The 72089-nt window shown below is 33.1% G+C and overlaps 3 protein-coding genes and 1 long non-coding RNA gene across 9 annotated transcripts; 2 read left to right on the forward strand and 2 right to left on the reverse strand.

The window, feature by feature from the left end:
- The first annotated feature begins 10728 nt into the window (after positions 1 to 10728).
- LOC105196265 (ribosomal protein S6 kinase delta-1) lies at positions 10729 to 26856 on the forward strand. 3 transcript variants are annotated; one of them, XM_039452326.1, is made up of 7 exons: positions 10729 to 10949; positions 11133 to 11241; positions 15879 to 16991; positions 21659 to 21792; positions 23879 to 25010; positions 25083 to 25178; positions 26060 to 26856. In XM_039452326.1, exons 2-7 carry the CDS (start codon positions 11146 to 11148, stop codon positions 26162 to 26164), a joined length of 2676 nt encoding a protein of 891 aa, XP_039308260.1. In that variant the 5' UTR covers positions 10729 to 10949; positions 11133 to 11145; the 3' UTR covers positions 26165 to 26856. The 3 variants fall into 3 exon arrangements, with proteins under 3 accessions (XP_039308260.1, XP_039308261.1, XP_025997256.2); XM_039452327.1 differs by lacking the exon at positions 11133 to 11241; XM_026141471.2 differs by having other exon boundaries at positions 10730 to 11241.
- On the reverse strand, positions 26701 to 42150 carry LOC105198283 (structural maintenance of chromosomes protein 2). 2 transcript variants are annotated; one of them, XM_039452325.1, is made up of 9 exons: positions 42012 to 42150; positions 41322 to 41776; positions 40551 to 40973; positions 39719 to 39997; positions 38102 to 38875; positions 35386 to 35973; positions 30647 to 31268; positions 30330 to 30583; positions 26701 to 27279 (listed from the first exon to the last, which is right to left on the reverse strand). In XM_039452325.1, exons 2-9 carry the CDS (start codon positions 41487 to 41489, stop codon positions 26854 to 26856), a joined length of 3534 nt encoding a protein of 1177 aa, XP_039308259.1. In that variant the 5' UTR covers positions 41490 to 41776; positions 42012 to 42150; the 3' UTR covers positions 26701 to 26853. The 2 variants fall into 2 exon arrangements, with proteins under 2 accessions (XP_039308259.1, XP_025997255.1); XM_026141470.2 differs by lacking the exon at positions 42012 to 42150 and having other exon boundaries at positions 41322 to 41842.
- LOC120358349 (protein ANTAGONIST OF LIKE HETEROCHROMATIN PROTEIN 1-like) lies at positions 41960 to 43908 on the forward strand. 3 transcript variants are annotated; one of them, XM_039452329.1, is made up of 5 exons: positions 41960 to 42079; positions 42182 to 42723; positions 42796 to 42939; positions 43018 to 43285; positions 43358 to 43908. In XM_039452329.1, the coding sequence occupies exons 2-4, from the start codon at positions 42536 to 42538 to the stop codon at positions 43241 to 43243; spliced, it is 558 nt and encodes a 185-aa protein (XP_039308263.1). In that variant the 5' UTR covers positions 41960 to 42079; positions 42182 to 42535; the 3' UTR covers positions 43244 to 43285; positions 43358 to 43908. The 3 variants fall into 3 exon arrangements, with proteins under 3 accessions (XP_039308263.1, XP_039308264.1, XP_039308265.1); XM_039452330.1 differs by having other exon boundaries at positions 43503 to 43908; XM_039452331.1 differs by having other exon boundaries at positions 43102 to 43285; positions 43503 to 43908.
- Positions 43909 to 44310: 402 nt separating this feature from the next.
- Positions 44311 to 44920, reverse strand: LOC120358350. Its single transcript, XR_005575300.1, has 3 exons — positions 44782 to 44920; positions 44600 to 44679; positions 44311 to 44430 (listed from the first exon to the last, which is right to left on the reverse strand). It is a non-coding gene; the product is annotated as an uncharacterized LOC120358350 (long non-coding RNA).
- Between the last annotated feature and the right edge of the window lie 27169 nt (positions 44921 to 72089).

Raw genomic sequence — 72089 nt, forward strand, 5'->3', positions numbered from 1 at the left:
TCCCCAGTGTAACAACGTGGCGGGGACAATTTGACCATAGTAACCAAGGTATTTTTTATCTTGCTTTCAATAGTTATATGGGAAACAAAAAGGCTTAAATGGGAATACAGGATATGCTTGCAAGAAATAAGGAGGATTGCATCAGCAATCCTGACAGCGCTTTTTCACTCTATTACAAACACGCTTACTGGTACACGGCCAACCAGCGACTCTTTCTCAACTCATAGCGTTTTTCATTGGGAAAACTAGTGCGTACTGAGTGTGCACTCGCCGCTGGCAATTGGACGTTTCGGTTTGCGCAATGACGGTGCCAACGGAAATGCCCAATTACCTGTAGCAAGTGCACTTTCAGTGCGCACTAGTTTTTCCAATGAAAAACGCTATCAGAGTTCATAGTGGGTGCTTTTCAGCTACGACACAAGTCGACATTAAGCTTGTTTTCTATTCCTGCACTAGACTGCACTGGAACGTTCCTTCTTGCTTTCGCTAACTCTGAAACATCTATCTATTTCTTTTTAAGTGTACACTTATTTAGAGAGTTCAGGAACAGAAAACAAACGGATTGTGTAACACAGTGTCCATTAGTGTAAAGCCTGCCGCAGACGATACGTTTTTTCTTACTGGATTTCTAACTGGATTTTCTTACTTGCTACCGTACGGGCAATGGTACTGACAGTGTTACTGGCCGTGGCTTCACACGGTGTGAGTTTTCGTACGGGCTGAGCAACTGAAATTTGTTTCATAGAAGCGGCACGCTTAAATATGGATGAGATAGATGAGATGGATGAAATTATTGCAACAGTTGTACATTGTCGTAAAATTGCATTATTTTTAATTATTGAAAAATTGCGACAACGAAATAAATATCGCCGACGTTTATGGAGTCGACAGTCAATACATTCTTTAATGCCTCACTTTTACTGTGTTTATTATGGTAATTTGGTGTGTTTATCGCATATAAACATGGTTCTTGTTAGTAGGCCTCTATTAAACATAAAATACTTTCTTTGGACTATTTTGAAGTCTTTTCATTTCTGCACGATGTTATGTTTGCGAAGTGAATTCACGTTTGAACTTTGACAACACTTCGACAGTATAACCTGGTATAACCCAGTATAATCTATAAGACTGCGTCCTGATTGGCTTTCACAATAAACCAGTACAGAATCACGTAAGAAAAATAGGACATGATCTATTACGAAAATCCAGTACGCGAGCCAGTAGCGTAGCCCGTAAGCTACCCATTTCCAGTACAGGAGCACGTAAGACTGCCAGTATAGGAGCACGTAAGCAATCTCGTAAGAAAAAACGTATCGTCTGCGGCAGGCTTAAGAGAGAAAATATTAGTTGTCTCACTCACACTAATAAACACTGTGTTACACAGTGCCGACTTGTATCGTAGCTGGGAAGCTCCCAGTATTGTTCGTTTTGTCTCTCGGGAGCTGCTCGGAGTCGCTCCGAACAAACCCAGCGAACTAGCTAGTGTTCTTTTAAGCGGAAGTTATATAGAAGGCAATCGGGGTGAAAACTTGGTTCTGTTTTATTACCTACCGTTAGAGCAGTTGAGAACTATTCAGGTCCATTCAGAGTTGCCCTGTAACGCTCCTTCATAAGTATTGTTCGTTTTGTCTGTCCTGGGTCTAGTTCAGAGCAGATCTGTATAGACCTGGGTATGTTTGGGTTAAGATAGAAGAATTCCGGAAATGGATCGTAGAACAGGAAGTGGATTACTGATATTGCTCTGAACGACTCTGAAGTGAACTCGGGTCTACTCGGACGGCTGTAAAAAGAACACGATAGCGTAACCTAATCTGACTGAATATAATCCCCGTGAAAATTTTTTTCAGAATTTTTTATATAATTTTTCAGAATATTTGTATAATTGTATAACTTTTTCAAACTTTTTATACAAATTAGAATACTTTTTAGAAATACTAGAAAGTTTATCTTTTTTCTGAATTTTTCATATATACTAATTATAAAATATCCTAAAATTTTTCTAAAGATTTTTTGTTTTATAATTTTTGATGAAATATTATAAAGTCTCAGAGTTAAAAGTATTTTTTTAAAATTATAGGATTACTAATTAATGATTTAATGATTTAATTTTTAACTTTAACTAATTATTTTTAAATTTATTATACAAATTATAATTTTGTAATTTAATATAAAAGTTTTTTAAAATTAATTTTTAATTTAACTCAAGTTAATTTACTCTTAACGTAACTTTTAACTAGTTAGTTTTTTGTTTATATAACTTTTAACGCTAACTAAATTAATTTTATATACATATAAACCATTAACTTTAACTTAATTTAGTTTAAAAAATGTATTAACTTACCCAACTCTGCACTTTTCACACGCTTTATTTACGTTCTGATGCCCCAATTTACACTCCCGCTTGCTTTACGCTTACGCTATCATTTTTGCCACGGCAATAAACGTTTATATATTTCAAAACACGCGGTTGTTTATTGTATAACCTGAATGGAACCGACTTATAGCGTTTTTCATTGAGAAAACTAGTGCGCACTGAATGTGCACTTGCTGCAGGTAATTGGGCGTTTCCGTTGGCACCGTCATTGCGCGAACCGAAACGTCCAATTGCCAGCGGCGAGTGCACACTCAGTGCGCACTAGTTTTCCCAATGAAAAACGCTATTGAACTGTCGTTTCGCGGTGGAGCATTACAGGGAAACTCTGATAGTGTTTTTCATTGGGAAAACTAGTGCGCACTGAATGTGCACTTGCTACAGGTAATTGGGCGTTTCCGTTGGCACCGTCATCGCGCGAACCGAAACGTCCAATTGCCAGCGGTGAGTGCACACTCAGTGCGCACTAGATTTCCCAATGAAAAACGCTATGAGTGGACCTGAATAGTTCTTAATAGCTCTAACGGCAGGTAATAAAACAGAACCAAGTTTTCACCCCAATTGCCCTCTATATCACTTCCGTCTAAAAGAACACTATCAAGTCGCTGGGTTCGTTCAGAGCGACTCCGAGCAGCTCCCGAGAGACAAAACGAACAATACTATAAAACGACAGTTCCAGTCAGGGAGTCGATTCTGTATCACATAAGTTGAGTAAACATTACAAAAGTGAGCAAATTCACTAGCTTTTGACAAATGAAATTACAAATATTTTAGTAAATTTACTTACTTTTGTAATTTTCACCAAGGTGAATAATATAGAATTGACCCCCAGGTCCATTTGAGCTACATAAAACAACTAGCATGTTTTAAAAAACGTATCACGCGAAAATGCAAAACGAAATAAGTGGACATGGCTAGGGAGTAGACGTGTAATATATTGATTGAGAAAATTGTAAAATAAGTTGATTAACAGAATCTCTTCTTAATCTAAAATAATTTACAAATTCTATTTCACTATATTCAGAAATAACAGCTTCATAATTTTCTATGCAATATGTCTATTATTGGGTGTTTACGATAACTAATCGGATCTCGGATTGGATTGAACAATGGTACTCAACGTAGGTATAGAAAATTTCCCTAGGCTAATCGGATTGACGATTGCTGTCTCAAATGTAATCCGATTAATGACGAAAGCGTGGAGACCAAGAAGCATGCTTGAAAAGTAAGTCTCTTTATTTTTTTAAATAATAACACAAAAAATCAAAGATAAAGTTGAAAAGGATGATTTGAATTTAGATTTATTCTAATTTTTTTTGTCTAAACACTGGATTTTGTTTAAATTTCTGTTTGTAAAAATTAATTAATCTATTCTAAAGTTTGTGGTTATATCGGAAACAAATCAAAATTAATAAAACAATTATTAATTATTAGGTACATATTAAAGCATATAATATTTCAAGCATATCATATAAAATTCCTGTTTATTCCCACATAGCACGTAATATTGCAGTGATATCATAGCAATATCATTTTTACATTGCAATATTACAAATGAAATATTGCAGAAATATCACGAAATATTACTGTGATATCACAGTAAAATTAAAATGTCCGCGAAAACGCATCACAGTAATATTACTGTGATATTTTATAGTAATATTACTGTGATATTTCACAATATTTCTGTGATGTTTATATGATATTTAAATAATATTGCAAGAAATTAAATAAATTATTTCAATTTATTTTATTTTTATTGTTATTCTTAATATTATTTTCATATTGTTACATGTAATACATATTAAACATAAAAAAAGAATTATATTTATTAAAACAGAATACAATAATGTAAACGTAATAAATGTTTAATTTACAAAAAATAATCTCTTGTATCCTTTTTCATTTTTGTTAAAAAAGATTCAATTTGAATTATAATTTTAATTTATGTTCAAGATTAAATAACAATACAAAATATTATTTACATGTAAAAATATAAAATTTTATATGGAACAGCATTCCACGCGTACCCCTTAAAAAAAAATTGATAAACTTGTTTCAATAAACTGATTACTGATCAGTAACTGACGTCTGACAAAATATAATCAGTTACTGATCAGTAATCAGTTTATTGAAACAAGTTTATCAACTTTTTTTTCAAGGGACGTTACATTGGAAAAAAATTAGAACAAGTATTCGTTTCCAAATTACAACAAGCAACGATTTTCTTTAAAATCTCACTGAAGTGTGAGCTAGTGAGTCATGGTGAGTCGGCCCGGTCGGCCGTAGTGGCGTCTAGATATAACACCTGTGGCTGCACTTGACTCACGAGAAGGTCTCCAGCGGCGCGGCCACCTAGCGGTGGTGCCAGCACTCACTTGTTTGCGTGGAGTCTTATACACACGGCGGGACCGCATAGCGGCTGTGCATGCGCTCGCTTGTTTCGTCGTATGTTGTGACGGTCGGTGACCGAGCCGCAACATTATATACATACATATAATTAATGAACATTGTAAAATACCTAATTAATGATAAAATATATATAATCATATTTTTTAATAGAGTTGAAAAAAAAGTGAAATCTAAAGAAAAATTTGTTGGAAATTTAATATTTTAATTAACTTGAAAAACCTTTTACTGTGGTGTATAATAGTCTAATCAATATTAAGAGGATGCTATAGTGACCGAAGAACTTCCTCGACGTCGGCATTGCAGATTATTTTTCGAGGGAGATCAGGCTATCGCTCTTTGTCCAACGCATAGATCTGTCTTTGTTTTTCGATTATTTCGCCATCTGCGAAAAGACCTATCAACTACAGCCACTGCTCTTCTTGCCATCGTTTACGTGCGCTAAACGAAATTTGGACACGTACAGCTGTTCACCTATTAAACTTTTTTGTTAGGTTGTCGACTGAAACGATACACAGTCAGTGTTGTTTGTTAGAGTTTTCTGAAGTTCGCCCTGGTCTCATTTTATACATACGAGCTACAGAATGTCAGTAAATAACAAAAATTAATCTTGGTTGACAGATCCACGAGTCGAAAATAAATGAATTTTTAACTTTTTGATCGATTTTCTCATAAAATTTACCAGAGCAGACTTTGTTTTGGTGCGTACTTTTATTTTGCAAAAGGATTTTGTGATCTGTAAAGCCAATTCAAAAATTAATGAACACTGTAATGGTCGGTAATTTCCGTCAGTATAGCATCCTCTTAATGAATAAACTATTTCACAAAATAATGTACCAAACAGTAAATATTAAATGACGTAAAAATGTATATTTTTTTAAAAACTTCTAAATATACTTTGAAATATTTATTGCCAAGTGAATAATAAATGTGTATTAACAAAACTTTTTGTAAACATTTTTTTTTAAATTCCTCATAATAAAAATTTTTAAAAATTAAAATCAATTTTGTGCTTCTGTAAAAATTATAAATGGCAACAAGATAAATACAAAGGTTTTTCTGTAATTTTTTAATAAAATCATTATTGATCGAGTTGTAAAGCAATAATTAAATTGATAGATTACATAGAAGAGAGTACATTATAGTTTATACATATATACAGTTTAAGGAATAAACTAAGTAAATATCTAAACTAATAATAAAGTTAATTAATTTTTTTTCTTAACATTTACTTTTATTCCACGAAAGGGCAAAAACATAATTATTTTATTTGTAAGTTGATTTCTTCTATAGGATACCGAAATTACCAAGAATATTAAGGATACTAAAAATATCGAAATTAATCAAAGAGATAGTGACGTTGCATTAATAAGACATAATAAAAACGTCATTTGACATTACCTTGTTCTTTGAAATTAAATATTGCAACAATATATTGCAATGATATCATTGGAATATTTCAATGTCATTATCACTGTGTAATATCATAGTAATATTTCTGTGATATTTCACAGTAATATGTAATATTTCTGTGATATTGCAATGATTCTGTGATATCACAGAAATATTACGTGCTATGTGGGTTATAAACTTAGTAAAAATAACTTTGAAATTATTTAACTACATTATACATTAATCAATATTAATTTATATGTTAAAAATCAATAATGTTTCTGAAAATGTTTTTTTTATTCTTTTCCAGATCGTAAATAAACTTCAACTCCAAGAATAAATAAAAATTACTGGAAAATGGATTGACATGAAAAGGGCATTATTGAACAATATCAATTTGTGCTAACTTAAAATTTGTAAAATCTGCTATTCTTTGTTAGTTGTTCATTAGAGAGTAATAATATAAGAACGGAATATACATAAATAAAATTAAAATAATTGTATGCATATATGATGCGTATATTCCATTTTTATATTATTACTCTCTAATAAACAACTAATAAAGAAAAGTAGATTTTAAGTTAGCACAAATTGATATTGTTCAATAATGTCCTCTTCATATAAATCCATTTTCCAGTAATTTTTATTTATTCTTGGAGTTGAAATTTATTTACGATCTGGAAAAGAATAAAAAGAACATTTTTAGAAACATTATTGATTTTTAACATATAAATTAATATTGATTAATGTGTAATGTAGTTGAATGATTTCAAAGTTATTTTTACTAAGTTTACAATAAACAGGAATTTTATATGATATGCTTAAAATATTATATGCTTTAATTTGTACCTGACAATTAATAATTGTTTTATTAATTTTGATTTGTTTCCGATATAACCACAAACTTTAGAATAGATTAATTAATTTTTACAAATAGAAATTTAAACGAAATTTGTTTAGACAAAAAATATTACAATAAATCTAAATTCAAATCATTCTTTTTAACTTTATCTTTGATTTTTTGTGTTATTATTTAAAAAAATAAAGAGACTTACTTTTCAAGCATGCTTTTTGGTCTCCACGCTTTCGTCATCAATCGGATTACATTTGAGACAGCAATCCGATTAGCCTAGGAAAATTTTTTATACCTACGTTGAGTTACCATAGTTCAATCCAATCTGAGATCCGATTAGTTATCGTAAACACCCATTGTCTTCATTTTTAAAAGATGAAGAATTAAAAAATATTTCTCGGCCAATAGATGATATTCCCGATGAATTAGATGATGATAACGATGACAAAGAAATGATTAACTTATAAACAAAACATACGTCAAAAAGTAAAATAAAATCAAGAAATGTCACATAATAGAATGCACAGCTCTGCAAATAAAAATTTTTTTCATAATTTTTATACCAATTGGAATATTTGTCAGAAATACTCAGAAAATTTACATTTCTTAGAATTCTTTATACATGTAAATTTTTAAATTTTTTATCTTATAAATTTAAAAAAAATATTTTTAACTTTGAGATTTTATAACATTTTGTCGAAAATTATAGAACAAAAAATTTTTAGAAAAATCTTAGGATATTTTATAATTAGTATATACATATACAAAATTCTGAGAAAAGATATAAACTTTTTCGTATTTCTAAAAAGTGTTTTAATTTGTATAAAAAATTGAGTAAGTTATAAAATTATACAAATATTCTTAAAATATTATATGAAAAATTCTGGGAAAAATTTTCACCATGGAGATTATATTCTTTCAGATCTGAGGGTCGATCATGAAACTTTTTCCCTAAAGCGGAAACGTGAAAAGTAAAAAATTTCTTCATTAACTTCAAAGGTAAAGATTTTCACTTTTCACGTTTCCGCCCTAGGGAAACAGTTTCATGATCGACCCTCAGGTTATACTATTGTGTTTTCTTTACAGCCGTCAGAGTGGACCCAAGTTCACTTCAGAGTCGTTTAGAGCAATATCAGAAGTTTATTTCCTGTTCTACAAGCCATTTCCGGAATAGGTTTGTTCTAGTTGCTTGAAATCTCCAAAAATTTTTGCACTCGAGATGAGATAAATATATATTCGATCGTAAGAAAGAGAGAGACGACAAAGAAATTAATTCAAAAAGGGCAGCAACACGAACAGGCCTAATTTCTCTATCTTAACCCAAAAATACCTAGGGGGCCTTGATGGCCTTAAGGTCCTCGCACATGAAATGCATAACGTAACATGAGCACAACATAAGACCGATGGGCCAATGAGCATCCAGCATAACGTCGCCATATTGATTTACATAAGATTCCCATTGGTCCAAAGATCTTATGCTACGCTTATACTCTGTTATGCATTTCATGTGCGAGGCCCTTTAAAGGCTATAACACACACTTTCCATAACCGTAACCATAAGACGTACCGTAAGAATAAGCCAATCACAGTCGAGAATTCAGATTCTTATTTCTTAATTCTCGACTGTGATTGGATAATTCTCACGGTACGTCTTATGGTTACGGTTGTGGAAAGTGTGTATTATGCCTGTTCTACAATAGCAGTAAACACAAGACCGTAAGGTTGTAACGTAAGAAATGAAAATTTTTCATTCGCTTACGAGCTCTTAAAACCACGCCTTACAACCTTACGGTCTTGTGTTTATGCTATTGTAGAACAGGCTTTAGAGTGTATTATAGCCTTAAGAGTTACAGAATACGGCCTCTGTAGGCCTATTCTCTAACTTCATAACGACAATTCGGTATCGTCGTTGTGCACATATTATACATGGTAGAAATGCTGCGCAAAGACACGTAACGATATCTCTAGCTATTGTTAAGAATTACAGAATACAGCCCCAAGTCTCGTTCACTAATTTATTTTTATTAAAATTTAAGTGGAAACTATAATTATTGTGTCCTACACGAAATGCGTATGATATGGAAACCATACTATCTCTGATAGTCATACTACTATCTGAAGATAAATATCACAAACAAATTTGAAGACGAGTGCGAGCAGAAATTGGCTGACAAATAACAAATAGTTTCTGTATATGTGGTAAAACAATATACAATAATTTTTTGAATGTTTCTGGTGTTAGTCAAAATTTAAAAAATTTTTCTTTATTTTTGTACATCATTTCTTGTACTAGATTGTGGCTAACCCCTTGTGCTAATCGTCTTTCAATATTAAAAATTGGTCTAATCCAAAATCTTCGAGCATTGTGTTTAATTTTAAACACTTTTTTCTTTTCTTCGACTCTCATTAATTCGTATATTATGTATACTTGAATTAATTTTCGACAAATGTCTTCTTTGCTTAAATTATTATCTGAACATTTGTAAACTTTTAAAAGTTTTATTAAATTGATTAATACAAATTCAGACATTTTATTAACAAAATTATGGACATTTGTTTCGATTTTATATATGTGAATGTATGTGTCAAAACATTACGCTGAAAATTTAATCGACTGTCCCATGGAGCGTATTTACGTCGGCGTAATGATCAATAAACGAATTACAAGATCCCTTTAATATCCATTTCAAAAATGAGTATTGTAAATTAACATTTGATTGGCTTACTAATCTTTACGCCGCATAAATACGCTCCATGGGACAGTCGATGTTTGTGCTGGCGTAACGAAAACGAGCGTAAAGTGTGTAATTAGCCTAGTTTCTTTACGCTGATACGCTGTATGTATAGTCATGAGCTAAAAGGTTGCAACACATTAGGCACTTGTTTTCTATTCCTGCACTAGACTGCACTGGAACGTTCCTTCTTGCTTTCGCTAACTTTGAAACATCTAACTATTTCATTTTAAGTGTACACTTATTTAGAGAGTTCAGGAACAGAAAACAAACGGATTTTCTTCGATGGTTTTTGGAATATAAACTTGCTCATCGATAGGCGAACGTAATTGGTTGGATCCACAGGTAAGAACCAATGACGTTCGCCGTTTGATGAGCAAGTCTACATTTCAAAACAATCAAAGAAAATGTGTTGCAACCTTTTAGCTCACGACTGTATGTACACCCAAAGACTTTGATTCTGTCCATGGGGAAATTTTCCAAACTGAAAAGTCGCTATCTCTCTACATACTTAAAGTTCATGATTAACGTAACGACCAATAAGCTCTAGTCATTTCATGAATCATGAACTGCAAATATGTAGAAAGTGGTGACTTCTTAGTTTGGAAAATTTCCCCATGGACAGAATCAAAGTCCTTGGGTGTACACGCCGACTCTATGGAACTGCATCCATCACTTTTCAAGTGATGGAACCATCACTTTTCACTAGAGTCCTATATAAAGAGAGAAGCGACATCAAACCCCCACTACAACCTTCAGTATCCAATTAAGTCCTCCACCGCCATTTTGGGACCGCTTTAACGTCATCAAACACCATTCGTATCATTCTGCAAACAGCTGTGGTCACAATATGGCTGCTCGCTTAGCCAATCAAGTATCAATCAGATTACCAATCAGAGCTTCGGACATCAATGTCGCTTCTCTCTTTATATAGGACTCTACTCTTGCCTACTGTGCATCCACTGGAATGGTTGACTTTTCTACTTACACTATGGATATCTGGAAGTCCGAAATCCAGGGCCATACATAAGAAGAAAAAGAAGTAGATATGTATCAAAAAATTTAAGGACTGAAGACAATTATTTACTATCATAAGAAAAAGTACATATCCATGTCATTTTTTTTATTTTAATTAAATATAACAGTGCTATTCAATTAAAATTCGTACGAAAAATGTGAACAACATAAAATGGTACGCACACGATCTTACAGTACTAATAAAAATATCAATAGTTGTTCTGCAAGTGTAATATGTGTAATGAACAGAGAAGAGAACAAATGAATTATTTTACGTTTGTTCGTATTTTACATATAAACATAATAGTAACACACGAAAAATCTCAGTATCGTTAAAGCAAGGATTTTTATTGATCAGTATGAATTAAGTGATGGCACCTGCAAAAGACATATGGATCAGACGTTTTATAATTACCGAAACAAAACGGCACAAGAAAGGTTTTACAGTCTACAAAGTTACTTCTATGGTATGATATATATTTGATGATATTATATTTTTCTTACAGATAAACAAAATCATAAGATCATGATGACATCTGTCAAATGAGATGATTAAATAAAGTTTCAATATCTTTGACATTATTAAGATTTCAAACAATGACATCTTATTTAGGTGATATCATCTTGATTTTATGATTTTTTGAAAAAATTATAATGTTTGCAGCAACTTTTTTACATTATACAAGATGTGATACTGAAATTTATACATATATGATTAAGGTAAATCTACCAATTTCTGAACAAGATTGATTTCTGAAAGAAGACATACATTTTTATTAATATTAAACTTTTCTGAATTTAGATTTTAAAAAGTACATATATATTAAATGAATTAAAGTATCAAGATGTTGATAGAAAAAATATTTTATATGTGAATTATTTGCGTTTTTTTTAAATAGTTTCTTGAAACATGGAATGATATGTTATGGATAGATTCTTAATCAATTTGGTTAGAAACATCATATAAATCTCAAGTGAATTGTTCTGTTTATTCTATAATTAAGATTTAAACTGCATTTTAAATATCATAAATATTTTATAAATAAAATCTATTTAAAAAAATTGCAGAAAATTCAATTTTTTTATTAAATACTAAGATATTCATAAATAGATACATACAATTGGTATGAATTTGATGACTGAACACATGTTCCATTATTGATACATGTTACTTCCATTTGATATATATGTTGCTAAACTCAACACAAGTTTGAGTCTTAGAGGCTGTCTACAATATATGAAATAAGTGTAAAGGCTGAAGTTGGAGTAAGAAATAAAACGAACTTATTTGCTGACCACCTTATTCCAGCTCCTTACACCAGAAATACATAGCGTTACATCTACTCTTACTTGTTATGCTAAGCTTACTTCGCGTATTGTAGACGACCCTTTACTGGGGATTTGAAATGAAAATTGTAAGTCTTATTATATTTATATTTATTAAATTGTCTATTAACACGGTTTTGATAAATTTATTAAGAAGAATGTTTTTATGGAACATACAATTTATTGTTTCTTTATGTTTATATGAAACTATGTATCTAAACTGTACATATTTTTTTTTATAAGTAGTCATTTCAGTAAGATATAATTTTGTAAAAATTATGCTGCTTTCTGTAGAATAAAGTAATATTTAATTTTAGAATGCTAAAAAGAAGAAATTAAAAAGCAAGTTTCAAGTTTAATAAAGTTCATTAATTCATTTAATATGTATAAAGTTATTAATTCTTTTAATATACATAAAGTTATTTGTTCATAAAAATTAATATATTTTTATGTAATATATAAGTATTATAATATTTTATTTTATTGAAACAAAAGAATTGGAGGCTTATTATGATTCAAAATCAATGAGTAGAAGATTAAAGATTAACATTAATTAATATATTTAAGCCGCGCTAGATGTACGTGCGAGATTTTTTAGAGGCTTATCTTTCAGTTATCCACAGTTTATCTCACTCCTAATGCTTCCTTACCTCCTTCTTACTTCCTTACTTTGTACCATATCCTTCCAAACTTTCTTCATTTTTCAACAGTAAACACAGCCGCCACGCAAGTCATCATGAGCGCGCGTTACAATCCTAAGACTGTTCTAGATGAGATAGCATCAGGACCGACTAGAACAAGGTTTCAATTGTCCCTTCTAATTTATTACCTATTCACTTATTTATGTTCATTCTTTTTTAATTTTTATTTATTTTTAATTTTTCTTTTATTGCTTTATTCCTTATTTATATTTTTATTTATCTTTTATTTTAATGTACGCTTTTAATTTTTATTATTTATTATTTTATTATTTTTTAATTTTTATTTATTTGTCTTTTTTAACTTTTTTGACCTTTTTTGCTTGGTTATTGTTCATTTACATTTTGATATATTGATTTCTCCTGCCATTACCCTTATTATTTCCGTTTATGTGGATAGCAAGGCATAAGATCGACCGATGACAGCGTACTGTTTTTACATTGAAGATGACTCGATTTAAAGTCGAAACGTTTATGTTTGTTGCGTTTATGTAATTAGCACTATTATTATGTACAAAAAATCTTGCAGGTACACCTAACGCGGCTTAAATATATTAATTAACTCTAGTCTTGTACTCATTGATTTTGAATCGTAATAAGCCTCCAATTCTTTTGTTACAATAAAATAAAATATTATAATACTTATATATTACTTATTGATTTTATCTTCTATATTTTTGTTTCTTATATTTTATTTGGGCTTATTATTAATAAAATTACAATATTTTAAGTGACTATTAATATTAATATTTGCTTGTATTTCTTTAATAATTTTGTATACTTTTAAAAGTTTTATATCATTTACATTGATTTTAAAATAATATAGATTATGTTTGAGAAATAGGTACAATCATATTCAACTTTAGAAACATGGTTTTTAGATTGTTTAGTAATTGGACCAGATGTATATCCAGATATTTTTCTCAATTATTTCATTATAAATAAATAAAATTATTTTTTGAAGTATTTTGAAAATAGGTTTGCATTTTCAAATAGTTACAAAAGCTTTTAATGATACGTTTATTTTACTATTATTCAGAAATTGGTACATTTGCCTTATATGATAATATAATGATTTTAAAGGCTTTTTAAATAAAAAATCATTACAACAGTTATGTGTTCATTGTATAATAGCTATAAATTTCAATATCATTTATATAATGATAATACTTATATGATAATACTTATATAAAAGTCATTACAAATATTATAATCACATTTAAATAATAAGAAGGCTATACACGATCTAAAGCAGAGATTTGTGTTCAATAATTTTTTAGGTAAATTTGCAAACATTTATAAGATTCTATAAATTACGCGCCGTATGATTTGCCAGACTTGAACATAGCTATTTTAAGAAGAAATGTAATATCATGGAAATTAAAATTGCTAATTAATTAAAAAAATTTTTTGATGTTTACAAACATCTGTGCTATCCTTCTTTATCCCAAAAAATTGTAAAGAAATTATTGCGAAAAATATTACCTCAACTTAAATTTAAACCTGGATTCCCCAGCTATCCGGGAAAGGTGTCTTAGCTAGTTCAACCACCAAGGCACTTGGTAGTAGTTATCGTAATAACTGATGATGTGAAAATCAGCGTTATCGTCCTTTTTGGCCGACGCATATATATAACAACGATATTCTGATGAATAATCGAGAAACATTTAAACACATTTAAATAATGAGAAGGCTATTACAGTCTAAAGCAGATCTTTGTGCTCAAATCAAAAACTATAATCGCCCTTTTCAAAAGTAATAATGATATTATTTATATTAAAAGACTGTTAATATAATATTAAATAAATAAATCTGTGTTATGTAGTAAAATTATAAGAACTATATTTTCATACATATTGTTATAATAGAATATAATGTCTTATATAGTTTCAATGATTCAATTCTATATAATAATATAGTATCATGTAATTATTAAAATTAATGATACTGATTTTATATTGCTACAATATCATATTGCAATATTATAGTTATATAAAGGAGAAGGTGATGTCATGAGCTGTGTAGATATTATTATGATATGATGACATTATGCACCCGTATTATCAAATTCTAATAATTATTTATGGAATCAATTGTTTAGTAGCCTGTCATTATGTAGTGACATTAATACGCTACAGTCAACATTTGTTATAGGGCATTTTTATTTTTGAGCATTTCAAAACTTTCAAGATAAATTTTAACTCTTAATTACGCATATTTCCTTATTCTTTTTAAACTTGAACATATTATCACACAAATGTATGTCTATACAAGTGTTTTTTTTTTGTTATTTAACTTATAATTTGACTGTACACATTTCAAGTTATGCAAAGTTAAACATTAACATAGGATTTTGTTATTATGGGTCTTTATTCATACTGATGTCTCAACAGGCTTGATACAATTTCTTTCAAAGTTTTCACATACAAGTAGTCATTTAATAAGTTGATTTGATGTTAATCTATAGTTCACATGCATTAAATTGTATGTATTTTCAGTCTATATGCGAAACCCTTATGTGTACATACACATTTGCACATATTCATTAATTTCTTTTTCTTTTGAATAAATATATAATAAAACACTGTGATTTTTTAAATTAAAATCAATTTTTTAAATTTATTCTTGTGACAAGCTATATTATTACCCTTATTCCTCTTCGATCTATTATGCAAAATGTTGCTACATTTTTATAGTTAATATAATAAATGTAAATATAATTAATATAATAATTAACTTCGAGTCTAGAATCTATTGAAGAAGAGTTTTATAATAATCATTAAGTTTAAATATTGATTATTTACAAAGTTATTCGAAAAAATGGGTGGCCGTAATATCATCTTCTTTTTTACTGAAGTATCATATATTTGTTACATAAATGATACATAGCATTTGCACATTTATAGCACATAAAAGCAAACAATGTTGATAGAAGTAACTGATAAATATTTATATGAAATATTTGTTACATGAAGTATTACTATCAAATTATTATATGGCAGTTACAAATCATTGATTGGAGACTTTATGTTCTACCTGAATTTTTGGTTCTTGATATTAAGTTTGTGGTTTCTTTATAGATATTTCTGAAATCCTCTCACGAAGAGGTATCGAAAGTGTCTGTATGGAAACGTTACAATGATTTCAAGAAGCTTCACTCAGAGCTCAGTCACTTGCACAAACGTTTAGGAACAAAGGAGAGCTTTCCAATTTTTCCCAAGTCGAAATATTTTGGCAGATTTGAAGCTGAAGTTATAGAGGAGAGGAAAAAATATGCTCTGAAATTTTTGGAATTTGTCGGACGATATTCATACTTATACTCTAGTGATATCTTCATAACATTCTTCGATAGTCACGCAGATAATTATACCAATGATTGTGCACATTCCTTGAGTTCTGATACGTCTGAAGACGACCGCATTGTCGCTTTGAGTGATTCCGTGCCTGTAAATGATATTACAGTGCAAAATACCTTTCAAGTTCCACTAAAAGCATCTCAGAATGTATTGACAAGTTCATGCTCCACTTTGTCAAGTGTTATTTGCGCAAATAAAAATGAGTTTACAGTGTATCGAAGAAAAAATGAATCTCATGGCAGTATTACACAAAATGTTAATGTTAATAGAGAAGAGCAAGGCTGTAAGACATCGAAATTGCGTACGCAAGATACCATTACTAAACATTACAATGCTCATCAGAACAAAAGTTTGGATAAAAATGATGTAACGACATTCAACGATGTGTCAGGATTTGATAGTCTGAACAATAATATCAATAAACCTTTTTCAAATTATAATACACATTCTGTAATATTACATAAGGAAGTAAATGTTTCTCAGGCACAGCCAGATTCTTCACAATATCTTTTGATAGCCGCTGCTCATATGAGTGCAGCCTTCAAACATGAATCTATAACGGAATACGAGGAAGCTTTCACGCAATATAAATTAGGAATATCATGCCTAATAAAAGGTGTACAGTTTGATCCAGACAGTACAAGAGTACCAGCTATAAAAGATAAAATATCAAAGTATTTAGAGCGGGCTGAACAACTGTATAACCAGCACTTAAATTGTAACATCTCAATAGTGAATAAACCGATATCAGAACTGCAATATTATAAAGTACTTAAAATAATGAAATCCGTAATGCTCGTAATGGATATACGTACAAATTGTAATAAGATAATCAAGGTAAAAGATCTTCGTATATATATTTATACAATACATATATTTTTACAATTTATACATGGCTTTTATGTGCAATAGATACTGTTTTTTTATTTTGTTTATGACTTAGTTTATATTTTGTAATTCTTAGTTTTACTCATCCAAGGTGTCTGATAATTAATGAACATAGAAGTAGAATGGACTAAACTGACAATGAGTAAAAAAGTCCTCTACTATTTTGCAATAGTTTTTGCAATAATTAACAAGTTATTAATTTATGAAAATAGCCGAATTAACCCAGCCTACCGCAAAATGCAAGCGCATGGCAAGATAGGACTGCCCGGTACTGCGAGGTGCGCAGAGAATTGTTTTATTACAAGTGCCAATTATTACAAATACACAAGTAGTGCGGTGCCGCCTAAAAAAAGCCTTGTCGCGCATCTAGCAACGATAATCTCTAGTTGGTTTTATCTCGACGTTTGAATTTGTTGGCAGGCTAGGTTAATTCGGCTATTTTTATAAATTAATTAATTATTAATTATTGTAAAAATCGCAAAATGGTAAAGGACTTTTCTATTTATTTTAGTCTATTCTACCTCTATGGAGAGTTTAATCAATAATTATCAGACAACCTGTATATAATTTTATTATCAACTACTGTATTTTATTAATATCGATTTTTATATTGTTAATTTAATTTGTTCATTTAATGATTTAGCATTTTTCATGCTGAAAAAGACTGACAAAAATAGATTTCCAAGTCAAAAATTTAAAAAAATTATGAAACTGGTGATACATAAATGTTATCCTGATATGTAATGAACTTTTTTGCTAGCTGATTTTACTGAAATCAAAGTCGATTTATTTTTCGTTTTTGTTTTATTTTATACAGTACTGATTTTTGCGGAAAGTTTTTAAAGATTTCAATCTTTCACATTTTTTGTGTGCAACAATTCTGAAAGGATTCTGCAAAATGTCATGAGATATTGCAACAAAAATGTTTCTAAAATCTATCACATGTAAATTTGAAAATATATCCAACCAGAACTAAAAGTCATCACGATATAAAAATGACGTCAAAATGATTCCAAAATGATAATCCATTTTAATTCATTTGAACACATTTTAGATTAAAAGACAGCAATTAAGTCATTTTAATCCTATGTTATAGATTAAAATGGATAATATGGTCCGCATAACTTATTTGGACAAAAAATTTTTACAAAAAAAATCCCGCAATTTCAATTTTACTTCATGGATTAAAATGGATTCAAAAAATTTTTAAACTTTAATTAGATAAAAATGGATTCATGTAGTCCTTGTCATATCCAAATTCTTGATTTTTTAAAATCTCTATCCATTTTTGGTTTTTTGAATTCATTTCTGTTTGCTGAGATAGCAACTTGCTGACAACTTTGAAATTATCATAAAAATTTGTACTGTTATATCACCACAATAATTTATAGTATTATAGTATAATACTGTTATTGTCACAACGCGAGATACTGTTTATTACATGTGTACATCTATTACATGTAATATAATATACATTGCCTGCATGTTACTTCAATGTATATTTGAAATTGTTGAAGATAAATATATAAATTGTCAGTATCATAAACAAATTTGCGCGATTTTGCTTGGACATTTAGATATTTTGCTATTTTAGAAATATTGCGGACGTATCTCGCAGCTTTTATAAAATGTTTCACTTTTTAATGTTTGTCAGAATTTTTTATAATTTTTTTTTACTTTTCAATATTTCTATCAAATACCTCTGAAAAATTTCGGTGCTATGGAATCATTAAACAATTAAGTTTTGATAAGTTTTCTAATTGATGAATCTTATTAAAAGAAATAAATTTCCTCTGAAATTTTGTTCCTTCTTTTGTTGAATACTAAAACAAAAACAAAGAATAAACCAATTTTTAGAGATTGATTTTATTCCTTCTAGAAAATTTTATTTCTTGAATTCGAACAAAAAAAGTTTATTACATATTACGATATCTTCTAATATATGTTAAAGTTTCATAATTTTTTTCAATTTTTAAATTGGGGACCTTTCCTTATAAGTCAAGTCTCGAAAAGGTATTAATTATTTTTCAACTAATCGAAAATAAATATTATTCTTTTTCATCTTTTGAATTCGTGTATATTTTTGACTTTATTTTTATTTGTTTCATAACTTTATTTTTTATTATAAATCAAAATACAGCACCGATCGTTGTGGAATTTTCAGAAAGGTTTCAACTTTTCACATTTTATATGTAACAATTCTGAAAAGATTCTGCAAAATATCACATAAAATGTTGCAATAGAAATGTTTTTAGAATCTTGTGATACAAAATGTTGTAATAAAAGCGTTACTAAATCACATGTGATAAACTTAAAAACGCCTAACTTGAACAATAAATTATCATGACATTAATAAAAATAATTATTAAAAGTAAGATTTCACTCAATCACAATTTATTTTTATGTCATTTTGACATTATTTCTTGTTCCATTTGGATAACGTTTATGATAATACCAGAGCAACAGATTAATACAGTTACACGTGTTAATGTATAATTATACTATGGAATAGTGAGGATTAGGAACGTTACCTTAAAAAACTGACACTTTTTGTTCTCGTTACTTATTATTGATTTTAAAGTACGTTATCGTTACTATTACTTAAAAAGTAACAATTCATTACTTTTTATAATGCTATAGTAAGACATTAAATTTTAAAATGACATTATTTGATAATTTGTGTTAAATGTAATATGTAATAAATATTAAAATTTGAAATTCTCTAAACTATTCTGTGTATAGAGTAAGCTTTTCTGTATATTAAACTTGTCTAATAATTTTGCTATTTTTTATTTTTTAGTACTTATGTTTACAAGAATTTAGATTGAACATTTTTTTAAAATACTGTCATTATGAAGAATGCATCCCAATAATCTGCCATTGCTGAAAATGTATATATGTAATGTAAATTATTCAAAACAATATGACTAATTCTAGCTTAAAATGTTTGATAATAAAAAGAAAATGAACAAACATCTCAATACAACGTAACTAAATGTACATATATTTGAAAAATAAAAACATTTAATTCAAATTGACATTGCAAATAGTTGATATAAAGAAAAATTGTGAACTATTGTAAAAAAAAGATCATACATTCCATGCTACACAGTGTCCTCTTTAGCAGTATCTTATAACTTTTATAAGACATAATTAGTTGTTATTTATTATATTGTTTATATGCTTATTATCCTCAGCTTACAATTTGCTCTTTATTAGTCTTTCAGTTATTCGTGAAAATATCAGACATGTCATTTTCTCTGTTTAGTTAAATATAAAACTGCTTTTTTATTAAAATTCTTGTTCTACTCATTTGAAGAAAGCTTCGTGTAACGTACAATTTTTTTTCTTTATTTTACGATTTTTCTTTATATCAAACGTTTGCAATCCTATAAAAATAATAAATTTAATTATCATTTCTAAGATACTTTAAGAAATAAAATTAACGTACTTCAGAAATGATATTTAAATTTAATTAGAGAATTATGGTCAACAATATTTCAAAGATCTCGACCATTTCAATAACTTTTTATTAATATATCAAAAAGGTTGCCGATTTTTTTAAGTAATCTTTTTTACAAAGTTTTATGTGCAAGAAGCACCGACATTTTGCTATTTGAAAGCTTTCTCAGAAATATTATAGACATATTTTCGAACTTTCATAAAATGTTTCAAAGAATAATAGTTACAGGGCTGATGAGAGTATTGACGCAGTAATCAGTGCGCAAGTTATTGTTGTTTAAAATCCAGACTTTATTTCAGATGTTTTGGCACCATTTTGGGCCATCTTCAGTAAATATTATAATGTACAAAAAGCGTAGATCTTAATTAAATCTCCATTATTCAATGTATCTCTATGATATCAATTCGTTATAGTGACAACCTGGTTAAACATTCCAGTGTCAACTAATAAAACTAAACATTTAAATAGAATATATATATACTTCTACAAAGATTGATGGAATGTATCAGTGACACAGAGACAACTCACCAAGATCACCACAAAATATTCAATTTTAGACAACTTATGGAACTATAAGACAATTTCATAATGATGACAAGTTTTTCAAATTCGTTCGTAACAACTGAATTAAGTATATCCGCAACACTAATTTGAGAAACATTTAGTACTGCAGTTCATTAACGACTAACAATAAGTCAAAAGATAGAAAGTAAAGTTTTAGTTTTGTTAGTCGACACTGAAATGTTTAACCAGGTTGTCACTACAACGAGTTAATACTATAGAGATACATTTAACGACACTTTTGCTTTGAAGATTTAATTAAGATCTATACTTTTTGTATATTATTTACTAATGATAGTCCAAAAGGGTGTCGCAACATCTGAGATAAACTCTGGATTTTAAATATTAACTTGCGCATTGATTACCGTGCCAACACTTTCATCAGCCCTATGACTATTATTCTTTGGAAATTTCAAGAGTTAAACTTCACCAATGAAATATTTCACTTTTCAATTAAAATATTTTTGAAATCGCTCTAAACAATTGTAGTGCTGTATAAGAAGGCAATAATATAATATTTTGTAATGATGATTAAATGTAGTGGATAAAGTTTAAAAAATTTTTAATTTATAAATATAATTTATGATTTTAGACTGTAGAAAAATCTTGTATTTACAAGGATAATATAAGCAATTATGTGTTACACAAACAAGTACCTTATATGGTACATCTGTACGCGTGTGTTGAAACGGAAACTACTGTATTTTTAGTCCTTCAGTATGCAAGGTACACAGTATAAATTTTACTTGTAATATTTTAAGGTATCTTTGGTAAACCTTTACAAAAGGGGAGCAGTCTCTCACGACCTTGACCTTGTTATCCCATTGACATGTTATCAATGGGAAGGTACTGAGTAACATACAAAAGGTTTTAAGTAATGTTCACGTCTTATTAAAAAAATATTGCAGAAAAAAAAACAGTTTTTCTTACTTATTTCAGAAAATATTCATTTTACAAAGAAATGTGTCAAACAAAAAATGAAGCTCGTGATAAGCTCTAAAAAAAAGGTCATATACATATTTTATTTAACTTCAATACTTTAGTCGTTATAGAAGTCGAATAGAAAAACTGTTTTAAAATAAGTTTTTTCTCAATAGTGTTGCGTGAAAAGTAGGTGCTTGGGCGGGGGAGGGGCTCCGCCGGGGGGGGGACTTTGTTTTGTGTAGCTATTTAGTACAAGCATGGAAAGTCTATAAATAGAAAAATATGCGTTTGATTTCGTTTACGGTTTAGTATATGTCAGTCAAATAACTTCGTGTTCGACTTCTGTAAATCATGCATTTCCATGAGTTTATTCATTTAACTCACGATATTGACCGCTTGTGGAATTTTTTGTGTGATAAAAATGTTGTACGGAGTGAAATAATATGTCTAAGATGTAAACATTCACTGTACACACATACATCTAACGGTCCACCACCCCCCCCCTTTTTTTTTTTTTAGGTCAGGAAATGCATTACTGCATTTCCGCGCCATGTGGGGACATGGCGCGGGGTATGTGGGGCTCCCTCCCCGAAGGAAGGTATACCCACTAAAACCTGACCGTTTCCGGCGTCTGGGCTTGGGACGGAACACGGGATCGGCCTAAGCATGCACCGTGATCCGTCCTAACCCAAACGGGTCTCCGCTCAAAGAGCAGAGACCCCCCTCCGGAGTTAGCAGCCGAGACCCGACCGAAGTCGAGCCCCAGTCGCCCGAACCGGGATGCCGGGTGTGCGCCGGACCCCCTTGGGAGAGGGCCCTAGGTACGCACTCCCGCACCCCCAGCCCCAGACGGGTCAGCCGGGCAAGTACCCCGCCGCTAATTCCGTCCGAGGCTTACCTCCTCAACAGTGGAGAGGGTAGGGCCCTCTGTCCGGTCTGGCCGGCGCTGTGAGGGTCCCCCCTCCCCACTGTTCCTTCCCGGCTCCAGCTCAAACCCTCGGTGAGGGGATCGTTGAGCCAACGGTCCACCCCCTCCCATATCCATCCCGACATTAGTGGATCGACTGAGACGAGGTGGGTTGGGTTAGAAAAAATAAGGGGAGGGGATGCGGGGGAGGGGCGGAGTCCCTCCCCCGCCCAAGCATCTACTTTTCACACAAAATTACTAAAAATAAAAAAAAAATTGTTTTAAAACAGTTTTTCTAGTATAACGACTAAAGTATTGAAGTTAGATAAAAAATGTATATGACCTTTTTTATAGAGCTTATTACTAGTTTCATTTTTTGTTTAACACATTTTTTCGTAAAATAAATATTTAGTAAAATAATTAAGAAAAACTATTTTTTCTTTCTCTGATAATATTTTTTTAATAAGACATGAGCATTACTTAAAACCTTTTGTATGTTACTCAGTACCTTCCCATTAATAACATGTCAAGGTCAAGGTCGTCAGAGGCTGCTCCCCTTTTGTAAAAGTTTACCTTTTCATATGCAGTATGCTGCGACAGTAAATATATCACGTGATTCACGGTTTATTTTTCCTCCTTTTTTATGCAGAAAGAAAGAGAAAAGAAATGAACTATGAATCACGTGAATTATTATAATCTTTGCTGTCCCAGTGTGCTGCAAAGGTAGCTTTATACAGTACATTGAAAGAATAAATTATTTGATTCAAATAAATATATTATTAATACTGTTCAAATATTTACATCAAATAAGTAAAGAAATGTAAATTACAAACTTCAAGCTTAATATTTTATATGTAAATTTTTAAATAAATTTTTAGTTATAAACTAAATATATAACTGCGTTTTTATAAATTAATATCATATTTATTTGAATCAAGTCTTTTTTCTCACAGCATATAATAGTTTTATATCTTGTTATAGTTGTGGAAGACTATGGGATTTCATAAGACTACACTACAAGATGTCTGATAGTTCGTGTGATATAATTTCAAATTGTACGTATACAAATAGAGATAACAATGAAGAAGTCAATAGCATTGAAAATACTCGTGGACCAAATAAAGCAAATCAAATTATAAAAAACAATGATGAACAGGGAGATTATCAATGCACAACAGATGTTCAAAATGAAATTTATATGGAAATGCCTACTATACAATTATTAGAAAAATCACAAGAATTATTACAATCTGTTAACGCGACATTGAGGAAAAGTAATTCCATCGCAAATCGATTAAACGAGTACAAGGAATTAAGGCATTTAGAAAGTATACCGCTGAATGAGAGACCAGTCACACAGATCTCTGAAGAATCATTTCTTGCGTTATCTAATGTTTATTGTAATAAGTCATCAAATAATATAAAGATAAACGACATTATTGTTGTAGAGAAACCTTCGACAAAAAGTCTCGTAAAGAACAAAGATCTGAAAGGCAATAATTCCTTATTAACAAACAATAAGGAAAATCCAAATATGTCGAGAAATATTTATTCGTCTGTATTAAATGGAAGTTGTTTGACTCGCAATTTCTACAAAAATAATAAAATGGATAATATATTATGTAACAATTCAAATTCGAATTCAAAGACACAATTTCCAATGCAAACTGTCTCGACCAATAATATAGTACACATCTGTGAGAATAATAATACAGAAAGTATGACCGAACAAATAAATTTATCAAATGTTAACTGCGGAATTAATGAAATACATTATCAGTATGAAGAGAATAATGTAGATGAAGAACAAGAGTTTTGGCAAATACCTGAAGCTAAGATCCGATTATGGGCGGCTGAAATTCTTTTAGCTTTAGAAGCACTTCATCAGCAGAACATTTTGATTCTTGATTTTAAACCTGATAATATTCTTCTTGATGATACGGAACATATTCGGCTTACTTACACTATACCGCAGCGCAATATTGATTTAGCTAAACTAACGTATCCATATTCGTCACCCGAATCAGTAATTTTCTCTCCGACTATACTCGTTACATCTGCTACAGACGTTTGGAGTTATGGAGTTATTTTGTATGAACTACTTACTGGCACTGTACGTAAAATTAAACATTAATTATAAAAGAAATTACACATTTTAACAATTAAAATTTGACTTATTTCACAGATGTTTATCAGGACGCATCCAGGATCTTTTCATTCACATTCCACAATTACCATTCCTAGTAGATTATCGGAAAATGCAAATTCCTTGCTATACGGTGTAAGTTTATAGATATATATTTTGCGGCATTTTTTTATATTAACGATTTAATTTTTAATGTTCAATTCGAGATTTCTATTTTGTTTACATATGGGGAAATAATAGTTTTAAAAGACTAAAAATAATTGTTTTTCAGAAATTTTTTAAGGAAAAATTAATCAAAGAAAAGGTTTTTTTATTAAATATAATATACTTTTACCTATATTTAAAACTATTTTGTATATAGATTTATTAAGAATGATAGTTGCAGCTGTTGTCGGTGTGGCTCATGCTTATTAAAACATACTTTGCGATCATTATAATATTTCACAAAATATTCTAAAAATGAAGCTACTTTGAGAATCTTAAGGAGGAAACTTAAATCTTATCTTTATAATCAAATTTTTTAAATTTATGCATTTTTAAGACTAAAGCCAAAAACACGATTTTTGTATAAAATTGAAAACTATATTGAAAACTATTTTTGTTAATAAAGAAAAACTAGGCATTTTTATTAAAATATTCTGTATAGAGAACAAGATACAATAATGAAGAAAATATAAAAATTTTAGCTAAATTGAATAGTTTTTGAGATATAATCACTGATCCTGAAAACTCTGTTTTCAAGAAAAACTTATTTATAAAAAATATTCTAAAAATACTCTATGGCGATTGGAATGAAACTTGTTTTTCTCGTCCTTAATGATTAATCATTAAAAACACAATAGCCTTAATATTTCAAGAAAATGCAAAAAAAAGGAATTTTTTCAGCTTTTAAAACCCATTATCTCCCTTTAATAAAATCTTTTATTACTACATATATAATATATAATTATAATAACTATATACTACATATATACTTATAAAAATGATCAATTATAATGGCCACAAAATTATTGCAGATGCTGAAATATAAACCGGAAGAACGATTAACAATAGAGGAAATAAAGCGTCATCCATTTTTTGCAGAAATTGATTGGTTAAATATAACCAATCCCCAAACTTAATGCTTTATATATATATATATATATATATATATATATATATATATATATATATATATATGCAGGGTGTCAGAAAACTAAAACTTATGCTCTCGTGGGTTGATAGAGTAAGTCATACTGAGAAGAAAAGTCCTTTATCATTTTTCATTATTCGCAATAGTTATCGAAATAAAAATTAATAAAGTTCGTCAAATAAGCGCGTATTTTCCCTACCCACCGCACGCAGAGACTGTCCGTCCGTTGCCAAACCACAGCCAGCCGCGACAGGCGGCGCTGTGAGGCGAGTAAGCCATTGTTGCTTCTCCCTTCTCATCGCGGTCGGGCGGTCTCTACGTGCGGTGGGTAGGAAAAATACGCGCTCATTTAACAAACTTTACTAATTTTTATTTCGATAACTATTGCGAATAATGAAAAATGGTAAAGGACTTTTCTTTTCAGTATGATTTGTTCTATCAGCCCACGAGAGCATAAGTTTTAGTTTTCTGACACCCTATATAATCAAGGAATTAATGAATTTTGATTTGTTATAATTCCATAAATATTTTCATAAGTATTATTATTACATAATGGAGATACAAATCGATCTTATAGACAAATAAAAATGTATCTCAATATAAACAGTAGTCACTTAAATTATGTATATAATATAAAAATATTAATTTCATCATAATAATAAAACTTATGTTACATAATTATTTAGATCTTGCTTTTTCACTTCTACTTATTGTCGACATACCGTCAATAAATCTAGTCGTAAATAAAACATTGGCGTTGTTGAACATACCATTCTTTAAGGATACAACAATAAATTGTGAATGTTTAAAGTGTCTCTTTAACATTGTACCTATATTTTCCGTATGCGAAAGATCTAAGGCAGCATCTACTTCGTCCAAAATATAAAGCGGTGCAGGTTTATAAAGAAGCATGGCTAATACTAATGACAAAGCAACTAGGGATCTTTGACCGCCAGACAGTTCTCCCAATGACTCTTTCCAGACACCCGAAAATCCAACTTTCACTTCTAAACCATCTGTTATTGTTTCATTTTCTGGTGGTTGTAACTTGGCTTCGGCTCCCGGTAATAAAGTGCTAAATATAGAGCCAAAGTCTTTGTTCACCTGATAAAATATAAAATTAATATATTTCAGATTCTGTGGATTTATACAATGCAATTACAATACTTTTATCTAATTTTCTAAATCATAAATAAGATTATTTATATATTACATTTTAATATTGTATTACTGCATAATATACAGGTGTTGCAACAGATAAGAGAAATGTTAAGGAATGATTCTAAATAATTAAAAGACGAAAATCAAGAAAAAAATTTTGGTAAATGCTTTATTTTAACTCAAATCTTTTTTTTAGAAGTAATTAACATCTAATTTATACTTTATCACAAAATTTTAAGATTGATGATTATAAACCTATTCTTTTTAGCTGAAATAGCTGCGCAAGTTTACAGTTAATTTTTTTCCTTTTACGTTAGAAGAAGAAAGATAAATTCTGAACTAGCGCAGTCCAATTAAAAAAAGGTTTTACGGCCAGAATTTATAATTTTAATTATATATAGGATCATCTAATTGTAAGTACCATCTTAAGATGTTATTAGAGAGTTGTATTAGCATTTTAAGGGTATGCTGAAATCACGCAAATTATCGACATTTACATCATTTAAATATCTTCATATTTTTGCTTCAGTGTTGAATAGCTCAGAAAAAAATCGTACAACGCTCAATGAGTATGCAAATTAAAGATAAAGATTCGCGTTTTCGAATGCTGAAAATCGCATTTGTGTGCGATTTTTATTTTACGCCGTGGAGCTTTGCAAAGTTTGTAAAAAATTTTGAGATTTAACGCATTCCCATTTGAATCTGCGCAACTTCGTAAACAATTTGTAAATCGTTTAATAAATTACCAATCTTGAAACTAGAGATTTAAAACTTTAAAATGCTTAATTAAACATTTTTTACGGTCATTTTTGACAAAATTACACTCTCTTGAATTTCGCCTATTTTGGGGAGTCAAAATATGAGATGCTTTAATTTGGGTGTCAATTGCGCGCGCGCGCGCGCGTGTGTGTGTGTGTGTGTGTGTGTGTGTGTGTACATATATATATATATATATATATATACAAGGTGTCTAAAAAAAAGGTTCACATATTTTGATAGCATATTGATCAAAGTATTGATCAAAACAAGAAGAAAAGGTCTAATTAACATGGGTCCTAAAACTAATATCTTCAAAGATACAAGCTATTTTGTTATTTGAGCTCTTTGTCATTTTCTTATTAGTCGTGTCATCTTTAGTGTGTCTTTAATGTGTCTCCTGATATTTACATTTGGTTCGCAATAGATACTACAAGTCAAACGACATTGCGTAGGCCTTGACGAATGTGAGCAGCCCTAGTAAACAAAGGAATGTTTACTACTGTTGCTATACGAGAGTTCGCCATTACGAGATTGATATGGCTATGGGGACGCTTAAAGACTTTGATGTATTCAACACCCGTCGATGACATCCAAACACTGCAGGATCGCATTTTCAATGCGTGTCGGCAAATTTCTGACCAACCAGGTGTAAGAGTGCGTGATTCTCTAAGACGTAGGGCTAAAACATGCGTGAGAGTGAATGGCAATCACATAGAGCAACTCCTCTAATACTGAGTCAGCATTAAAATTTTTTGTTTTTTTTTTACAAAAAGGAGTTTTTATTTTGTTATCATATGTATATACATTCAGTTTCTTTATTTCAGTTTTTTTTATAGAAGATTAATGATTACATTTCATATTAAAATAAAAATTGTTTTTTATCACTGTTTATTTTTTATTTTTTAAGGCACCTAGAAAAAAGATATCCCCATTGTACCCCACTCTCCCCTACTCCTTTGTTCATTACATTCTAAAGATGACACAACTAATAAGAAAATGACAAAGAGCTCAAATAACAAAATAGCTTGTATTTTTGAAGATATTAGTTTTAGGACCCATGTTAATTAGACCTTTTCTTGTTTTGATCAATACTACCTGCTATCAAAATATGTGACCCTTTTTTTAGACACCCTGTATATATATATATATATATATATATATATATATATATATATATACATATTAATTGACAACGACAATACAGATACGTTGCTATCTAAGTATTAAAAGGATCATATAATCATGAACTAGGCCTACTACACAATAAAAAAATAAAATGCTAATTTAACACTTTTGTATGTCCCAGAAAGGCCACTCTAAATTTTAAGTTAAAATAACACAAAAGTTAAGTTAAAATAACTCTTATTTTAACTTAATAACTTTAAATAAGAGCTATTTTAATTTAACTTTTGAGTTGTTTTAACTTAAAATTTAGAGTGGACTTTCTGGGACATTTTATTTTTTACTGTATAGGAATACCATTTAAAGAAAATGCATCAATAATACGTCATAGGTAACATGGAAGTCCATTATAAACGTATGTATGCGTCATACGATCCTGAATGTCGATCTGTTTTAGATAAAAGATGTAAAATACAAAGTAATGTATCTAGTGACGTCAGAAGTTTGACTTTATATCACAAAAATCAAGTAGTTACACTAATTTTTTAGAATAAAAAAAATGTTTTATTTCATATTCTTACAGCTAATCTTAAAAAGTTGTCAAAATATTATAATTTTTTTCTTTTGTGTATTTTTAGAGCTATGAGGGTTGAAAGTTAGAGTATCATCGGCATTAGTATTAGCGTTTGGTTGCACGTTTTACAGTAGATCTTAATGTATTTCTTTTGAGTTTCATTAAATCCGTTATGTAAAATCTTTAAAAGTCACAACCAATCTCGTTTTGTGACAATACTCTAACTTTCAATTCTCATAACTCGGAAATATACATGAAAAAAATTCTCTTGCAGTATTTTGAAAAGGTCTCGAAATCAAATACAAGAATATGCAATAAAAAATGACGGATTTTTGTGATGCAATCCAAGGTCAAATTGTTAACTAAATACAACTGTCACTAAATACAACACTTTATACCTTACCACTTTGTCTAAATATTTTTCTTAAAAATGCATATTTTTGCATGTCATTCAGCGTACATTTCAGCTGGAACATTTCGAACACTATATGTATATGAGCGTGTGTAATGTGTATATGTATATATTAAAGAATTATACCTGTTTCCAAGCTTTAAGCAAAGTTTGTTTCTTCTTTTCATCCAAGTTCTTAATTGTTTCAAGAATTTTATTCTTATCATTTTCAACTATTCTTTTCTTTTTTAATGTGTCATTATATTGTTCTTCTTCTTTATCAAGGAGATTAATTGCCCGTGTATTTATATTACGGCTTAATTTTTCACGCGTTTTTTCTAGAAAAATTACTTTTTGTTCCATTTCCTCTGGTTTATTAACTTCGAAGTCATATATACCACCTAAAAATATATATAATACATATATATTATTTATAATCAAGCAATTTATTTCTGTAAAATTACCTTTCTTTCCAAAGTAAGGTTTCTCTTGCTCAATCCACTCATACTTTCTTGTGAGCTCCAAAACTTTTTGTTTACATTCCGCCGCAGATTTTTTGATATCATTCATTTCATGATTTAATTTTTTAATATCTAATTCCAAATCTTTATTTTGTTTAGTAATATCTTCTTTTCTCGTTATTAACCTTTGCATATCTTTGTTCTGCTGATTAATAATATCCTTTTGTTTCTTAATATTATTCTGCAATTCTACAACTTTACTTTTGGTTTCTTCGAATTCTTGTTGAAGAGTTTTTCCTTTTTCTTCAAATCTATTGCTCTTTTCATTTGCTTGAAGCAATTGTTCATTACCATTTTCAATACTTTTTTTTAATTCTTTTATTTCTAATTCAAGCGTTTCTGATTCTTGTTCTCTCTTCTGCCATTCTTTGCGACTTTGTTCTGCTTTTTTCTTCAAGATATTTAGTTGGTTTTCAGCTTCTTTCAATTGTTTTTCACGAACATTTACTGCATCCTTTAATTGAATTTCTATGTCCTTTGCACGTTTTGTACTTTCCTTTTCTAAATTCTTTGCCGTGGCCATTCGTTGTGTAAGCTCTTCAATAGCTGCATTTATAGAATCCACCTAACAATATACATACATACATACATACATACATACATACATACATACATGTGTGTGTGTGTGTGTGTGTGTGTGTGTGTGTGTGTGCGTGTGTGTATGTATATGTATTAGGGTGGTTCTTATTTACTTTTGAACAAAAATTTTTTTTCAAATTCTTTTTGCGGCACCCTCCAAAATGGCACCTCTTCCAATCTACAAAAAAATAATCCTTGCCAAATTTCAACTCGATCGAATAATAGGAACCCGTGCCGCTAGCACGGGCTGAATATTTGAGTTTCCTTGTAAGCTTTCAACGTATTCAACTGTTTCTACAACGTATTTTCCACAAAAATCGACATAGAGAACTTTTCTTTTTTTATATATATCTTATTCTTTTGAAACGTTTGAAACCTTATACATCTTATTTAAACAATTAGGTGATTGTTAATACTGACTAAAACAAAAATAAATAATTATTGTTCTTGGATTTTTTGAGTTGATAAAATGATCCATGGACTGAAAAAGTATTATTAATATTAATAAAGCTGTTTTTTACATTTAACATTACAAAATAACTAATAATTATATTATAAATGTAATTGTTAGTTGTTGACACCATCTTTAATAAGTCCAAGTCATTGCTTATACAAAAAAAGCTTGCAGCAATATTCTAAAAATATTGTATACTGTACTTTACCCAAGATCAGTATGCGCCACCGTTATTAGATGGACACGGAGAGTTTTACTTCTCATAATTAAACAAATTGTAAGATAAAAATGGTGCAGTGTTAGAGAATTTTCTGGTGTTAATTTTTTTACTCTTGATGTTTTAACAGTGGAATTTTCCCTATTCGTTATTACGCACTATTCATTATAATGACTTTAAGAAATAGTTTGCGTGACAAGATATAAGAAATTAATCCTAGCAAGTTATTGGAAGTAAATTGCTATCTATTAAACAAGTTTTGAGTGTGCTGTTTTACAATCTTTAATTAGCAAAATTCAATATACGAGACAGTGTAGGATTGATAATGCAAGAAGCGAGAATTTAGAGAAATTAGAAACAGCTTGAGCTTAGCTTCTTAATATCTCCATTCTTCGTACAAAGCTTCTAATTTAGCAAAGCAATGCTTCACTTCTCTAGTTAGGATTGACGTTTTCTCTCGGAAAACTAGCACACTTCTTGTATCACCAATCTTGCATTATCCCGTACACTCAAGTTTACTAATCGAAGATTATAAAACAGTATACTCAAAACTTGTTTAATAGATGGCGGCAATTTACTTCCAAAAATTTATCTGGAATAATTTTTTATAAGATATATCTTGTCACGCAAATTATTTTTTGAATTCCTTTATTATGCATAATATCAAATAAGAAAAATTTCATTATCAACTTCAAGAGCAAAGAATTAAAGCAGGAAAATTCCCTAATTGTGCGCCTTTTATTTTATCTTATGATTTTTTAAATTAAGAAAAGTAGAATTCTTTTCGTGTTCGTCTAATGACGTGTTTTGTTCGTGGGTAAAGTACAGTATACAATATTTTTGGAATGTTATTGCAAACTTCGTTCTGTATAAGTAATGATTTGGATTTATTCAAGATGATGTTAACGACTAACAATTACATTTATAATTATTAGTTATTTTGTAATATTAAATGTAAAAAACAGCTTTTTTAATAAAAACATGTAAAATTAGTCTCGTTCGACATTTATTTTATCCCCTAAACATACTAATAATATTTTTTCAGTTTATGTATCAATTTTACCAGCTCAAGAAATCAAAAAACGTAATAACTATTTATTTTTATTTTAATCATTAACAATTCACCTAATTGTTTAAATGAGACGTATAAGATCTCAAACGATGCAAAACAGCAAGACATACATATAAAACAAAAGAAGAGTCCTCTAGGTCGATTTTTGTGGAAAATCCTTAAAAACCAATGAAAGTTTAATACAAGAGAATTCAAATGTTCAACGTACCGGCGGCACAGGTTGTTGGATCAAGCTGAAATTTGGCAAGGATTATTTTCTTGTAAATTGGCATCATTTGGAGGGGTACCACGGAGAAAATTCAAAAGTTGAAAAATAAGGATCACCCTAGTATACCTATACACACGCACGCACGCACACACAAATTAATAAAATAAAAATATATAATATTACAAATTTTTTTATGAAATATAATTTCTAATATTTCTAATAGCTAAAATGTTCCACAGATTGCACGATTTCATTTGATTTCTTATGATTTCATCTGATTATACAATGATTTCACAATAATTACATAATGATTGCATATATAATTTATAGATTTTTAATAATTAAAAATTATTTTATTTAACTAGAAATATTATTATTGATTGCTAATTTCTTTCAAATAAAATTAAATTGAGGGGTAACCACCTAGATATATGATTTCATCTAACTTTACCATTACATCTGATTGCAAAATGATTACATGGGGATTTCATAATAATTTCAGGGACACTGTCCCACGATTACATTAAGTGATGAATCCTTTGCGCCCAACCTAACCTTGATATGTTGCACAATTACAAATAAAGAAAAGTTTAAAATTAAACATTTTAATTTATGTATCTAACTATACAAGCAAAAGTTTTTCATATTTATATTTCTCATGTTTATATTTATATTTAATTATAGAGGAGACCAGGGCAATTCAGGAGACGGGACAATTCGAAAAATGGAAATAGCTTTTTATGGGTACATACTAAAAATTTACTTTAAATACTGTAAACGCGTCCTAATATAACGATGCTGCTAACAAAATTTTGTTGGTAACGGTGTCATATTGAAGTCGTAGTAGTGAAAAATTGTTTTGCGACAGTCGAAGTAATTTCTGATAGTCAGCATTTCTTCAAAATTTAAGTAAGATAAATACGATTCTTTTTGAAAACTTTGAATGTATCGTATCCATGTATTTGAAACATTTCATGTTTATTTTTTACTTTGTGATGTCTATTTTTTGTCGATCATACGCAATAATGCGCAAAGTTGATGTCTGGGCTATTCGAAACGCCAAACGTCGAATCGTCGTTCAGACGATTTTTTTCTTTCATATTTACGTTTTATGTATCAAATACACAATTTAATACTCAATAGATGTAATTACATAAAATACGAATAGTCCCTGACTTGTTCCAAAAACGCTAAAGCAATAAAATTCTTTATTGTGCGTTTGTATTCTTTTATTGTAACATTTCTTCATAATACTATATATCCTTTTCTGTATGAAACAAAGTCTTGACAATAGCTTTTTTTTCATCTTAAAACATAAATTTCAGAATTTTCGGACTAGCTTCGAATTATCTCGGGCTCGGGACTATTCAAAATATTTGGCATTGGTCGACATTTTTACATGTACTTTAAAGCAAGTATATTTCTGTGTTCTATCTATAATGACATTGTGAAGGGGAAGGTTCAACCTTTCAAACCGTCTAACTTTTTTTATGAATATAGGATTCAGGAGACGCAAAAGAAAAAAAGTCTTCCGAATTGCCCCGGTCTCCCCTACTTATTAATTTATGTACGAGATGTTTCATTTTAACTAGTCTATCTCATATCTAAAAAAATATTTTCAAGAAATATTTTAAACAAAAGTTGTATAAATTGAAAAAAAAAAAAAATAATAGTAAGATTAATTTTTAAAAACAATCAAATTTTCCAAATCACACAAAACTCATATTTTTTATAAATAAAATTATATTTTCTTTAACTTTTTTCATAATATGATTCTGTTAATTATTCTGCATAAAAAATATTAGTTATTAAAAAAAGTTTGTAAAAAACGTTTTGTAATTTAGAAATGAATAAATAACTTGTATAATATTAATACTTGTGATAGCGCACTTTTACCCGCGTTGACTCTCATTAGCCTAATTGTAATTACTAATTTTATTTAAAAAACAACAGTTTATAATATATTTTATAATTGTAGCATATTTTATATAAAATATAAAATATTTTAAAATCTATTTTATATAATCCATACTATTCATCATAATAATTGAAGAAGCATATTATGTAAAGCAAATAATTGCATATCTTGTATATATAAACATATAAAATATTTACAGATTACATATATATTACAGATTATATGTATACATACCTCTTCCTTGATTTTATGATAACTTGTTTGTTGTAATTTCTGTCGTATCATGCTAATTTCATAAGTTAACACATCATATTTCTGTTTCAACAATGCATATTTTTCTGCAGTTTTTACAACATTTGACAAATCTGTTTCTATATCTTTTAAAAGCTGTTCTTTGTTATTTAATTCATTCCGAATTTGTTTTAATTCTTCCAGTTTTAATAAAACTGATCCAGATTTCGCCTGAGCACCGCCAGATAATGTACCAGCTGGATCATAAAGGTCACCTTCCAAAGTAACACACTTTTTCATAATCCTTTCATGAAAAGCTATTTTTTTAGCAGTTTCCATGTCTTTGCATATAAATATCTGACCAAATATCCACGTCATTGCTGGCCTAATTTCATCTGGAAAATCTATAAGAGATAAAGCAGGTTGAACATTCTCTTTTCCAACTAATTTTTCAGCCATAGTGATCGTTTGTTGATCCATGAATCTACCAGCCACTCGATTCAGTGGAATAATTGTAACTCGTTGTTGTAATTGTCCATGTTGGAGGATTTTCTTGCTTGTGGTCTCAGTGTCGACTATTACATTATAAAGCTAAAACACAATTGCATTCGTGAAATAAAAAAATTTTTTTTAAATATACACTCATGTAATTTTAAAAAATCAATGAAATTGAAAATTTTTTAAAAGAAATAAAATACTTTAAAAAATTTATTTGAAGTATATTTTAATACAATTTATTGTCATTATTTTTTGAATGAGTAAAGTTTAATTCCCAAAATATTCAAGAAACATAATCAAAAGGCTAATAAGTGTTAGTACGATACTCTATGCGCAAGTTTATTGTTTAATTAATATTTACGATTTTTTATCTGTTTTGATGAAAATGACCCAAAATGATGCCAAAACATTTATTTGGATTATAGTCTGTATTCTTATAAATACGGAATACAGATTTTAATAAAGGCTGTATTCTGAGCAGTAATAACTTATGCACGGAGTACCGCGCTAACACTTTCATTAGTCTTTTGACTACGTTTTCTAATTATTTTTTGAGTTATTAGACTTGAAATTTATCATTAGCGTAATTACGAATCAAAGTGCACTATGTGGAAATAGTTTATAAAAATATTTCATTTCTAATTTTGAAGCATTAAGTATAAATAAATTACACACTCAAATAAGTGGAATTTCATAATTTTTCATAATAATTTTTTATTTGTACAATTTAAGATTTACGTACAACAACAAAAATTAAAAGATAAACATCTATTAATTGTAATTTGTAATTTAACACTACAAAATATTTTATTGCGTGCTGTTTGAAACCTTCAGTAGGATTTACAAGCAAGCCTCCATTTTGACGAAATTAGGTTCTAAAATTTTGTACTTGATCGTAAATCAAATTGATTCTAACAAGGGGAGGACGCGGTGACTTAGCCTGGGATTTTGACCCCAATTTTTTAAATTATTCTAGAGATGAAAAAAAAGTTTACGTCTCCCGGCGTTTGATTGAATAAGCCTTTATTTCGGAGTAATAAATTTGTGAAAATTGGCCATACTGCGGCGCGCCATATGAGCCTTCCCGGTAACTCTACTTCCAACCAGTGCAGTTGGTTCCGTGAGTTAGGTGTTTGTTTCACGATTATAGGATCCGGGTTCACTCCTGGAGGTGGGCAATAATTTTTTTTTAATGAGTATTTTTATTTGTTTATTTATCTTGATGATATTGATATAGTATGCAAATTTTTGAAACAAAAAATTTAATTTAATATCACATTCTAAACATTAATTTGAATTTAATTTTAAGGGAATTTTAATTCAATATTTGAAATAATAAATAAGTAATAATAATATAGATATGTTATATGTTATCCATTACAAATAACTTATTATTATTATTACTTATTTATTATTTTAAATATTAATTGAAATAAAATTCCCTTAGAATTAAATTTAAATTAATGTTTAGAATGTGATATTAAATTAAATTTTCCATTTCAAAAATTTGCATACTATACCAATATCATCAAAATAAATAAATAAAAACACTCATTAAAAATGAAAATTATTGCTCACCTCCGGGAGCAAACCCGAATCTTATGATTGTGAAGCAAACACCTAACTCACGAAACTCAACTGCACTGATTGGAAGTCAAACCGGGAAGGCTCATATGGCGCGCTGTGGTATGGCCAATTTTCACAAATTTATTACTTCGAAACAAAGGCCTATTCAATCAAACGCCGGGAAACGTAAACTTTTTTTTTCATCTTTAAAATAATTATAAAAATTGGAATCGAAATCCCAGGGTGAGTCACCGCGTCCTCCCCTTGTAAGTTGAATAATATTTGTATTTCATAAAATATTATTTATGCAAAATAATAATTTTATTTACTAAAAACAATTATAAATTTCTATTTAGGAAACGACAAAATAATATTTTTATAAAAACAATTTTTAATATTTGTTATTATAAAATTAATGTTTAACTTAAACACAAATTATTTTCAATGATTTAAAAATAATGCTATCCTTTTCTTATAACTTTTAATACTTAGTATTATAAAATTAATTGTTAATCAACAGCATTATTTGTAAATCAAAATAATAGCTGATAAGTAGGAGAGTGCTCGTTCTTTGATGTTCAATTCATAGCACTTGATAAAGCACTGTGAAAAATTAAAATCTTACATGTAATCTATTAATTGAAAAAAATATTACCTTTCCACCTGCAGCAACTTCCAAGGCGTACGCGGCTTTTCTGTCCTTCACATTAATTAATTTGCACACAATACCTTTTACAGATTTTGCATTGAAATTAGGTTCAGGATTTTGATACTGAAATCTTGTTCGAGGATATCTTGATTCAAATTGATCCAATTGTTCACGCAACGGTTTCATTTCTGCAATCAAGTTATTTCTTTGGTTTTTCAAATCTTCCAAATAACCATCCTTGTAATTCAACTTCTGCATTTCATTTTCCAAATTCTTCAACTCTTTTTCTTTCTTCTCTAAATCCATATTGTATTTTTTATATTCGGTCCCAGTATTATGCATATCCTTTTGTTTTTTGTTCAATTGCTGTTTGTTATGATTTAGTGTCATCTCACATTGTTTAAGCTCAGTCTGTGCTTGTGTTACGTTTTGCTTGGCATTTATTAATTGTTGTTCCAACGTTGCATTTTCACCGTCTTCGCTCTCTAGTAGACCTGCACTGATCTTCTGATATTTTTCTTGTGCTTCTAATACTGCATCGGTATCTTTTTGACACATTTCCTTCAAGTTCTGAAAAAGTCCTCCAACTTTCTCTAATTCTTTCTCCTTTAAAACAAGTGCATTTTTATCGTCTGTTATATTAATTTTTATTTGTTCCGTCGTTTTTTTCATAGCTTTAACATTTTCCTTGTTACTGTTTACTTCGGCTGATAATTTGTATTGCTTCTTTTCATATTCCTGTAGCTCCTGCTCCAAGGCTTCTAACATACTACCTTTTTCCTGTTAAAAGATTTCTTGATAATAATGTTTTTTTACTATGTACTTAACATTATCATTTAGACTTCAGAACTACTATAGAAAATTATATATATACATTATATAAAATGTTTGGCAATATGTGGGAGAAAATTTAAAAGAGTGATTCTAGATGATAAAATAAGTAAAAATAATAAAAGTGCGATTAAGGCTGAAGTTCACTTGACTACAAATGCTTTGAGATGTTTATAGCGTCAAATGGACCATAGCTTTAAGCTCCTGAATAGTCACTGTGGCCATATTGAAATTGTGACATAAGCGAAAAATGTGTAAGTTTATTTGCATGCCAAGTGTAAATAGAGAATTTAAACAAAATAAAATAATAAGATTGTTTTAAAACAATTGTAAATAGGGCCTTAACTCTCTCTTCAAACCATGACAATCAGTAAGTACTCGTAAAAGATATATGAAATGAAATCTATTCAGGCAGAAAAATACACAGATAGTTGTTGAAAGGAGTGAAAAATATACTTTTACATATAAAATACAAAGATAATTTTATTTATAACCTAAGAATTTCGTAAACGCAAAACGTCACATTTTCACAATGAAGTACATAATAACGAAATGACATGCAAGGCAGTATAAAAAGATCTAATACATTTCAACATTAAGATCTTGACACAGGGAAATTTAGAGGGAAATAAAGGACTCTGATTAATTCTCCTATACATTATGCAAAATTCTATACTATTGCTATGGATATAAGCTACCAAAATAAATTTCACCTTTATCAATCTAACAACCAATAACCTTGATATATATATTAATCATAAAAAATTACCTTACAAAGAAAAAAAAACATACCACTTCTTTTTTCTTTAATAGTTCAGCACACTTTACTTCAATATTCTTGATTTCTTCTTGACCAGCAGCTATATCTTCAAATTTTGAATCTATTTTATTTTGTACAATCTTAACATCTTCTTCTGTCTTTTGACTATTACTGAGAGCAGCAACATACTTCCAAGCAAGATGAATTCGTTTGCTATGTTCAAGTTCTCTTTCTATACCTTGAAATTCTACATATCTTGTTCTCTCTTCTTTTAATTTGTTCAACTTTGGGCCTATCTCTTCTTTCAAAATCTAAAACAGTAAATAAATATTGAGAAATCAAGCTGTTAGTGCACAATGTTCAGCAATAGGTAGGAAAAAATTTAAGGATATTAATAAAATAAGACAAAGATCAAAAAAACAAATGTACAATTAAAACCATTTTGAAATTATAAATGTTTAAATATTCACATGTTTTGGCACTTTTTATGACTAGATAAATATTCAGAATTACGAAATCAAAAATAAATTTTAATTGAGTTTTTGTTTTCCAATTATATCTAAATATTCATGTGTTTTAGGCACTTTCTACATAAGTATTTAAATATTTAAAATAGAAAATCAAGAATAACAAAATTTTGATAAAAGCTTTATTTTTTAATTATAATAGTTAAATATTTATGTCCTTCAGGCATTTTTACATAAATATTTAAACATTTGTTTAAAAAATTATGCTTTAATTATAAATTTTTTATTCTTATCTTATTGTATCATCTAGAATTATTCCTCAAATTTTCTTATACCCATCGCTGAATACCATTGAACACCACTGGACACTATATAAATGTTAAATGTATTAACATACGTTATTTATCTCTTTTAATTTACTATCCTTTTTTTCTATAGTGATCAGTGATAATTGCTTCTTCTTCTCATACATTTTTGTTCCCGCCGCTTCTTCAAGCATGGATAAAATTTCTACTGGCTTCATATTCAACACTTTTGTTATTCTACCTTGCATAATCAAAAAGTGTGGATTATTCACGTTTAATTGAACAGAACAGAACAAATCTTGCACCCGTTTATTTGGTACATTTGTCCCATTGATCATGTACTTATTTTTACCACCAATCACCACTTGTCTAGTAATCACAATTTCCTCATGCTGTTCATAGCCCATAGGAGAAGACTCTCTGTCATGATTGTCAAATGTTATTGTTACACTGGCCTTTTTTATTCCTGCTTGACCTGTTTTATACACCAAGTCTTGCAATGAAGTAGCTCGTACCTGTATTAAATTAAATCAATTTTTTTAGTAATGTAATTTAGTACATTAATATAAATCATTTATAATTTAAGAGATGCCAAATATACCAGTGTGTGCAAAACAAATACGAATAATTTCATAGAATAATTTTAATGCATATAAATAAGATTAGCATTTAATGCATAAATTTCTTTGTTATTGTATAAATTTGTTATAATTTTAAACTAAATATTTTTAATAAAATATCATAGTGTCATAATAATGCTTCCCGCCAAATTATATTACAGGAATGAGGCTATGTTCATCGTGTGATGTTTCGAATAAAATTCTTACCAAATAAATACATATATAATGGATGAAATAATTTACCTGGCCAAGATTCGTAATGCCCAAAACAAAACATATTGCATCCAAAATGTTTGATTTTCCGCTACCATTAAATCCCGTAATTGCGTTGAATTCCTTGTCAAATCCGTTAATTTCAATTCGTTTACCATAGGACTTAAATCCTTCCAATACCATCGATTTGATATACATGTTGAATTAATAACAGAATATCACGTTACAGTATACTTAGATCCTTTCAGATCCTTTTCAACACAACACAAAGATGATTATTCCAAAATTTAAATGTTTCAAACCGACAATTCACAAAAATCACAAACAGCGGCAGGTTCAAAAATTCGGGAGTATCTCGTCTCGTTTAACTACGTTTGCACTTCGTGATTAACAACAGCCATTCATAGCGGCAGAAGCCTAGAGTTTTTCTACTGTTCAAACACTACGACTGGTAGGGTGCCATCACATGGGGCGTAAGGCCGATACTATACGTGTCGTATGTATGTATGTACACTTAAGGGGGTCAATCATGAAACTTTTTCCCTAAGGCGAAAACGTGAAAAGTGAAAAATTTCTCCATTAACTTCAATGGTAAAGATTTTCACTTTTCACGTTTCCGCTATAAGGAAAAAATTTCATGATCGACCCCAAGGGGTGTATTCCGAAAGTTCTATAGAAAATAGTCTTTTTAATCATAAGGTTGGCAGCACTGTAACTAACTACGTTGTGTTCCGTAATGTAAGTTGATTATCGTTTGCTCACGTTGGTTTGCAAAGATCAACAAAGAGGTTAGTTTAATTTCTTATACTTTAATTATTTATAAAATAATTATAATCATGTATTATTGATTAAAATATTATTTACTAAAAATAATTTTGATTTTAAAATAGGAATTCAAAAACACAAGACTTTCCAAAAACTGCATGAAAACTAACTGCAAAGTTTTCTATCTATTTATAATGTTTATAAACAATTATTGGAGACATTGCACTGTAGTGGTGCTCATTGAACAGAGGATATCAGCATCGGTGAAATATTTCTCAAGTTTGAACCAGATTTTGTTAAAGCATATTCTCCATATGCCAACTTCTTCGAAAATATAAAACAAATGTTAGAGGAATGTAATCCAAATAAACAACGGTTTTACGTCTATTTAAAAAATTGCCACACAAAACCAAGGATGTAGACAAGATCAATGCCATATTATCGGTTTTCTTTAGCTTTCACTTATATTTTTCTAAAAAATGGATTTACTTATATTTGATGAATTATTTTCAAGTTCAAGTGAAAGTTCTGACAGTGAAGAAGAAATATTAGATATTATTTTTGAGAACAACGAAAATCATCCTAGAAGAAGAAAAGCAAGAGTTCAAAATTTTATTGAAAATGTAATTTATGAATACGATAATAAAAGTTTTCAAGAAAACTTTCGGTATGTATATAAAATTAATTTATTAATCTTATATGTATGTACAAAAATAAAAGACAAAAATATTTATTTTAGAATGCAAAAAACAACCTTTAATTATCTTTTATTTTTATTACGAAATGATTTAGAAGAAGAAAATTATTCTGGAAGAATACCCATGTCTGCAGAGAAACTGTTGTACATAACTTTATATGTGTTAGCAACACCAGATTCATACAGGTTAACTAGTTAAATTAAAATAATTTTTTGTAAAGGCATGATTAATAATTATTTAATAACCATATAATTTAATTAAAGGTCGGTGGTTACAAAATTTAATGTTGGCAATGCAACAGCTTGGCGAGCGGTACGAAAAGTTGTCAAAATTCTTTGTACATTTAGGAATTATTTTATTCGATGGCCAAACAGAAGAGAAATAAATGATTATAGTCGAAGATTACAAATTGAATACGGTTTTCCTGGAGTTATTGGAGCTTTGGACGGGACGCACATTTGTATATTAGCTCCATTGGAAGACAGTTAATCTTATATCAACAGGAAAGGAAGACACTCTAATCAGTTGCAGGTACATATATTTATTATGATTACTTGATTAACAACATGTGTTTTAAAATATTTAAAATAATCTTCTATACAGGTAGTATGTAATGATAAATTGCAATTTTTACATTGTTATGCTGGTCTTCCTGGATCTGTGCATGATATGAGAGTATTTAAGTATTCAGGATTACAACAAAAATGTAACGACCAGTTTTTTCCTGATAACACCCATATTATTGCAGACTTAGCTTATGTATTGCAAAAGCATATCACGGTGCCATATAAAGATAATGGTCACCTAACTGAGCAAGAAATGAATTACAATAGTGTTCTTTCTAGAACTAGAATGATAGTAGAAAGATCAATCGGCTTATTAAAAGGACGATGGAGATTTCTGTTGGATAAAGTACCAATGAGAAGAACGGATTTAATACCATACTATATAATAAGTTGCTGTGTTTTACATAACATTCGTCTACTGCAAGGTGATAATTTTGATTATTCAGTTATTTTCAATGAAAACTTAGCTGCGGGACCAGAGCCAATGGCAGTAAATCAATTTCTACAAAATGAAGGACTAGTAAAAAGAGAAGAAATAAAAAATATGTTGAATACTTAATTTGTACGCACAATACTATGTAAAAGTTTAAAAAAAATAAATTACTGATATATTGAAAATATTTGATTTTTTATTCAATTGCAATATATTATTACATTATTATTACATATTATTACAGTTTTTATAACTAAACTTTTTATGCACAGTAACAACTTAGCAACAACGCTTTTCCATGCTTTTCAATAAGGCTTTTATACTACAATTATAAATAAAAAAAAAACTTTTGTAACATTATTTTATAGAAGTTATAGATTATTTGCAGTCTTTTTCAAAATATATTCTATATTATTTATATGGTAATACAGAAAAACTAATACAGAAAGAATTATTCTTGAATAGATATTAATACAAACATTTAACAGATTGAGAAGATTTCTACTGTTAAAATATTTTACATTCTTTGTTAAGAGATATATAAAAATTTGATTTTATACCTTTAATCGCACGTTCATGTATTTGATTTGAAACATATAATGTATAATTGGATACTCCATCAAATAATATTAATTGTTTGATTGTATTTACATTAACATTTTGTGATTGAAGCTGTTCTGTAAACAATTAAATCGAATAAATTATCTCTCCGTTCTTATCTAAAAACATGAAATATTAAAACAAGCATGCAAGCTAAGCTACTACAACTTCTCCAACTACTTAAACAGAATAAACTTTATTATGCATTATTAGTGCACAAAAACGGACATAATTTAATTTACTTACAATTAATAAATTAATATTAATCAAAACTTAGGATTTTTATCTCCGGAATTCTTGGAAATCCATTTTTTGCTTTTTGATTCCTATTTTAAAATCAAAATTATTGTCAGTAAATAATATTTCAATCAATAATACATGATTACAATTATTTTATAAATAATTAAAATATAAGAAATTAAACTAACCTCTTTGTTGATCTCTGCAAACCACCGTGAGCCAACGATAATCATAAACTTAACTTACATTACGGAACACAACATAGTTAGTTACAGCGCTACCAACCTTATGACTAAAAGGGATATTTTCAATAGAACTTTCGGAATACACCCAAGGACTTTGATTCTGTCCATGGGGAAATTTTTCAAACTGAGAAGTCACCACTTTCTATATACTCGCAGTTCATGATTAATGAAACGACTAGAGCTTATTGGTCGTTACGTTAATTATGAATTGTAAGTATGTAGAAAGATAGCGACTTCTCAGTTTGGAAAATTTCCCCATGGACAGATTCAAAGTCGCTGGGTGTACAACAAATTTTTTAAGCATGTTGATTGGCTGCATAAAAAATTTCTAGAGACTCAAGAAATTTTCTATTTTGCAGCCAATCAACACGTTTAAAACATTTGTCGTACGACACGTGTAATAGCACCCTAATGGCTCTGGCAGACCAGCGCGATTTGCGACACGCGACGCGCGATTATCCAATAGGCGTAAGTCTTTTCAAAAAATTGTAAACGCCTATTGGATAATCGCGCGTCGCGTGTCGCAAATCGCGCTGGTCTGCCAGAGCCATAAGGCCTGTCGCACATAAAATGCATAACGGAGTATAAGCGTAGCATAAGGCCTCTGGACCAATGGGAATCTTGTGTAAATCAATATGGCGACTTTATGCTGGATGCTCATTGGTCCATCAGTCTTATGTTATGCTTATGTTACGTTATGCATTTCATGTGCGAGACCCTTAATTTGCGTAGCGTAATTTGCGTATTCTAGTAATTTCTAAAATACGTTACGCCATTTTAAAAGCCTTCTTTCACATGAAGCGTATTTTGCAGATTTTCAAGAAATGCGTATCTAATGCAACCAATTGCTGATTAGGGTTTCTCTTGTACTCTCTAACAGAAATGTTAAACAAATTGACGATTGGTTTTTGTAATTTACGCGTCTCGAAAAGTACGCTTCATGTGGAAAAAAGATGAAAGAGCAGTGGCTGCGCTAACCACTGCATAAACCAATTTTTTATCTTGCAGCCAATCAACATGCTTAAAAAATTTGTTGTACATACGACACGTATAATATCGGCCTTACTCCCCATGTGATGGCACTCTCTATGTGAAATCGCACCTTGGCACACTGGCACACACCGGTGAGGTTCTCTACGGGTGCCGTCACATAAGGTGTAACTTGCGTAAGCGTAAAACCCGTATCAGGGTGCCGTCACATGAGGCGTAACTTGCGTAAGCGTAACTTGCGCCGACCAATGATATTGTTTTACTGGAACATTAGCTTCCGCCTAGTTACTTTACGCTTTTTACGTTATTATCGTTACGAATCCAATTTTCTGCGTAAGAAACGCTGTGTATACATGTATTGGTAACACATGTATTACTTAAATAAGCAGAACAAAATTGAAAGATAGATAATGATATCAGGGTAAATTAAGAAACAGTTTTATATAAAATTTATTATTTATAATAGCTATTCTGTAATAACATTCTGTCATATCCAATCTTCTTGCGATATGTTGATACAAAATTTTAAGGTTATAGTTGTACATTAATAGATATGTCCGTGTTGCTTGAATTTCTTGCATGTAAAATACTTTTTTTTTAAATGCCTAACATATATTTATTTCGTTTTAAATATATAAATTTTTGAAAATTACAAGTAACAGGAATGTAATCTAATTTGTATGCCCGCACAGGTTAGATTCGCACATAGATGATTCACACATACTAGTGTGCAGAGTATCAGTTCCACATGAGGCGTACTTTTCGAGACGCGTAAATTACAAAAACCAATCGTAAATTTGTTTAGCATTTCTGTTAGAAAGTACAAGAGAAACCCTAATCAGCAATTGATTGTATTAGATACGCATTTCTTGAAAATACGCGAAATACGTTTCATGTGAAAAAAGGCTTTTAAAATGGCGTAACGTATTTTAGAAGTTACTAGAATATGCAAATTACGCTACGCAAGTTACGCCCCATGTGACGGCACCCTGACTTGACTACTGACCATGGTGGAAGGGATAGCATGGTGTGCTCAATTTGCAGCTTTCTTTCTCTAAAATCTGCGCTCTCCGTCGTTTTTCTGCCTCTTATTCCAGAGGGCTGCCAATTGTAAAAAGTATTTCACTTTCTAAAGTCTGTATACCTGATATAACTGTCTTTGTCGGACGTTTTCTATTTTCACTCTGTCTCTTTTCTTGCAGATAGTTACCGCTGTAAATAAATGTTATTAAATACAACACGACACGAAAGACTAACTGCGCTCATTGTAAAAAATTATTAAAAATTAAACAGTTTTTGTAAAATATAAAGATTAATAGTATTTAATAATAAAATAATATTTGAAATAACACTACAAATATAAATATCGTAATAAATTTTACGGTAATTTTAATAATAAAAAATAAAGTTCTTAAAAATTTTAAAAACAACTATATACAAGAATTTTTTCCAAAACAAGAAATAAATAGAATTATTAAGTCCACAAATCATTACAGAATATCAATTTTTTGTAAATAAAAAATTATTGAAATTTGAAGATATTTTTTCATTAAGAATGAAAAGAAAAAAATAGTTAAGATAGTTAAATTAAATTAAATAATATTCATTGATTTTTTGCTTGAGCCACGTGTTGCTGTTTTTGAATGAACTGACTAAGACAATCTCTACCGACAAAATGTGTAGAAATAAGTCATTATTTTTTATGCAGGTTTCATGATAAATATAATAATTTATTATACACAATTCTTATATTATACAGTTTTTAGATACACATAATTATTTATTATTTTATACATTTCAAAGTTAAAAAGCTAAGAGCTAAAAGTTCTATTTGATTTTTTTCATTTTTTTCTTGTTTTTGGTGGCGTTCAACACATTGCATATGTTTCCTCCAACCTTCGATTACTGTAATAATAAAACAAAACATCATTGTTTATTGTATATACCAAGAATTTCGTGGCACATTAAGATAGCAAATTATTATCATCAGTAATCGTTCAATGTTGTTCTTACCTTCTAAATCGACCCTTCGGTGATTCTACATCTATCATACATTCCTGTATATTCGATGGATCATCAGGGCTGACGAGTAACTCGGAAGACTGCATGTACATTTTCGTGGATAACGGGAAGCGGAAAATCTTCGGCTATGACTTTGAAGTCCATGTTACTTTCATTGTCACTAAAATAGAAAACATAAATGTTACTTTGATAATGTTATGCAAAAAAAGGAATGTATTTTTCAGTAATTAATACATTAATTATTATTTATTCATGTTTACCTATTTTCCGTTTTTGGTAACAATAATGTTGGAACGGCAAAAGCGACTGTTTTCGAATGTCCAGGAGGTCGAATCTTTTTACTTCTCACAAACAAATCTTCTGTGAAGTGTGCTAAGCATATATTTGCTGAAAATTTAAATGACAGAATAATAGTTAAGTTAACTAACAATTAATAAGTTAACATTGTCTTAGTTTACATCAAGCACTTGATGTGTGCTATGTAACTTCCTATTAAATTATTTTAATTTCGAGAATATGTATAAATGTATACATGATACGTACATTTAATTATCTTGAAACATATTGTATCAGTTTAATATACTATTCTTTAAATTTATTGCAAAAGTTAAGATAATTAAATAGAAAATTGTTGGTTAGTATATATATCAAGTAATTGGTGTTAGGTTAGGTTGCTCTATTAAGATACGAATATTTACAATATTTTCTTTTGGAACAGTATTGGAATGTTGTGTGTGTGCCTGTGTGTGTAATACAAATTGCAATGAAAATAATGTCATTACAAAAAATTGGCTAATAATATTTAATAAGACTTACCATTCTTAATATTTTTCGACATAAAACTCTCTCCGATTCTCTGAATTCAGCTTTCACGCATTACTGCATTTTCCGGAAATCGGAAAAGCTTACTTGCGCCGGCAAGCACGTTTCGTTGCAATTTTTACACGATTTCACTACACAACGTACCATTTTTACTTTATTTTACAATAAAGTTTAAAAAATAACCTCAAAACACGTGTTGTTACTATGGACGCTATGAAGCAAAGACGCTGAAATTGGAGCAATGACGCTGGCGGCGCTGGTATGACAGAAAAAGACGCAATGCACGCACTTGTACGTGTGACAAAGATGCGACCATCTAGGTTCAGCAACTTTCCGACATTAAATATTTCATTTTTTCACAGTTGGCAGCCTTCAGGAATAAGAGACACTTTGCCATGAAAAGGGGCGTGGTTTAGCCAAATTGAGCACATCATGTTATACTTCCACCATGCTACTGACCATGGTAGAAGGATAACATGGTGTGGCTACGGTCCGATTCACGCTCACAGCGCTCACCAGCGCTCACTGTACTCACGACGCTCATGATCGGTCCGATTCGTTAGCATGCTTAAGGCGCTTGACGACAATAAACGTTTCGGACCACTTGTAAACGCTACTCATAGGAATATAACCTAAGATACCTTTTTTTTTTTTTTTTTTTTTGGTACGATGAGGGAAATGCTCATGGCACGACAGGCTGGCTAGACCTGACAGTGTTGGACTCGAGTCAGGACAGTGCTAACCCGGCCACGTAATTTCAGCGACCAGGCTCGCCCTAACCCGCCTACCAACTAAAGACCTCACTGAGCCACCGAGCCCCAGATCGAAGGAAGGCCCCGGCCAGCAGTGCGCTATTTCATCAGTAGCCTTCCCCCGGGGGTCGGAGCGTGAGCCCCCCGACGCGCCAGTTCGTCAGGTTGGGAGAGGACGTGCCAGGGCGGCGGCCGAGATACGTCAGCCGCCGCCTTGTCCACCCCGGGGTAGCGCCGTGAACAACACCGCACGCCCCCCCGCGCTCCTTTAGGGCAGGAGGCGAGCGCCGAACTTACCTGTTCCGCGCCAACCCCCTACCTAAGGTCCAGTGGTCCCGAGGGGACCGACCGGGCCTACCTCCTATCCTCGCGCGGCCGGCACGCCGGATGAGCGGAGACCCCTACTCATCGGGCGGCCCAACAGCCAGGGTCCTCGTCTCCTGGGCATCCCCGAGCGCAGGGGCAGCCGGAAACGAGGCCCAGGATCGCGTAATGACCCCCCCCCCGGGGAGTCACTTCGCGGCCCTATCTCCGAGGATAGGCGACCCCGGGGGAGAAGGCATCAACGCCTTCTCCTCCCGGGGTCTCAACGCCTTTCTGAGAGGCGTGCTCGAGTCTCGTCCCACTCGCTTCTCCCGTTGCGGGAGAGGGAGGGGCTCGAGCACCACCTTCGCCTGGGGGAGGTGCGCGGCGCTCGGACTGTCGAGCACCTTGCACCTCTTTTTTGTCGGCGGACTCGTCCGGAGCCCTGATGCTCCGGACAACTCCGACGATATCACTATCACCCCCGTGATGGAGGCCTCACCGCCAGAGGCCTCCGCCACGGGAGGGGTCTCCACCATGTCGATATCGGCCACCGGCCCCCCGCCACACCACCATCCTCGGCCTGAGCGCCGGGCGGGGTGGGAGGCGGAGGGGTCAGCCGCCGATCTTCTTCAGAGACTCCACTCTCCTCCCGCTGCGGAGGAGGGGGAGCCCTCTTCACCGGTCGAGGAGCCGGGGGAACTCTGGCGCACTTTTCACCGCCAGGGCGGTGGTTGGGCGCCTTGCCTTTGGAGGCACACTCCGGGCAGAACGGCCTACTCGCGCATTCTGCCTGGGTGTGCCCCTCACCCCCACAATTGAAGCAGCACCGGGCCCTGTCGACACCGCCAGGACACCGGTGCTGCGTGTGCCCCTGAGCTAGGCAGAGGAAGCATCGCTGCGGAGGTGCCTTGAGCACCTCCACGCGAGCCGCTACCCAGCCCAGGGTCACACTCCCCGCTCGGGCGAGCCTCGCAGCGGCCGCGACCGGGCACTGCACTATGACAGAGCCCAGCCCCCGCCGACTGCGCACCACTCGACCCACCCTAAGGTCCGCCACGAAGCATTCCCCGGAGTCCGCGACCGCCGTGGCCACCTCCTCCGGGGGTCACTGATTCGTCGAACCCGGAGATGCGGATCCCCACCCTCCGTAGAGGGCATGAGATCCGCACGTCCGGGCCCCCCGCGACGCGCCTCATCTCTGAGGCCAGCCTTTCCGCGGCTGGCCTACTGTCTTCGCCGGGGATCTCCAGGAGGAGACCCCCGGTCTGGGCTCGGCGGACCCGCAGCCCTTTCCCCCCCTGCGGCAGTACGTCCCCGAGGACAATTGCCTCGCGGGCCCGCCGCATCACTCCTGCGTAGGAGGCGTCGTCCCCAGTCACCGTCACCAGAATCGCCGATGACTTGGGGACGCGCCTCCCAATCTTCTTCGCCGCGAGCGTTTGGCTTCGCGGCGGACCTCCATTCTGTCTCTCTTTCTTCTTCTTGCCCGGCCCGGCCGCCGGGGGGGCGACAGATGCCGCTACCCTCGATGGCCGACCCGAGGCTATGCCAAATCCTGGGGGGAACCCCCCCCAGCCACTCTCCGCAGGCCGAGTGGGGGGGGCTTTACGGCCCCCTTTGTCCACCCTCCTCCTCTTCCGGGTGCCGACGACCTCGACCCAGCTCCGATCGCTCGCAGGCGTATCGGGGCCGGGCGCTGCCGCCGGCACTGCGGGGGTGCGGGAGGCTCCTCCGGCGGAGCTCCCGCACTCCCCTTTCCCCTGCCCCTTCTTCTTCTTTTACCGCTCCTGGCGTCGGTGGGGACGGCGGCCGGGACAGCCCCGTCTCCACCCGCGCCAGGCGCCTCTCCAGGCCCTCCACCGTCGCCGTCAGCCGCTCCAACGTCCCCAGCACTCGCTCCTCGAAAGGAGAAGAGCCGGGGGCAGAAGCGATCGACGGGGGCGGCGGAGGGGAAGGAGACCTTCTCCTAGACGTCTGCGGAGCAGCCGCAGACGAGGAGGGGCCGCTCTGGAGCATGAGGGCCCTCTTGGCGACCCCCAGCTGGCCCCTCAGCTCGGCGACCTCGGCCCGGAGGGAGCGAACCTCCTCCTCCCGGGCCGCGGTCGTCACTTCTTCTTGCCCATCCTCCCGCCCGAGACGGCCCATGGCGCGGTACGCCAGCGTCATGAGCGCCTCCCGGGCGAGATGGGTGTTCAGTTTAATACGCCCCGACAGATTGCCCGACAGTGGGCAACCCGTCGAGGCCTTGTTCCTAGCCCCCTCGACCTCCCAGAGCCAACCATCGGCCAGACCGGCCAGGTCCGTGGTTGTGCTCCGGGAGATCACCCCCAGTTGCCGGTCAACATACCGGTGTTGATCCGGCGTAAACAGGGTCGGGGGGATCCTGATGCGTTGCCGAGGCCGCGCATCATTCTCCCCCGTTCCCTCTCCCTCCGACTCAGAGCTCCGGATGACGTTGGCTCTGAGTCGGCGGGCCCTAAATCGCTCCAAGGGAACCCCATGGAGCCGGTCTTCTGCGTCCGCCCCGTCGGACAATGGGGAGGGGGACCTGAAGGGTCCACTCCCGTTCAAACGGGGTCGGCCACGGGCGCGTCTATTCCTGACGTGAGTCGGAAGGTCGGATCCGTCCCCCGGGATCCGGACACGGCCCTCCGACTCATCCAAATCGATGACCGGCTCCAGGGGGTTCCCGGCCATCGCTCCCTCTTCCTCCTCGCATCGATCCACCTCCATGTGCCCAGCACCGGGCTGAGAAAGCCCCTGTCGCCTCCTTCGAGGCGGGTCGGCGAGGTCCTCATCGTCCGAAGCTCCCCCACGGACACGGATCGGCGTCGACCCTTCCTTTATTTTTGGTTGTGGCGCGAATGCCACTAATTCAAAAAATCGGGTCCCCTCCGACCCGATAGCGCTAGTGTCCTGCCGACCACCGCCCGTCTTGCGACGACCGTCAGTCAGCAGGACCAAATCCTTTCCGGTGGACCTGCTTAATATTTCTGTCCACTTGGCTATCCTATCCGGTGGTAGCTCACTAAGGGAGACATAACCCTCCCCCTTACTTACCGAGGAGGAAGAGGACCCCCCCGTGTATTCCCCTCCCTCCCAGTCGGAATCCCCCTCCTCGGACAACTCTTCTTCGAGCTGCTCGAGGGTGAGGAATCGATCTATCGCGTCACGGGCCTCGGGCCCGAGGGGCTCCCGCATCAGCAGGAGCGCTCCCCTGCGCGATTCCCGCGACGCATCAGGACAATCACGAACATCAACTTCCACAGTAGCCCGTTCGTCGGCGGAGCCTGTGGGCACCCCGCGCGACAGCCCGTCGGTTGATATCGACAAGGGGGCACCCGGGACACTAGTCCCCCCTTGCTGGCCCTGGGGGTATCCGACCCCCCCTGCGCGGTAAGTTACCTTTATCCTTGTCCATGTATATCATAATTGGGGTATTGTTTCGCGAGGGGAACCCCACCCTCGCCCCGAGGGGTACTACGGGTCGGCGTTCGGGGACCACCGACCCGAGGCGAACCTAATGGACAATACAAAACATCACACACGCCGACCAGGGAAGAACAGAAAACAAAACCTAAGTGCACGCGGTTAAGCGCACACCCGGGATGACCCACGATTGGCGCGCATCAGACAATGGACTGCGGCGGGCAGACGAGCCCCCCGATCCCAGCAGGCACCCAGAAAGATCCCCCGATCGGCAGCCTCGGCGAGAACCAGCGCCCCCCACGACGATGCCCCCGCGCTAACGAGAAACATCCCCGAGAGGAAACGCCAGCCGTACCGGTGTACGGGTTGCTCCTAGGCTCGGAAGCCCGGTGTCGATGTACCCGGACTAGCCGGGGCCATCGACAACCAGCGGGTCAACACGCGGGATTAGCCACAAACCAGAAGATCGCTCCAGGATTCCGCGAGGAGAAGGCGACCCGACCCCCCGCCGCGACGAACACCGTACATTAAACACAGTACACACCACCATGGCGTCTGAGGCGCGGGAACACGACACTCAGACGCCGCCTCCTTGATTTTTTATAGAGGTTGACTCCTCGCGACCCGGGCGGTGAAGCCAAGGTCCCCGGTCCATCCCGCACGTAATTTCAGCGCGTGATGAATTACGGTGTGTCAGCTCGGGCGCCAGGGTCGCTGAGATCCCTGAGTCTATGGCCTACGAGAGACCGCAGACCCCTAGCGAGCTCGGGAAACCGCAGGAACGCCAATTCCTGTATCTGGAGTCGTTGCAGAGCCTCGGGAGGCCCCGAAACGACTCCAGATCCCTACGGGAAACCTAAGATACCTAGCGTAAGTAAAGCTTAATTATTTTATTTTTTAAAACACTAATAAAATCTTATAATAAATAGAATTGTAAAAAGTATATTTAATAATTTTTTATAATAAAATTAGTTACCTAGATGATATACAATATTTATTTTAAAAATTTATTAAAATATTTTATAAATATTTTTGTACTCTTAGATTAAACAAATCATAAATATTTATAATAAACGTTTAGTCTATATTTTAATATTTTATACAATATTTATTATAATATTTATTGTAATATTTATAATAAATATTTATGATCTGTTGAATGTAAGATCATAAAAATATTTATCAAATATTTTGACAATTATTTTTATAATATTCACATAATTATTATAAATATTTTATAAACATTGTGTGTTGTTTAGATAAGGAGGCCTTACTCAAGTATCTTATTAATTTTAGAAACCAGCCTCGAGGAAAGAAAAATGAATATTCAGTGTAAGGTCGCAGCATTACACAAGCGGTCAATTAATGCCTTCCCTAAGGAGGTTAGGCGCGTTCCAGCACACGCATCGCATCTAGGTGTTCATTACACATGATTGTTAAATCTGGGGGTCGATTGTGTATCATGTAACTAGAGTGAAAATGACAAAAGTGAACAAATTTACTAGAGTATTTATAATTTTATTGGTCAATACCTAGTGAATTTGCTCACTTTTGTAATTTTCACTCTAGTTACATGATACACAATCGACCCCCTAGGTGTTTACGATAACTAATCGGATCTCGGATTGGATTGAACAATGGTACTCAACGTAAGTATAGAAAATTTTCCTAGGCTAATCGGATTGACGATTGCTGTCTCAAATGTAATCCGATTGATGACGAAAGCGTGGAGACCGAGAAGCATGCTTGAAAAGTCTCTTTATTTTTTAAAATAATAACACAAAAAATCAAAGATTAAGTTACAAAGAATGATTTGAATTTAGATTTATTGTAATTTTTTTTGTCTAAACACTGGATTTCGTTTAAATTTCTGTTTGTAAAAATTAATTAATCTATTCTAAAGTTTGTGGTTATATCGGAAACAAATCAAAATTAATAAAACAATTATTAATTATTAGGTACATATTAAAGCATATAATATTTCAAGCATATCATATAGAATTCCTGTTTATTATAAACTCATAATCAGTAAAAATAACTTTGAAATTATTCAACTACATTATACATTAATCAATATTAATTTATATGTTAAAAATCAATAATGTTTCTAAAAATGTTCTTTTTATTCTTTTCCAGATCGTAAATAAACTTCAATTCCATGAATAAATAAAAATTACTGGAAAATGGATTTATATGAAGAGGGCATTATTGAACAATATCAATTTGTGCTAACTTAAAATTTGTAAAATCTACTTTTCTTTATTAGTTGTTTATTAGAGAGTAATAATATAAAAATGTAATATACACATCATATATGCATACAATTATTTTAATTTTATTTATGTATATTCCGTTCTTATATTATTACTTTCTAATGAACAACTAACAAAGAATAGCAGATTTTACAAATTTTAAGTTAGCACAAATTGATAATGTTCAATAATGCCCTTTTCATGTCAATCCATTTTCCAGTAATTTTTATTTATTCTTGGAGTTGAAGTTTATTTACGATCTGGAAAAGAATAAAAAGAACATTTTTAGAAACATTATTGATTTTTAACATATAAATTAATATTGATTAATGTATAATGTAGTTGAATAATTTCAAAGTTATTTTTACTGATTATGAGTTTATAATAAACAGGAATTCTATATGATATGCTTGAAATATTATATGCTTTAATATGTACCTAATAATTAATAATTGTTTTATTAATTTTGATTTGTTTCCGATATAACCACAAACTTTAGAATAGATTAATTAATTTTTACAAACAGAAATTTAAACGAAATCCAGTGTTTAGACAAAAAAATTACAATAAATCTAAATTCAAATCATTCTTTGTAACTTAATCTTTGATTTTTTGTGTTATTATTTTAAAAAATAAAGAGACTTTTCAAGCATGCTTCTCGGTCTCCACGCTTTCGTCATCAATCGGATTACATTTGAGACAGCAATCGTCAATCCGATTAGCCTAGGGAAATTTTCTATACCTACGTTGAGTACCATTGTTCAATCCAATCCGAGATCCGATTAGTTATCGTAAACACCCCCTGACTTGCCAGATTGGTCAGATTTAACAATCATGCGTGACAAATATCTAGATGCGATGAATGTGTCTGGAACGCGCCTAACCTCCTTAGGGAAGGCATTAATGACTGCTTGTGTACAATTGATGGAAATTGCTTTAAAGGAGTCTGATAGTGAGGATTTGAATCGTTTATTTTATTCATCTTCAAGCGATGATGAGGAAGCTATAAAAAATTTGCATGCTGCTTTAATTATAAGTAAACAAAGAAAAAAATTGAACAGAAGACCTCGGATTCAAGACTTTATAGAAAGAGTTATCTCAGGGTACACAGCACAAGAATTTAAAACACATTTTCAGTATGTTGTTTTCATTTTGGTTGTTAATCTTATATTTATTGTCATAATTAAAATCTTAGCAAACTTTATGACTCTCCTGTTGATTTTTCGAATAGATTACTTCCAACGACCTTCGACCATGTTTTAACATTGATTGGACCAAGTTTGACTTCTACAAAGTCAGTTGCAGGTAGAAAGTCTATTCCAGCAAAAAAGCAATTGTTAATGGCTCTTTGGATGATGGCTACATCAGACTCATACAGGTTTATTGCAATCAATATACTAGTTTTTTAAAAATAATTGTTAACAAACGAAAATGGATTAAAGTGGATTCAGATAGATTCAGATTTTCACGAATGCGTACTTCTGAAAATCTAAATTTATTTTAATCCATTTTAATTCATTTTCGTTTGCTGGGAAAACATTTGAAATAAATCATGGCTTTCAGATCTGTGTGTATGAAATTTGATTTGGGAAAGGCGAAGGCAATTCGCGCTTTGACGAGTTACATACGCCTTGCACACCTTAGCTCCTCAAATTATTCAGTGGCCTCAAGGAAGAAAAGCTACTGAAGTAATGATAGCATTTGAGCATGTGAGTGCATTTCCACGTGTAATAGGAGTCCTATATAAAGCCATTAGAGTCCTATATAAAGAGAGAAGCCACATTGATGTCTAAAGCTCTGATTGGTAATCTGATTGATACTTGATTGGCTAAGCGAGCAGCCATATTGTGACCACAGCTGTTTGCAGAATGATACGAATGGTGTTTGATGACGTTGGAGCGGTCCCAAATTGGCGGTGGAGGACTCAATTGGATACTAAAGGTTGTGGTGGGGGTTCGATGTTGCTTCTCTCTTTATATAAGACTCTAGGAGCCATAAATGGCACTCATGTGGAAATACGATCTCCCCGGGATGATAATCATCAAGCATACATTAATAGAAAAGGATACGCATCAATTCATGTGCAGGTAACGTTTCATGAGAAATTAATAAATATAATGGTCTGTAGAATATGTAATCTGTAAATGTAAATTTTGTTTTATTTTCAGGCTGTGTGTACCCAAAAATTATTATTTACAAACATGTTTGCTGGGAATGCTGGCTCTGTGCATGACGAACGAATTTTTAGAATCTCTCCAGTGGCTCGATACTTTGAGAATCCAGAAAAATATTTCTGTCATCTTGTTGGTGATGCTGCATATGGTATACATACCAATATGATGGTCCCGTTTAAAGACAATGGTCATTTGAGCCTTAGACAAAAGAATTTCAACTTTTGTCACTCATCAGCTCAAATGGCAATTGAAAGGGCCTTTGGTGTTTGGAAAGCGCGATGGAGAAGTATTATAGATTGTTTACCCATGATTACGTTAGAAAAAATACCAGAATACATATTGGCAACTGCAGTCTTACATAACATTTGTATCATAAATAATGATTTATTTGATATAAATAATATTGATGTGCCAAATCAAAATCAACACATCCAGCACGGAATATTAATATCGGGTAGAACAAATGAAGGCAACAGAAAACAACAAAGAATAATGAACAATTTGGTAATGAGAGATAATGAACGTGTATTTGCGTAATTTATAAAATTTTTTTAATGTATTAACTCTTATAAACTATTTCCTCATCAACTAAATCTTTATAAAAATGAATGGTAATTGTTAAGAATACCCACTGCACCTCCGATTTTGACGAAATTAGGTTCATTCGACGCGTTTTCACTCAAAATGAAAGAATCTGGCAAGAAAAAGTGTCGCTCTGGCCCGCGAACCGAGATATCAAGCGTTAAAGTTGGTGATTGCACAGGTTAAGATACCTGTCATCTCGGCGTTATGTAGCAAACTAAGCATGCGCTGTGGTCACGTTTGCATGCTGGTGACCACATGCGCATGCGTTTTAGTAACTTAATTTATTTAAAAAGTGTTAAATAAAAATTTTGAAATTTATGAATCTGTACAATATTTCTTATAATAACCCAACCTGAATCTTAGTTTTAAATAAAAAATTGTTTTGCATGAAAGTTGAAACTACCGATGTCTGTTTTACAGTGAAATTAACTTTTATCTTAATTTGCATAATACAAAGCACTTTCGACGTGAAGCGAGGTCCATCCCCATCCCACTTTCTCCACCCCCAGCGTACCCTCCCCCACAGATGTCTGCTTTGCAGCCAAATTAATTGTTATTTTAATTTACATGATACAGGGGGCTTTTTACGCGAAGCGAGGTCCACCCCCACCCCACCTTCCACCCCCACTTCCCCGCGCGGGGGGGTGGTAGGGATGGAAGGGTGGGGTGGGGGTGGACCTCGCTCCTCGTAAAAAGCCCCCTATATCATGTAAATTAAAATAACAATTAATTTGGCTGCAAAGCAGACATCTGTGGGGGAGGGTACGCTGGGGGTGGAGAAAGTGGGATGGGGATGGACCTCGCTTCACGTGGAAAGTGCTTTGTATCATGCAAATTAAGATAAAAGTTAATTTCACTGTAAAACAGACATCGGTAGTTTCAACTTTCATGCAAAACAATTTTTTATTTAAAACTAAGATTCAGGTTGGGTTAAAAAAAGGGTGGCGGGGGGAGGGGCGAAGCCCCTCCCCCTTTTAAGCATTTACTTTCCGCACGATAACTTAATTAATTTATTCATTTATCACTGAATCACTTATATTGCTCTGTATTTATGTTTCAAATTCGCGCACTTTTTGTATGTGTGTGCCCATGGAGCATGCAAACGTGCCCAAAGCGCATGCTCAGTTTGCTACATAACGCCGAGATGACAGGTATCTTAACCTGTGCAATCGCCAACTTTAACACTTGATATCTCGATTCGCGGGCCAGAGCGACACTTTTTCTTGCCAGATTCTTTCATTTTGAGTGAAAACGCGTCGAATGAGCCTAATTTCGTCAAAATCGGAGGTGCAGTGGGTATTCTTAACAATTACCTAAATTTGTTTTAAATATACGAGCTTTATCACAAATGTATAGAAATTTTTATAGCGATACATTTTGGAACGCACCTTTACGTCACCCACCCGTTTCACCCGGCTCAAGGACCCATGTGGTTTTTCCACTCTCTCGGGATAGACAGAGTGATAAAGTGAACGACCCACCTAATGTCCGGTAGGGGCACTCTAAAGGAATCTGAACGCTCTTTAGGTGCCTGGGTGCACTCGGGTGGGGAATCTGAACGCAGCCATGGCTGTAAGCGTGAATCGGACCGCAGCCGGTGTGTGCAGTTCGCGCGTGTCTCTCTAAAAATTTGCCCTCTTCGTCTATCGATGGGTTATAATTAGGTTTGTTCTAGTTGCTTGAAATCTCCAAAAATTTTTGCACTCGAGATGAGATAAATATATATTCGATCGTAAGAAAGAGAGAGACGACAAAGAAATTAATTCAAAAAGGGCAGCAACACGAACAGGCCTATTGACTAGACAGCGAACTGTGAAAATCAAAATTATTTAGCATCAACTTGTTGGTATGCCGAGTCATCTGTCCTTGTTTTATGCACTTATTCAAGTATCTGTTTCTCTTTCTATCGGGAACAGTTATGCACATGAAGTGTTACACTAATTTTTGACCGAAGATTTAGTCCATTCGGTTATTTTCCTCCATTTCTTCTTCATCGCGAAAACATGTGTGAAAGAAATAGGAAACAGCGTAAAAATTTGCAAAAAATTGACATGTTTTTAATATGTTGTCATACAGATAAAAATATGGCCTAATTTACACCGAGCACTTGATACGCGTATTAACTCGTAACTTTTTATTAAATTATCTTAGGGGGAATTCACACCTTGGCGAAAAAGCAGAAAGCAGAGAGCCAATCAGAACTCGCGATGGTAGTAAGTAGGTACAGTTATGTTCATTATAGTTGCGACACTTTTTCTTAGATGCGTTTCTGAACGCGCAACTATAACGAGAGCTGAGGACATGATTGGTTCTTACTTGTGGATCCAGCCAATTACGTTCGCCGCTCGATGAGCAAGGCTACATTCCAAAAACCATCGAAGAAAAAGTGTCGCAACTATAATGAACACGACTGTACACCCAAGGACTTTGATTCTGTCCATGGGGAAATTTTCCAAACTGAGAAGTCACCACTTTCTACATACTCGCAGTTCATGATTAATGAAACAACTAGAGCTTATTGGTTGTTACGTTAATCATGAACTGTAAGTATGTAGAAAGATAGCGACTTTTCAGTTTGAAAAATTTCCCCATGGACAGAATCAAAGTCCTTGGGTGTACAGTCTGTAACAGAATATTGAAACTGTATACTACCAGCGTAAGTTTTAATTGGCTCTCTGCTTTCTGCTTTCTACATTTCCGCCAAGGTGTAAATTCCCCCTTATTTTCGACAATGGCTGCGTTCAACAGAATTCAGCAGCTGCTCAACGGTTTACTGCTGACAATGAGTTGCAACGTGTTGAGTGTTCTGCTGAACGCTCTAAAAATGTAAGCTAACGCATACGTAAACAATACGCTAAGTAGCTTAACCTTTACGAAATACGGCGTACAATAAAATATCAGAATTAGGTAAGATAAAATATTTTTTTAACTAAATCAGGTTAAAATTAATAGATTAAAAATTAATTTAGTTACGTTACATGAACAAATAACTTATAGTTAAAAGTTACATTAAAATTAAATTATGTTGAATTAAATGTTAATTTTGAAAAACTTTAAAAATAAAAAGAAAAGTTAAAGTTAATTAAAAGTTAATTTTAAATTAAAAGTTAATTTTTAAAAGTATTTTTAAAAATACGTAGTTTCCACTACGTTGTAAATAATATTGTTGTAAATAATAAGTATATTGTGCTTCGAACAGTAATGATGCACTGGACGCTGCCATTTTTCTAATCACATTTTGCTTATAACTCAGCGTACTTTTAGTTCGCTGAAAATCATGGCGACCGCTGACTAAACATGTTGAAAGGTTGGGTGCGTTTAGGACCGTTCAGTAGATAACCATAAAACGGTTGCAAAACTGTTGGTTCTGCTGAACGCAGCCAATGACCTAGTTTACACTGGCCTAGTTTACACCGAGCACTTGATACGCGTACTAACTCGTAACTTTCTATTAATTTATCTTACTGTCGACAATGCGTGTATACATAATACATATATTTAATTATCTTGATTCATATTGTACCAACTTAATATACTATTTTTTAAATTTATTGCCGAAATTAAGATAATTTAATAGAAAATTACTAGTTAGTACGCGTATTAAGTGCTCGGTGTAAACAAGGTCACTGAGCACTTGATACGCGTATTAACTCGTAACTTTCTATTAATTTATCTTACTTTCGACAATGCGTGTATACATGATACATATATTTAGGCTGTGTTCCGATATAACTGCCAGTACTGGCAGTGGTAAAAAATCCGTTCCGTTATTGGTACGCAGCGCACTGCGACAGCATCTAGTAACATCAATGACGTCATGAATGGTAGCCATATTGCCACTGTGACTACTGCAGCTTCCAAGGTGAGGTAGCTACAGTGCAATATGGCTACTATGCTGTTCCGAAATACGATGCTATAGCAGTGCTGGCAGTAATGCAGTAATATTGGAACAGTTGTGACAGTGTACTGTCATGACGTCACATTTACTGCACTGCCAGTAAAAACGGAACACAGCCTTAATTATCTCGATTCATATTGTACCAGCTTAATATAGTATTCTTTAAATTTATTGCCAAAATTACAATAATTTAATAAAAAATTACTAGTAAGTTTATGTATCAAGTGCTCGGTGTAAACTAGGCCTATGGGACACATATTTTTATATGTACGAGGTGTGATCAAAAAGTAAGGTGACTTTTCATTTTTATAAAAAAATATTCATTTATTCATCCAAAATTATGTTATCCCCTTCAAAATAATCCCCCTCTGATACAATGCCATTTGTGCCAGCGCTTTTTCCAGTCGTCAAAACATTTCTGAAATGCACTTTTGGGTATTACCTTGAGCTCCTCCAGCGATGCAGCCTTAAGCCTGCCGCAGACGATACGTTTTTTCTTACTGGATTTCTAACTGAATTTTCTTACTTGCTACCGTACGGGCAATGGTACACAAGCGGTCATTAATGCCTTCCCTAAGGAGGTTAGGCGCGTTCCAGCACACGCATCGCATCTAGTTGTTCATTACACATGATTGTTAAATCTGACTTGCCATATTGGTCAGATTTAACAATCATGCGTAATAAATACCTAGATGCGATGCATGTGTCTGGAACGCGCCTAACCTCCTTAGGGAAGGCATTAATGACCGCTTGTGTACTGGCAGCAGTGGTGCCAGAGATGTCCCGCACTTGCGCATGCGCGTTGGTTTACAACTGAAATAGCAGTATTGTAGCTATAGATAACGCTGTGGGGGATATGAGGTTTGCGCGCTTGAGTCATTAGTTAGAATATCTTTTTGTTATAATTTAGCCACACAATTAATTATTTTAATTTAATTAGATTATATTACTAAGAGTTATGTCTTTATACATTATGTCCATAATTCTATTTTTCTTTGGGGTGACTAAAAACGCCAGTTTCACGAACGGTTTAGATACTTTACTGGCGCTACTAACTCTGCACATGCGCGAGTGCGGGGCATCTCTGGCATCACTGACTGGCAGTGCTACTGGCCGTGGCTTCACACGGTGTGAGTTTTCGTACGGGTTGAGCAACTGAAATTTGTTTCATAGAAGCGGCACGCTTAAATATGGATGAGATAGATGAGATGGATGAAATTATTGCAACAGTTGTACATTGTCGTAAAATTGCTATTGCATTATTGTTAATTATTGAAAAATTGCGACAACAAAATAAATATCGCCGACGTTTATGGAGTCGACAGTCAATACATTCTTTAATGCCTTACTTTTACTGTGCTTATTATGGTAATTTGGTGTGTTTATCGCATATAAACATGGTTCCTATTAGTAGGCCTCTATTAAACATAAAATACTTTTTTTGGACTATTTTGAAGTCTTTTCATTTTTGCACGACGTCATGTTTGCAAAGTGAATTCACGTTTGAACTTTGACAACACTTCGACAGTATAACCTGGTATAACCCAATATAACCTATACAGACTGCGTCTTGATTGGCTTTCACAATAAACCAGTACAGAATCACGTAAGAAAAATAGGACATGATCTATTACGAAAATCCAGTACGCGAGCCAGTAGCGTAGCCCGTAAGCTACCCATTTCCAGTACGGGAGCATGTAAGACTGCCAGTATAAGAGCACGTAAGCAATCCAGTAAGAAAAAACGTATCGTCTGCGGCAGGCTTTAGTCAACGATTTGCGAAAATTTTTAAAGACTGATCCTGCTTCTTTTAGAGTGTTATTATCTCAACAAGACTGCATCGACTTTCGTGGTAGATGAGTAACCTATACTAGTCAAACTTCGACAAAAGTTAATCAAAGTTTGTAAAATATCAATTTTACATTTACTCGCGGCATTTTGTGCGGATCGAGTAAAACGATCGCGGCTTTTCAAGCGGAACGATCTTAAGAATTTTATAAATGTATAAGTAATGACTCGCGGCATTTTATGCGGATTGAGTAAAAAAATCGCGACTTTTCAAGCTGAGCGATCTAGGAAAAGCACTATATATAGTGCAGTTCGCGGCCTTATGGCGGATCGAACTAATTTGGGAGATAATTAACTGAGAATTCTTTAAAATTAAATTTTTGTATTTGTTTTTTCTTTTTATATATTGAAAGAGACCTTCAAAGAGTCATTTCATTGAATTTTATGTAATTTTATTTGAAGCCTTTCCAGTTTAATTTATGTTAATATATGAACAAACTTCTTCAATTATTGTAAAATATTAAAAAATATTACTTACATGCAAATCACACTCTTCCTTCTGTTCGAGGCTCTCGTACGATATTCACGTATGCGATAAAAAAAGACCGAGAAAATACAACACGATGTGCGTGCAACGAAGACAACTACATTCAGTTGTAACAACTTTGTGGAGTTAAATAAGATTGGTACACCTGGGGTCTGAACGGTCAGAAAACAAGCGAGAGGGCAAAGAATTAGAGAGAGATGCTTGCAAACTGCACACACCATGTTACTTCCACCATGGTACCAACACAAAAAAAAAATTTTGAAATTAGAGTGTACAGAGCGCGCAAAATTTAAAAAGTCACCTTACTTTTTAATCACACCTCGTATTATAACGGTCCCACATGATTGACCCAGTTTACACCGAACACTTGACACGCATACTAACAAGTAACTTTTTATTAAATTGTCTTAATTTCGACAATACGTGTAAATGTATACGTGATATCTATATTTAATTAATTATATTGAATCATATTGTACCAGTTTAATATACTATTCATTAAATTTATTACCGAAATTAAGATAATTGAATACAAAGTTACTAAATATTACGCGTATCAAGTATTCGGTGTAAACAAAGCCATTGTGAGTGGTTTGTGTGCTATCGGGATGTGCGCTATTGGGACCTGCCGGATAAAACACGTTCTTGAAATAAATTGATTTTTTAATTCCTGGGGGTCTATCATGTAACATTTCCCCTAAGGCGGAAACGTGAAAAGTGAAAAGTTTCACGTGAACTGCACGATCATGTACACTCAAGGACTTTGATTCTGTCCATGGGGAAATTTTCCAAACTAAGAAGTTGCTATCTTTCTACATACTTACAGTTTATGATTAATATAACGACCAATAAAATCTAGTCGTTACATTAATCATAAACTGCGAGTATGTAGAAAGTGGTATACATAAGCGGCATACATAAGGCTTGTTTTCTATTCCTGCACTAGACTCCACTGGAACGTTCCTTCTTGCTTTCGCTAACTTTGAAACATCTATCTATTTCATTTTAAGTGTACACTTATTTAGAGAGTTCAGGAACAGAAAACAAACGGATAATCGCTGTGCGTGAAAAGATTCACGTGAACTCTCTATGAGTGAAAAATAAAAAAAATGAAAAGTGAAAAGTGAAACGTAAAAAGTTCCACGTGAAATTACATGATTGACTCCCAGAGTCGTTCAGAGCAATATCAGTAATTCACTTCCTGTTCTACGATACATTTTCGGAATTCCTCTATCTTAACCCAAACATATCCAGGTCTATTCAGATCTGCTCTGAACTAGACCCAGGACAGACAATACTTATGATCGACCCCCTGGGGGTTGATTGTGTATCATGTAACTAAAGTAAAAATGACAAAAATGAACAAATTTATTAGAGCATTTATAATTTCATTGGTCAACACTTAGTGAATTTACTCACTTTTGTAGGTGTACACCCATGGAATTTGTTTCTGTCCATGGGGAAATTTTCTAAACTGAGAAGTCACCACTTTCTACATACTCGCAGTTTATGATTAATGTAACGACTAGAGCTTATTGGTCGTTACGTTAATCATAAACTGTAAGTATGTAGAAAGATAGCGACTTTTTAGTTTGGAAAATTTCCCCATGGACAAAATCAAATTCCATGGATGTACAGTCGTGTTTATTATAGTTGCAACACTTTTTCTTCGATGCGTTTCTGAACGCGCAACAATAACGAGAGCTGAGAACATGATTGTTTCTTACTTATGGATCCAACCAATTACGTTGGCCGCTCAATGAGCAAGGCTACATTCCAAAAACCAACAAAGAAAAAGTGTCGTAACTATAATGAACATGACTGTACACCCAAGGACTTTGATTCTGTCCATGGAGAAATTTTCCAAACTGAGAAGTCGCTATTTTTCTACATACTTACAGTTCATGATTAACGTAACGACCAATAAATTCTAGTCGTTTCATTATTCATGAACTGCAAGAATGTAGAAAGTGGTGACTTCTCAGTTTGGAAAGTTTTCCCAAGGACAGAATCAAAGTCCTTGGGTGTACACTTAAAATGAAATAGATAGATGTTTGAAAATTAGCGAAAGCAAAAAGGAACGTTCCAGTGCAGTCTAATGCAGGAATAGAAAACAAGCCTATGTGTACAATCGTGTTCATTATAGTTGCGACACTTTTTCTTTGATGGTTTTTGGAATGTAGCCTTGTTCATCGAGCGGCGAACGTAATTTGTTGGATCCACAAGTAAGAACCAATCACGTTTTCAGCTCTCGTGATAATTGCGCGTTCAGAAACGCATCGAAAAAAAGTGTCGCAACTATAATGCAGGTGACTGTACAGTCGTGTTCATTATAGTTGCGACATTTTTTCTTCGATACGTTTCTGAATGCGCAACTATAAGGCTACATTCCCAAAACCATAAAAAAAAAAGTGTCGCAACTATAATGAACATGACTGTACAGTCGTGTTCATTGTAGTTACTACACTTTTTCTTCGATGGTTTTTGGAATGTAGTTTTGGTCATCGAGCCGTGAACGTAATTGGCTGGATCCACAAGTAAGAACCAATCATGTTCTCAGCTCTTGTTATAGTTGCGTGTTCAGAGACGCATCTAAGAAAAAGTGTCGCTACTATAATAAACACGACTGTACACTCAAGGACTTTGATTCTGTCCATGGGAAAATTTTCCAAACTGAGAAGTCACCACTTTCTACATTCTTGCAGTTCATGATTAATGAAACGACTAGAGCTTATTGGTCGTTACGTTTATTATGAATTGTAAGTATGTAGAAAGATAGCGACTTCTCAGTTTGGAAAATTTCCCCATGGACAGATTCAAAGTCGCTGGGTGTACACAAGCGGTCATTAATAGGTTTGTTCTAGTTGCTTGAAATCCCCAAAAATTTTTGCACTCGAGATGAGATAAATATATTTTCGATCGTAAGAAAGAGAGAGACGACAAAGAAATTAATTCAAAAAGGGCAGCAACACGAACAGGCCTAATGCCTTCACTAAGGAGGTTAGGCGCGTTCCAGCACACGCATCGCATCTAGGTGTTCATTACACATGATTGTTAAATCTGACTTGCCAGATTGGTCCCTAACCTCCTTAGGGAAGGCAGTAATGACCGCTTGTGTACAATGCGTTGCATTGATGCCTGGGGTACCGATTTTAGGGATCACGTTTCTTTCTTGGTTATTTTTAGGTTCATGAACGAATGCTGCGGTAATCGTTGACGCAGCATTCGGTCATGAATATAAAAATAACAAAAAAGAAACGTGGTCCCTAAAATCGGTACCCCAGGCATCAATGCAACGCACTGTACTAGAGTCCTATATAAAGAGGGAAGCGACATTGATGTCCGAAGCTCTGATTGGTAATCTGATTGATACTTGATTGGCTAAGCGAGCAGCCATATTGTGAACACAGCTGTTGCAGAATGATACGAATGGTGTTTGATGACGTTAGAGCGGTCCCAAAATGGCGGTGGAGGACTCAATTGGATACTGAAGGTTGTGGTGGGGGTTCGATGTCGCTTCTCTCTTTATATAGGACTCTACACTGTACACCCAAGGACTTTGATTCTGTCCATGGGGAAATTATCCAAACTAAGAAGTCGCTATCTTTCTACATACTTACAGTTTATGATTAACGTAACGACCAATAAGCTTTAGTCGTTTCATTAATCATGAACTGCGAGTATGTAGAAAGTGATGACTTCTCAATTTGAAAAATTTCCCCATGGACAGAATCAAAGTCCTTGGGTGTACATACATAAAAACATAAATAAAAATAATGCTTTTGTGATATAATTAGGTTTAATATTTATATTTAACAAGTTGATATTTTAACAATTTTATAGAATAAGGCTTCATCAAATGCAAATTTAGATAAAAATATACTTTAACGCGTTTTGATACACAATAATATAAGAAAGGTGTGTTTTGTGAAATAGAATATTAATCAATCATGTAAGTGTTTATAACTTATAAATTTAGAAAATACATGCGTAAGCGGAGAATTTAGTTTTGATAAAGGTCCGTATTCTAAATTATTCAATATTTTTTAATTAAACAAAGTTAAATTTAATGACTAATAAAATTAATTTACTTTAAAATTTGCATACATAAAAACTAAATTAAAGTTAATTTTGAAAAACAATGTTTGTATTATATTACAATGTAATTTTTAGAATTAGATTACTACATAATAAAATAGATGTTACAATATATGAATCATTAAAAGTAATATTTATTATATTTGTAAATTAAGTTTATGCAATATAACTAAGAAATATTGCTATTTATTTATAAATATATTTAAAAAAAAATTTTTTTTTATATAATTAAATTTTTACAGTAAAAGTTATACTATAAACGCAGGTAGAAACCTTTTTCACGACCGCTTGATAGTAGAGTCCTATATAAAGAGAGAAGCGGCATTGATGTCCGAAGCTCTGATTGGTAATCTGATTGATACTTGATTAGCTAAGCGAGCAGCCATATTGTGACCACAGCTGTTTGCAGAATGATACGAATGGTGTTTGATGACGTTAGAGCGGTCCCAAAATGACGGTGGAGGCCTCAATTGGATACTGAAGGTTGTGGTGGGGGTTCTATGTCGCTTCTGTCTATGGTGGAAGGGATAGCATGGTGTGCTCAATTTGCAGCCTTCTTTCTCTAAAATCTGCGCTCTCTGTCGTTTTTCTGCCTCTTATTCCAGAGGGCTGCCAACTGTGAAAAGTTGAAGTATTTCACTTTCTAAAGTCTGTACACCTGATATAACTGTCTTTGTCGGACGTTTTCTATTTTCACTCTGTCTCTTTTCTTGTAGATAGTTACCGCTGTAAATAAATGTTATTAAATACAACACGACACGAAAGACTAACTGCGCTCATTGTAAAAAATTAATAAAAATTAAACAGTTTGTGTAAAATATAAAGATTAATAGTATTTAATAATAAAATAATATTTGAAATAACACTACAAATATAAATATCGTAATAAATTTTACGATAATTTTAATAATAAAAAATAAAGTTCTTAAAAATTTTAAAAACAACCATTGATATACAAGAATTTTTTCCAAAACAAGAAATAAATAGAATTATTAAGTCCACAAATTGTTACAGAATATCAATTTTTTGTAAATAAGAAATTATTGAAAATTGAAGATATTGTTTCATTAAGAATAAAAAGAAAAAAATAGTTGAGATAGTTAAATTAAATAAAATAAAATAATATTCATTGATTTTATGCTTGAGGTATATGTTGCTGTTTTCGAATGAACTGACTAAGACAATCTCTACCGACAAAATGTGTAGAAATAAGTCATTATTTTTTATGCAGGTTTCATGATAAATATAATAATTTATTATACACAATTCTTATATTATACAGTTTTTAGATACACATAATTATTTATTATTTTATACATTTCAAAGTTAAAAAGCTAAGAGCTAAAAGTTCTATTTGATTTTTTTCATTTTTTTCTTGTTTTTGGTGGCGTTCGACACATTGCATATGTTTCCTCCAGCTTTCAATTACTGTAATAATGCAACAAAACATTATTGTTTATTGTATATACCAAGAATTTCGTGGCACATTAAGATAGCAAATTACTATCATCAGTAATCGTTCAATGTTGTTCTTACCTTCTAAATCGACCCTGGTGATTCTACATCTATCATACATTCCTGTATATTCGATGGATCATCAGGGCTGACGAGTAACTCGGAAGACTGCATGTACATTTTCGTGACGGGAAGCGGAAAATCTTCGGCTATGACTTTGAAGTCCATATTACTTTCATTGTCACTAAAATAGAAAACATAAATGTTACTTTGATAATGTTATGCAAAAAAAGGAATGTATTTTTCAGTAATTAATACATCAATTATTATTTATTCATGTTTACCTATTTTCCGTTTTTGGTAACAATAATGTTGGAACTGCACTCGGCAAAAGCGACCGTCTTCGAATGTCCATAGGAGGTCAAATCTTCTTACTTCTCACAAACAAATCTTCTGTGAAGTGTGCTAAGCGTATATTTACTGAAAATTCAAATGACAGAATAATAGTTAAGTTAACTAACAATTAATAAGTTAACAATTGTCCTAGTTTACATCAAGCACTTGATGTGTGCTATGTAACTTCCTATTAAATTATTTTAATTTCGACAATATGTATAAATGTATACATGATATGTACATTTAAATTATCTTGAAACATATTGCATCAGTTTAATGTACTATTCTTTAAAATTATTGCAAAAGTTAAGATAATTAAATAGAAAGTTGTTGGTTAGTATGTATATCAAGTAATTGGTGTTAGGTTAGGTTGCTCTATTAAGATACAAATATTTACAATATTTTCTATTGGAACAGTATTGGAATGTTGTGTGTGTGCCTGTGTGTGTGTAATACAAATTGTAATGGAAATAATGTCATTACAAAAAATTGGCTAATAATATTTAATAAGACTTACCATTCTTAATATTTTTCGGCATAAAACTCTCTCCGATTCTCTGAATTCAGCCTTCACGCATTACTGCATTTTCCGGAAATCGGAAAAAGCTTACTTGCGCCGGCAAGCACGTTTCGTTGCAATTTTTACACGATTTCACTACACAACGTACCATTTTCACTTTATTTTACAATAAAGTTTAAAAAATAACCTAAAAATACGTGTTGTTACTATGGACGCTATGGACGCTATGAAGCAAAGGCGCTGAAATTGGAGCAATGACGCTGGCGCCGCTGGTATGACAGAAAAAGACGCAATGCACGCGTACATGTGACAAAGATGCGACCATCTAGGTTCAGCAACTTTCCGACATTAAATATTTCATTTTTTCACAGTTGGCAGCCTTCAGGAATAAGGGTGCAGTCCCATGGAGCGTATCAGGCGTATCGCGGATTGCGCGTATCGAAAATCTGACCAATCGCGAACGTTCCGCTGCTTTCGGTACGTGAACGTTTTGTTCCTACGGTCCCATGAAGCGGAATTTGCGTAAGCGTATTAAGCGGATGCTCAATCACGAAACGAATTTTGTTATTTCTCTCATCCAAACAGTCTTGTGATTGGTGAACCGCTGATCCGCTTACGCGAATTCCGCTTCATGGGACCGTAGGAACAAAAGCAGACGGAAGAATAGTAGAATATTCACAGTATATATAAAGTGAATTTTATTTAATTTATTAATTTATTTAGTATAAGTAAATAAAACATTTGACTTTTAACAGGTGCAGAATGAAATCGAAAACAATATTGCTTTCAATTGCTTTATTAATAAAACGTTTAAAACGAATAAATTACGATGTTTTTACCAGGCATGAAATACATCGTAAAATTATTAATCTTTATGCGCTTTATTATTTAGCATTAAAAAACAAGAGAAAAATTGCGAATAAAGGAAAACGGAAATATTGGGTCAAACCAATATTTGTAATTTGCAATTTGTAATTTGCAATTCATAATACAATATTTATATCCGTATTTATATTAAACTAAAATAATCAGTGTAGACTAATCAAAAATATGCTTCGTCGAATTCTAAACTAACCTTAAAATATTATAATTAATAAGTATTACAAAAATAATATTTTAAAATGCTATATGCTACTCACAGGACTTATATTTTCTTTGTTCATAATTGTTTTAATTGTATCAATTACAAGAAACTGCTATTTTTCTTTATGTTAACC

The sequence above is a fragment of the Solenopsis invicta genome, chromosome 8, assembly GCF_016802725.1.
Source record: "Solenopsis invicta isolate M01_SB chromosome 8, UNIL_Sinv_3.0, whole genome shotgun sequence".
NCBI lineage: Eukaryota > Metazoa > Arthropoda > Insecta > Hymenoptera > Formicidae > Solenopsis > Solenopsis invicta.

Coding starts and splice junctions, on each gene's coding strand:
- LOC105196265 (XM_039452326.1), top strand. CDS start 11,146: ATGGCACCTGCAAAAGACATATGGATCAGACGTTTTATAATTACCGAA. Junction 11,242..15,878: donor TCTACAAAGTTACTTCTATG/GTATGATATATA, acceptor GTTTCTTTATAG/ATATTTCTGAAATCCTCTCA. Junction 21,793..23,878: donor TTAGTCCTTCAGTATGCAAG/GTACACAGTATA, acceptor ATCTTGTTATAG/TTGTGGAAGACTATGGGATT.
- LOC105198283 (XM_039452325.1), bottom strand. CDS start 41,489: ATGTATATCAAATCGATGGTATTGGAAGGATTTAAGTCCTATGGTAAA. Junction 39,998..40,550: donor AATTAAAAGAGATAAATAAC/GTATGTTAATAC, acceptor TTACTGTTTTAG/ATTTTGAAAGAAGAGATAGG. Junction 30,584..30,646: donor ACCTTACTTTGGAAAGAAAG/GTAATTTTACAG, acceptor ATATATTTTTAG/GTGGTATATATGACTTCGAA.
- LOC120358349 (XM_039452329.1), top strand. CDS start 42,536: ATGGATTTACTTATATTTGATGAATTATTTTCAAGTTCAAGTGAAAGT. Junction 42,724..42,795: donor AGTTTTCAAGAAAACTTTCG/GTATGTATATAA, acceptor TATTTATTTTAG/AATGCAAAAAACAACCTTTA. Junction 42,940..43,017: donor GCAACACCAGATTCATACAG/GTTAACTAGTTA, acceptor ATTTAATTAAAG/GTCGGTGGTTACAAAATTTA.